Below are 60,948 nucleotides of genomic sequence, written 5' to 3' on the forward strand. Positions count from 1 at the left end.
GCTATTTCTCTCCCTTTCACTTCCCAATGATGACAATATGTCATATTCATTGTCTATAGTGCTACACTGGACATCCGTTTTTAATAAAAGGAAATGTTCCCATTGTGGTTTTAGCTTACTGGGAGACAGAAAAAAAAGTCTTCCCCCCACCACTAGTTTCTTGGAGTATTCACCACTATGTATGGTAACACAGTACAGATAGAGCTCTAGATAGAAATACTTTGTTTGCTTAACTTACATTCCTAGAAATTTCTGAGTAATTAGATAACTTTATCTAGAAAGTAGTAATCATATCTCTGTGAATGAGCCTGTAGATTCTCTTATCATTCTCAAATGAGCAGATTCTGCATTTAAAAATGACTTGCTTAACATGGGAACATTCTTGATTATATAATCAAAAAAAGTATAACAATGTCTGAGACCAGTTCAAGCTCCAGCTTAAGAACTCACACAGCTGGTTGAAAGCCAGCCCAGGTTGTGAAGCTGAGAAGTGCTGATGGGCCCCAGCATCTGCCACCCCCAAATCTGCCTTTTTGGTAGATGTATTATTTTGAGAACCACCAGACACAAGAAAAGCTTTAAAAACAGGCCACATATTTTCTCTTTGTAAAGGAAATTTCCATTTGTAGACCTGTCTCCTTCTCCTGAACCAGGAAGAGGAGGACTGTTAACAAATTTACCAATGGAGAAGGCATCATAATAAATGTTACAAAACAACCCTTTTTTACCATATGTTTTCTTGTTGCCTTCCCATAGCCTGTTTGCCTGCCCAGAAGCCCAAGACCTCTTTCCCTTTTTGTTTCACCTGCAATGGTAGACAAGCCTGAGCTCTAACCACCTCTTTGAGTTACTCATTGCTGGTGCTCCCACATGCAAGCATGATGTTCACGTTAATAAACTTCTCTTTGTTTTCTGTTGTTAATCTGTTTTTGGCCAGGCTAACCTATAGGGAGAACCTAAGATGAGTAGATGAAAAGGATTTTTTTTTTTACTCCCTTACAGTGTAAAGTATTAAACTAAAATACTAGAATAAACATTTTTTACCTTAAAGAAGAGAAATGTGCCCAGACTGATGGAATAAGCCACCTTTCATCCCTTTTAGGGGTGGCCCTGGGGCACTGTTTGTCAAAGTGTGTTTCAGACAATGATAGAAATAAAGGATAGATGTGCACAAAAAAGAGATTCTGAGATCAAGTAGGTAGAGAAATGCTGTGAGCTCTACCCTCTGTGGGAGAATCACTATTCACATTGGACCATTTAAGGTTCTGAGATGTTCTGCATTCATTAAAATACATTTAATTTCATCATTAATTTTATCTAACTTGGAGCATTTCAAACCTCAGAAACTTTTCTTCTATATAAACTCTTCTTTTTCTGCAGAGCACACTTTGAGAAATAAAGCACCGTAGCTCATTTTACTGATAAATAGTCCAGAATAGATACAGGTCCAAGCTGAGCCTGTTTTCTGAATTAGTCACACCAACACCTCAAGCTTCCTTGGCAGGGCCATGGTCTATTCCAGGACACCAAACACGGGGCAGCAGTCTCCCTGGGAGCACTATGTAAGGCTGAGAGAAGGAAAGATCTAAGCTGTTTGAATTCCTATAAGTAGAAAATGGCTGTGGAGCTGAAATGATTTTTAAAAAGAAAGAATGATCCCACTTTCTTGTGACCGGCAATCCCCAGATTGCTAAACCTCAAATTGAAAGTGAGGGGGACCAAAGCTTTGTCACCCCAAAATATGTCTTTTGGGATACTGATTTTAGGCTGCTTATTAAGAAACAAAAGACACAGAAAGAGCCTTGGACCTTCCTCCTTACCTGCCTAAAGGAATTCAGATAGAAAAACCTGCTTGAAGGGAGAGAATATCACCTTAGCATCATAATATAAACTCAATGTGGCAGACAGAGAAATCTAGCCAAGCCTGTTTTCTTGGACTTCCCTCTGTTTCTGGGTGACCCAGAGAGAATTTGTTCATCACATATTTGCTCTCTCTCCTCTGCCTGTGAATTACCTGCTTTTCCTTGAAATCCCAGACCCTCTGGCATATAAGCCCTCAAGTGCCTAATGTTTTTATGGCACCCCTGGATGTACATTCATAATAAACTCTGGATATCTTCTCTTGTCATCCATCTCAGGTTAATTTGATTACTAGCCCAGCTAGAAGAACTTAGAAGGTAGGAAGAAAGTTATTCTTCTGACCTCCATGAAAGTCAGAAAAAAAGCCTGACATTTCTACCTGGAAATCTGATCTGGGAGGCAAGGTCTTTTCATAATGAAGATCCCAAACTCCAGAGTCCAAATTCGGCGCAACCCCTTGGCAGGCATGCAACCCTTGGCAATTGACTTAGCATTCTATGCCTTTGTTTCCTTGTCATGAAATGGGAAGGAAGATGGTACCTATTTCTTTAGCTTGTTTTGAGGATTAAGTGAAATAATCACAGTTAAGAGACCTAGCCCAGTACCTGGCTCAAATTAAGTGCTCTAAATAACGTTAGATGCTGTCTTTGTCAATGGTGAAAATGTTGCTGCAAAGTAAGTTTGTGAACACCAGTTAACAGCTCATGAAAAGCCAGCAGAGAGCTACAAAACAATAAATAGAAAGGGTACCTCATGTATTGGTGAAAATCTTTAGGATCTGTGTTGTTTGCTCTGAAAATGAAGAAACTTAGGAAAGAAAGCCACAATTTAGTTAAACAGTGCTTGAGCAGGCGGGTATAGACCGTGGAGTAAAAGAATATATACCTTGCTGCTTGTATTTGTAAATCTTGGCCCGCACTGTCTCTCTAAGTATGGTTCTCAGAATTAGAATAAATCCTTCATTTTATTGACCAAGAGTTTAACCTGCAGTTTAATGGGTAGTGGCTCTGCTTTTACCCTTTTGAAAGTCACACATTACAATTGGGGAATATGTCCGAAATTAAACTCCATTTTCTTGGCAAAACTGTTCCTTCTGTTTCCCGCGCCCCTACTCACCTAAACCAGAAACCTGAGCAATGTTGTGCTGATAAACAGGTAACAACCAGCTCGCCATAAAACCAGAAAGCTCTGTCTATGCCCATGCATTTATTAAAGTTTCACTGATGGAAAGAATGTTTACTGATGGAAAGAATATGCGCCACACCATTTACAAATACAATAAAATATACAATAGTCTTTACTGTAAATTCCATAGAGCCTATTGATTCTCACAGAATGCTTTCACTGGTTTCTCCTGACCTCTTATAACCATCAACCTCTTCTGGTGCAACTGATGAATGAGTGAGTGTAGCTCCAAAACAAATGGTGGTTGATGTTTTCATTTGAAAAAGCGAATGAGTGGGGAGGAGAGGTCAATGGGGGGAAAGAGAGGGACATCTGTAATAGTTTCAACAATAATGATAAATAAAAAAATAAAATAGTGAATGTGGGGCAAGGAAGAGATATAATGGATCTTCACTCATTCATCAATGATGCAAATGGCCCAGCCGGGTGTGGCTCAGAGGTTGAGTGTCGACCTAGGATCCGGGAGATCGGAGTTCGATTCCTGGTCAGGACACATGCCCAAGTTGCTGGCTGCAGCCGATCAATGACTCTCTCATCATTGATGTTTCTCTCTCTTTCTCTCCTTTCCTCCCTCTGAAATCAATAAAGATATATATTTTTAAAAAATGTTGCAAATGACTTTTGAGTGGAATCAGGTGATAGATTTAAATCCTGGAAGGATATTTCCTGTAGTTTCTATGCTACTCACAATGCTTTGCCTATAGACATGAAAGCCTTAAAGTGTAACACATTATTAATACTTTCTCCATCACTTTCTTAAATCTAGAGCAGGAGTTAGCAAGCTATGGCTGGTGAGCCAAAAACTAAAACAAAAAATCTACACTGTTGCCTGATTCTATCAATAATTTTTATTGATTGATTGATTTTTTTTAGAGAGAGGGAAGGAGAGAGAAAAACATCAATTTGTTGGCCCACTTATCTATGCAGTCATTGGTTGATTCTTGTACATAGCCTGACCGAAGATCGAACCCACAACCTTGGCGTATCGGGACAACGCTTTAACCAACTGACCTACCTGCCCAGGGCCCTATCAATAAAATATTAATGGACCGCAACCACACTCATCATTTCTGAATTGTCTATATGGACTCTTCCACATTACAATGGCAGAGTTGAGTGGTTATGACAGGGACTGTATGGCTAAGAAAGCCTAAAATATTTGCGATCTGGCCCTTTAGAGTAAAGGTTTGCTGACCCCTGAGCTAGAAAACCAACAAAACAACAAGTTCAGCCCTGATCTGTAGCGTTGGCCTATTCCCACCATGGCAGGTGTCAAGCTACGGGTGGGGCGTCACCGCTCGTGCCTGGAGCTGGGAAGAGATGCACAGAAGCACATCATTGAACAGCATTTCCATCAGACACACGCAGTAGTTGCAAATACCCTCAAGAGCTTGGATAACAGTAAACTGTCCCAAAATAATTAGGATGTGATGACTTTTGAGAATGTATTACTTTGGTTTTTAATGTAACTAACTTTATTATAAATGCATGTACTTTAATTTTGAGTGGTGGCCATGCAGACTTACAATGGGATCTCCTGCGTAAAGATCTCATGCGCTCCCGCTTCCCTCCTGCCAGCACATCCAATTAGTTTTCAAGTCTTGCAATGTCATTCCTTAGATCTTGTAACATCTGCCCTCCTTCCTGGGGGTCAGTGCTTAGCTCTGGACGTCTTCACCTCATGCCCAGACTTCTTCAGTTTATTAAATCCCCTCTTGACTTTGGAATCCACGCTCCAATCCATCCTGTAGACAAGGCTTCTTCAACTACAATGTGCACTTGAATCATCTGGGATTCTTATGAAAATGCAGATTTCCATTCAGTAGATCTGGGAGGGACCTGAGGTTCTGCATTTCTAACAAGCTCCCAGGCGGTGCTGCTGCTGGCCCTTGGACCACACTTTAAGTAGCAAACCAGACTCTGCTAAACACTCTTGCAAAAATGTGTACCTGCCCGGGTTACTGCCCTATATAGGACTACTTCTGGTTCCCTAAGTATATATAACAGCTGCTGCGCGCCTCTGGGCTTGGCTGATGTTGCTCCCGGGGCCTGAAAGCTCTCTGCTCCCTCCCGCACGGGCCCGGAGTCGCCTCCTCTCTCAAAGCCCAGGTGTGTGGCAGCCTCGGCTATGACTGACGCCCCTTTTGACAGCCCCCCTTGGAACCGATCACCCTCTTCTGTCCCCACTGCTCCCTGTCAGCACATCCATCTCGGGACACTGCTGTACTTGCGTGTTTGCATGACGCTCTCCCTCATTAAACTCTGTCAACCAAAATCCCCTCAGCCACATTGTGACCTCAGCTAGAATGTCATTTCCTCCCAGTTCCGTGCTGTCCCCGGGCAGCCCTGCCATCCCCACCTTGTCACTCTCTATTACCCTGGTTGTCTTGTTTTAGGTGGTAGTAGAAGTGGTTTTACTTAATGCAATCGACACCATTTGTGGGTAAGTTAATTTAAAAGTTAGGCACTAAAATTGGGGGATCATAAAAAGTGCTATATAAGTATGTCACATATTGTTGACGAAATATAAATAAACACACATTCGCTTGCTTCGATTTTAACCTAGAAGTAAGGCCGTCAGCCTGAGTATGGGTCTGTTGGTTCGGGTCCAGCCTCATAATTCTTGCATAAACGATAGCCATATGCCGTCATCTACAATTTCTGGTTTCAGTTCCTTTAACGTGGAGCATGAACATAAGGAAACTTGCAAAGCAAGATTAAAAAATATCTCCTTATCTTTTACAATTAAGCCGTGCCCACACCTAATTTAACAGCATTGCTTAAAAGCAATCTACCATTATAAAATCTTCCAAAGCATGTAATTTCAATTTTTTAAAACATTTTATTTTGGAGTAGTTTTAGATTTATAGATAGGCTGGAAAGAGGTCCCAATTTTCCCAGATGTTGACATCTGCATTTGTCAAAACTAACATCAGTGCATGATTATTAACTAAACTCCAGGCTTCATTTAACTTTACTCCTTTGTCCATTGTCTCTTTCTGCTCCAGGATCCAACCCAGAGTTCCACATTGCATTTGGTTCTCGTGTCTCCCCAGGCCCTCTGGTCTATGACAGTTTCTCAGTCTTTTCTTATTTTTTTATGACCTTGACAATCTTGAGAAGTAGTGGCCAGGTGCTTATAGAATACCTCTGAATAGCTGCTGTTTTTCACATGATTAGACTGGAGTTCTGGGTTTTTGGAAAGAACACAGGGATGAAACTCCCTGCTCAGACACATAATATCTACTTGCATTGCTGTTGAAAGTAACCTTTATATAATGTAGTTTTTATAAAAAATAATGCTCATCTTTCTGCACTTATATCTTATTGGTTGACATACTATTTCATTGAATAATGTCATCAGAAATATAAATACAAGTGGCATGCACAGGATTGGGAGCAAACACAACTGACTCATAAACAGCGTGGGACTTGGCTGGTGGGATCAGAGCCTTTGGGAGCTGGCCGTGAGCCTCACAAGGGCACAGGTCAGTGGGAAGCATTGGCTACTTCATTATAAATGAAGCATGAACTGTTTACATTAGAGATTGAGAGTTTAAATCTCTCCCTTCAGTAAGTGGAGGTGGGCTCAGAGACCCCACGGGCTTGTTAATTGTCTGTTTCCCTCTTTCTCAGGCACGCAAGGAGCTTGTCTGGCTTCTTCATAGCTGCCCCCCAGTGCTTAGCACGGTGCCTGGCACACGGTGGGAACCCTCTACATGCTTGTGGGATGACTACACCAACACAGCCAACTTCAGGTGCACGCAAGTCAGGAAATATTTGAACAGAGAGCACTTAATTATTAACTAAGTGCAATTTGTTGACTAAGTAACAGAAAGGGTAAAAAAACGAGAGTACTAAATTATTACGGGAGTACCAATTGTAGGAAGCGGCTCTCATCACCCCCAGGGCTTGGGGAACCAAGAAAAGAAGCTGAGATGATTGAAACTTAGATGCTTGGAGGAGCCCCGCAGAGCTGAACGTGAACCCTCCAAGAGGGCAGGGTGCCAGCTGGTTGGTGCTGGGGTCTCTCAGGGATGTGACGAGACCAGCCCTGTAAATGTGGAAGATCCTGCAAGCTGTCACTGTTTCCAGGCCAGTGACTGGGGTTGTGATGATTCGGGCCAGTGGTCTCATCTCGCTTCCCCCACGGGGAGAAAGTTCTCTCTGGATTCTGCTGTGTTAGCTGTGCCCAGACCTGGAGATACTTGACCAAACACATTACATGGTTAACTAGACTATTCTTTTAATTTTACAAAAGGCCCTTCCCTCCCTAGGTCATTGACACACCTCCATGTTTCTGGCTGGGTCAGGTGCGGGCTTGAGGACAAGAGAGTCCAGATTCCAGACCTCATGGGTTTCTGAATCAGTCACAGATGGAGCAGGCTGAAGTCAAACCTTTATCCATCCTAATTCTAGAAGCCCATTCAAACCATGAATCTACAGACACTTATTTGGATAACAAAATAAAATACAGGTTGATGCATTTATAAAACAGTTAAGTCTCTGCATTTAAATGTGGAACCAAGCATTTAATATAAAAGCTGTTTCCAAATGTTTCTTTGAGGACATTTTTCTTCACTGGGGTTTCCTAAAAATAAGTCCAGTAGAGTTTGGACAGATGACGGTAAATCTGCTTGGCAAATATAGCTGTTCTTCATTGAAAAGAAAAAGAGAAAAAAAGACTTTCAAATTGAATTAAAAACTAAGATAATCTTTCTTGGAAAAAAACCAACAGTATGTATTGAGCACTGAGGCTTCTAAATGCTCTGAGTGTAGATGCTGGGAGAAGGGCGGGGGGGGCATATGCCCACAATGGTGGCGCTAATTCCCTGCCAGCTGCCTCATCAAGCTTAGCTGACTGATGCTATTCGATAATCCTCACTAACTTTGGGGAAAATCTGTGTTTCTGTATCAGAATCTGTAGCCTCCCCTGAACTCTGGTGTGATGCCAACCAACTCACTTCCTAAAGTGGCCAACTCATCCTTCCCTTGGGCCACGAATATTTTACAGAGCTTGTTCTTAAGCATTTCAGTTAAAAAAAAAAAAAAAATAGTGCCAATAGGCAGAGCACAGAGGATTTTTAGGGCGGTGAAACTACTCTGTATGACACTCTAATGATGGATATATGTCATTATACATTTGTCAAAACCCATGGAACGTACAGCACCCAGAGTGAACCTAATGCGCACTGTGGGCTCTGGGTGATAGTGACGTCAGTGCAGGTTCATCAGCTGTAACAGATGCACCAACCTGATGTGGGATTTTGATAGTGGGGGGGGGCTGCTGTGCATATGTAGGGACGGGGTACATGGGTGATCTCTGTACCCGCCATTCGGTTTTGCTGTGAATATAAAACTGCCCTAAAAAATAAAGTTTATTAAGGAAAAATAAAATAATGCCTTGGGTGAACTCATTGCTTGGTTTAAGGGCATCCACCATGACTTTTTCTCCCAAGGGACCTCATGGTTTCCCTTTCAATTGGTGTCTGTTGTCCAGCTCCACTCTCCTTAGCCAGATTCACCATACCCGGGGGTTGGGGGGGTGATGAGGGAGAAAGGCTAGGTGCTGTCTATAGGAGCGTAGTAGCAGACATTCTCAAGCCTCCATTCTGCATGATCCAGGAACCCGTCACCACTGGCCTTCCAACGACAGGGACCAAGTCTGATGTACCTTGGCTTCCCTGGCCCCTAGCATGGTGCCTGACATGTATCATTGGCTTAATAAATGTTTACTGAGTGAATGATAAATGAGAAAACGGTAAAATCAAACGGGGATTCAGGAGTTCAGTAGAGACACTGAGTGGATGGAAGACCGAAGAACCAACAGAGAGATGGCAGAGCTCATATTTTTAGTTCCGTTCTCCTGTTCCTTGGCAACTCCTACGTGAAGAGCAGCAGAGATTGAGTCAGGAAGCCTCACTCCAAAGTTAGGAAACGCTGTCAGACTGACAGGAAAACCTGGGGCCATCCCTCCTGGCCCAGCTCGGCCTGACTCCTTGCTTGGGGACACATGGTTCAGAAGCTGACATTGCTAACAGCCGTGGTTTAGAGAACCCCAAGAATCTCAGTATCCAGAAATAAAGGGAAGAGAGAAACCGGGCGTGAGACTGGGTGGGTCAGATATAACCACAAAAATGCACATGTGCAGACCACACACGTTCACGCGAGTTTTTGAAATGTGTCATGATGAGCACAAATAAATTCAGACCAGTTTTGACCTTTGGCTTTGCAATGTAATCTGGCTAGGGCAAGGCATCATAACAGCAGGCCCAGGGCTGGGTCTGGCCCACAGACAAAAAAAAAAAAAAAAGTTGGCATAGCTTTTTTTACATTATTCTTCTTCATTGCCAAGATTTAGAAATTAGGAAATTTTAGATCAAATCTGGATTTCCGGCTTCTCATGAAAAAGCAGATCTGGGAACAGCTGGCCCATTTCCTCGCGGCCACAATGTGCTGGCACAGGGAGGGGTGGCCTTCTGCACCTGACTGGCCTTGCCCTTTAACCCAGCAGCCTGGCCCCGGGGGCACCGGCACTTGCACCCCCTGATTCTCAGGGCACTGCCCAGAGGAGGGTATTCACGGGAGCGGAGCTGACGGGGAGGGCAGGGTTCTGTGACACATTCCTGAAAGGACCATGTCACACTAGGGAGCCATCCTGCTTAGTGGGAAAGGAAGCTTCCTGGAGCCCCTCAGTTATAAGCTGGGCTAGAGAATGTCCCCGCGCTGTAATTATAGTGGGTGATTTAGTGATACAAGGGTCATTTTTGGTAAATAGGACCAATTGTTCCTCTCTTTGCCCTGGTCCATTTAGCCCATTCTAAGCAGCGGGAGAATGCCATCATCCTTAGATCACGTGCAAATCTGGGCCAAATGTCCAAACGAAGATACTTGTCTCCCGCATTTCACATTGCACCATAACTCAAATTAAGGGAAGACTGCCGTAAGAAATAGTCTAAAAAATTGGCTGAATTACGGAATTTGTACTTATTTGAAATATCATTTCCTCCTGACATTTCCCTTCCGGCTGCCTTGGCATTAATGTCAGAATTATTTATGACTCGGCATTTCCCTGCGACAGCTGCCCGAGGACAGAGCATGAACCGAGGGAAAGCAAAGAACCACGCCCACTTCGCCCTCCCGGCCGCAGGCTCCCCGAGGCCGGGCGCAGGCTTCCTGGGGACAGCGTGGGTTCGAATCCCGGCTCTGCAACGTACCGGCCCCGTGGCCCGGAAACTACTGTCACAACGGGGGTCTGCACACGTCGTCTGTAAAGAGCCAGCTGGGAAATATGACCGGCTTCGCCCACCACAGAGCCCTGTTGTAATTATTCAGCTCTTTGCAAGTGTTGTAACAGGAAAACAGCTCTACACAGTCTATAAATTAGTCCACTAGGGCTGCCAAATAAAGTGCCACAGACTTAAACGCAGACACTGGTTTTCTCACGGCGGCGGAGGCTCGCAGTGCGAGATCAAGGTGTCGCCAGGGGCTGCCTCTCTCCTTGGCTGACAGATGGCCATCCCCTCGCTGTGTCCTCACATGGTCATCTCTCTGTTTGCGCCCTAATCGCCTCCTTTCATAGGGACACCAGTCATATTGGATTAGGGTCCACCCTTATGAGCTCATTTGAACTTAACGCCTCTTTAAAGGCTCTGTCTGCAGCTACAGTCACATTCTGAGGTACTGGGGGTTAGGACTCGAACGCGTGAATTTTAAGGGCATGGAGATGCTATGTAAATGAGGGGGGATGGCGTGCTCCAAGGAAAGTTTCCAAAACCAGGTCTGCGGCCAGATTTGGCCTGTGGACCCAGGTTGGCAGACGGCTGGCCTCTACTGTCCCCCATTCCTCTCCTCGCACCCACTCCTCTACCAGCTCTCACTCGGCTCTCACCCACATCATTCCACCCAGAGGCCTCTGCCAAAGGTCACCAACCGCCTGATCTCTCTTGTCGCCCAGCAGTGCTCATTCCACACAGGTGACTTCCTAGCAAACCTTTCTCCCCTGGACTCTAGTGAGGCCACACTCCTTGGATTGCCTTCTATCTCTCTGGCCCGCCCCCGCCCTGCCTCTTCGCTGGCACCCCCTCCTCTTCCCAGCCGCTAAATGTTAGACTGCTCAGTGCTGGGCTCCCTTCCTTCCTGCTTCTTCCAAGGTGATCTCATCTACACCCCGATTTCAATTACCCTCTGTAAGCTGAAGATTTCCAAATATGTAGCTCCGGCCCACAAGCCTTACTGCCTCCTTCACGTTCCCTCTAAGTGCTTCTGTGGTTTTTGTGTCGTGTGTCTGGCTATTTACTATTTGCTTTTTTATAACTACTAGAATCTCCAGGGTAGATTTAGCTCTGTTCTAACCATTTCCACAAGCTAATCTTCCCCGACCTACCTCCCTGCCCCACAGTCTAGAACTTTCTTTTACCTGCTCCCTGAGCACGCTGTATATTTCTTCTTCATTCTTCACAGTTCGTAATCAGAAAATGTTGTGAGTGTTTGCCTGATGTCTGTCATCTTCAGTGGTCAGTAAACCCAAGGGATGCAAGGGCCCTGTCTGCTGTTCTCTCTGTATCTGAGCATTTAGCAGAGCCTGGCACTGCTGGGTCCTCAAGCGATACACGTGGGGTGATTGAAAAACGTAAAGCAAATCAGTTAAACTCTCTGAGATACTGAGAATTGTTGTTCGACTTTGGTTCAAAATAGTTTGCGTTAGACTGTGTATGTATGTATCACACATGTATATATGTGTGTGTGTTTATGTGTGTATATATCTCCATTTCTCCTGTTCTCCTAAACTCTACCTGTGTAGAAAATTGAGGTCACTTGCAGGGTGAACCACTGCACTCCATGCACTTCTTTCGTTTTTGTGTGCGAGGGGAGGGAGAAAGGCCCAGAGGCAGATGGGGAGCTCTGGTTCGAATTCCAAGTCAGCCCCTTGCTCCCTGCGTGACCTTGGGTGAGTGGCTTCGCCTCGCTGCCCCTCAGCTTCTTCACCTGGAGAACGCGGACACTAACACTTACCTGCGCTGCGTGCGTAGTGAATGCATAGGGCCTGCCACAGTGTCTGGCATTAGGAGAGTTTCCTTGCTTGTTTCATAAACAGTTTTGTGCGCTCACACACGGGACAGGCACTGTTTCGGGCACGTCGGTGAATGAGACGAATCCTGGGCTCGAGGGGCTCACGCTCTGTGGGGGCAGACAGGCAGGAAAGACAGAGCCAGGTGAGGGCATTGAGACTGACGGTGAGGGGCAGAAGTAGGGGCATTTTAGGGGTGGGGATCAGCACTGCGAGGTGGATAGAAGCGGTCACCCGAAGGAAATAAGGGTCCACGAGGGCTCGTTCCCGCGTTTGGTTCCCCTGTGCAGAGAATTCCCGGGGACAGCGCCTCACTCCAGCTCCTGTGTCCTGGTGGGCACAGTGCCAGCGGAACTGAGAGGCTGGATTCAAGGGCTTGGCCTGGTATGGGCATAGATCTTTCCACCCAGCTCGGGGTTCAATGTCAGGCCCAGGGCTTGGCTTCCACATTCCATAATGACTAATACACAAACTAGATTAGGCACAGAGACAGGCTTCTGTGGACTGAAACTTCTGCCCCGAGAACAGTGGGTAAAAATAAAGCTCCCGTGAAATTTCCCAAGAAATCCTATGCCTCTCTCAGTGCGGTTGAGGTAAGAGCTGGCAGATTGCCTCTGAACAGAAAATCCGAGGAGTCAAAAAGGCAGCCGGAATGGAACCTCAAGGATTACTGGGCCCCAGGGATCTGAGGAGGCCGTCTTTCCACATTGAGCCGTCTCTTCTTAAAAAAAGGAACGGCTTGGCTGAGTCACTGCCCTGGAACTTTGGACTTGAATACAATTCGAAAGACCTCTGTGCATTCAGTAATTTCTCCCCAGTGTGCCCTATACACCTTTTCCTGTGTGGGCAATGGGCAGGAGGAAAGAAACACATCTACCATGGAGAATCCAGATACATTCTGTAGCTCTGATAAACCCAAACAGAAGGACTCCCCGCCTATCTCCAGAACCCCTCTCCAGCTGCAGAGCTTGCAACAAAGAGGAGGTGGACCCCTGTTATGTGGGAGACACATTTGGCTGCCCGGGGGCAGCAAGAATTGTCAACCTGTAAATAAAGCATTTTGGTCAGATAAATGGCTGAACCACAAGAAGCACTTGGGGAATTAGTGAAGGTGTTAATACAGTAAGATTTAGGAAGCTGACCCCTCACTCCCCTTCACTGTCAATCTCAATGTTTTTTTTAAGAAACATTTGATTGGCCACCAAGTCACAGTTGTTACAGTTTTGAAACGCCAGCACACCCAGGGGACACACACAAGCATGGCGCCCACTCCGTGTGCTGCGGAGGGGAACTTGAAAGCTGAGATGCATCTATTCCTTGCAACATCTCAGCAAAGAAATAGACATCTAAAGACATCAATCAAAAGCAATGAAGTGTTCAGGTATCTTTGAGTCTAGATCAAGGTGAAAGATTTTAATTCAAAAGTGAAACATTGATAAAATAAGTGTATATAAAGGAGAAGAAATTTGGTTTTTCTTGTTTCCTCATTTCAGTCAATATTTAGGGGGCCCTACTTTGCACAGAAGGTGGGTTTGACCAAGCCTGGGGCCTGGAGAGCTTTCCCTTGGTGGCATATGAGGTGGAGCAGGGCAAAGACCAGGAGAAGAGCAGCTGATTCTTTGTGCCTAAGAGATGGCCCATGGATAAGAGCTGGTCAGACTGTGGCCTCGGTCCGGCTGGGCTGGGCCTAGTCATCTGAGATCTGGCCACTTGACCAGCTGTCTGGTTCCATTCAGTTCCAAGTTTCAGGAGCATGACCGATGCAGCATTCCCTGGACAGCCCAATGTGTCCCGAGTGACCAAGAGCCCCCTCTTGGAGTGCGGCCATTCGGACCCCCATCTAGCTTTGTTCCCAGGTTTTGATAACCAAAGACCTCGTGTTAAAAACCTCTGTTTCCTCATTTTCAAACTTTGCTGCCCTCCCCTCCATTTCAAAGGGAAATGACTAATCACCAGAACTGAGAAACGATGAGCTGGATGTTATGGGATCAGGAACATGCCGGCTCAGATTCCAGGACGCCTAACGTGTTTCCGTACTGACTACACGCTCAGGCCCACTTCTGTCAGAGCCATTTAAGAAACCCCATCAAATTATGCTGGTCTAGCGTCAGGGCTTTCACTGGATGAACCGTTTTAGTACAGTTAGCATATTTTCATGTATATTTAATATACTGCTTTGAAAATTCATCTGAATTTAGAAATTAGGAAAAGATACTCTCAAAGGACATATGAAGAATATCTCTGCTGCCCTGGCCGGTGTGGCTCAGTGGTTAGAGTCTTGGACTGCACACCGAAGGGCTGCAGGTTTGATCCCGGGCCCCGGTCAGGGCTCATGTGGGAGGCAAACAATCGATGTGTCTCTCTCACATCGGTGTCTCTCTCTCTTCCTCTCTTTCTCTCCCCTTTGCCCCCTCCCTCCCTTCCAATCTCTCTAAAAACTCAATTAAAAAAAATCCTCAGGTGGGGATTAACAACAAATAAATAAATAAAATAGCTAATAGTGAAACTGGCTCTAGAATACCAAAAGCGGGCGATGAGATTGACCATGGGCACCGGTCAGGGGTCTGAGGGAGCCTGGGTCTCCCCCAGCAGGGCTCTTTCATATGGGATTTCGAGGAGTCAGAGCTGCTTCTTGGTAAAGAAGAAGGGGAGGTTCCAGGAGGGGGTGGTACACTGTTCACGTTGTGCAAACCCCCAAATCAGCAGCAGTCACTCAGGCCAAGAGATGGTCACAGAGGCCATCTCTATGGCGAAGGCTGGGTACTTCCATCAAGTCCTTCTGCTTGGTAGAAGGTTGTTGCACTTCCACGGAACAGTCAGCGGGCCTCTGGAATGGACTGCAGCCGTGTTAGGGATCCGTGTGAGTTGGTCTCTTTCAGAATGAGAAGAGATCATGTGGGTATTGCTGGCTGGGTTGGCTCAGGGAGAACAGAAATGAATAGATGGAAATATGTGCTCGAGGCTATTGATTTGTGTTCCTGGTATCTCATCCTTCCCCCCCACTGGAAAGTGAGCTTCAGGAGGGCGGGGGCCTGGGCCGAGTGATGGACGTATAACAACTGCTCAGTGAATTTTCCTCCAATGAATGAGGGGCTTTCTCAGAATACAGTTTTTCAAGACAGCTGCTGATTCTCTGCAGTCTTGAAGTCCATCTTTTCTCAATATCCCCACAGACAAGTCTCGATTACAATCATCATTAGTCTAGGTTGCTGTATAGTTTGCTCCACATTTTTGACCCCCCTCCTCAAATTCCCCCTGCTCCTCACAGGCTGCCTTCCCATACTGACCTTACATTCGGCCTCTTTGATGAGGTTCTAGAGCCAATCTCACCCCCCCCCCAAAAAAAACAAAATCATTTTATTAAAACTCTGTTAGGTCCAGGAGTTAAGCTAAAAATTCCTGGAGAAGGTTGAACCCCTTTTCCTGGCCCAGGCTGACATGTGAGCACACAGCGCCCTCTTGTGTCTGCTGTCCATTCGACAACACAGTTTTCAACATCTGCTAACGGCCAGCAGAACAGCCACAGCTCTTAGGCAGAGGGCCCTCTGCACCAAGGGGAAAGGAGCCCAAACATGCTAATTTGCCCAGAATGCCCAAAACAGTCAGAATCTTGTGAAGATGGCACTCACTATTCAATCCAGAACTTTGAAAATTAAAAAAAAAAGCACAGGCATGATAAAACCCAAATTCAAGAGCTCACAGACAGAGAATCCTACCTTCTAATAGGACTGGGCATTTTCCATAAACTGAACCCTAGACCATGAAGAAGCATGATGTACTACTAGCATTTTCACATTCAGCGTATTGCCTTTTGTATCACTTCTCATATTCTTTTTGGTGGTGTCCATTCGCACCACACTCACACGCACACGTGCAGGCCGTGTGAGGCAGTGAGCCCGCCTGTGTGCGGGCCTGTACTCTCAGTCCCGGGTAAGACTGCTTGTCTTGCCCACACACCTTCTCACGGACAGACAAGGACCTCGGGTCTCTCACCCCAGCCAGTCCCCTGCCCTCCATCCCTTAAGCAGGTGCACGGCGCCCACCGAGCCCCTGAATCTGAAACTCGCATGCCCACTGCCCCAGGTGTGGTCCGGGTGAGAATGGTGGCCCGAGCCTCCATGCTACTGGTTTTTAAATAAAGAGACTGGAATAAAAGACACGTTCACCATGAACGTTATGAAAATCATCCGAACACCGAGTTATGCACTGTCCTGGGTTACTCATTACAAATAAAGAATGAAGTAGAAACACTTTGCCATGTGGAAACACACGTTTATGGCCCCGCCCTCAGGAAACTGCCCGGAGGCCCCTGGGGGTGCGCACACTGTGCCCCGAAGGTGAGCAGCGCAGCCCTGAGGGAATGAACGCCTCCTCCACGAGGCAGCCTCAGTGCCCAGACTGCGCCTTCAACACCCCATCGGGTCACTACTCAGCGCGATCAGAAGGAAGCAAGGTTCGCGCTTTCCTGCCTCCCCGGGGCCCCGGTTGGTCAGTCCTGTGCCTCTCCCAGCCCACCCTTCTGCCTTCTCCTTGCGCTGCACCCGGTTTTTAATGGGGCGTAATCCTTGGCCCCAGGGAAAGGAAGCTCTGCCGGCCAACGTAGAGGCCCTGTTGGTGACCTGCAGGTGGGATGGTTGGGGTAGGGCGACACTGCTGATATTCCTTTAAGCACAGTGTCTGTGTCTGTCTTTGTCTGTGGAAAGAGGCCTCTTGCTTTTTTCCCCCCTTATCGCAATCTCACCGACCAAAGGAGGCCGGGCCCAGGAACAGGAGTAAACCTGACCTTTGCCTCCAGGGGCTCGGGAAGGTGGGGTGAGCACTCTGTACCTGCCACAGGTACGGTCTCCTCTGAGCTCAATGACTCTGCTAAATTCTTTTTTATTTACGCTGAAGTCCATTGAGGTAAAGGGTAAAGGGTAAAGGGTAAAGGGTAAAGGGTAAAGGGTAAAGGGTAAAGGGCAGGGCTCAGGTTCATGGTTTACAGTGTAAAAGACACTAGATTCAAAACAAAACAACTCCGAGGTCTCGGGCCAGCCCCTCCGGTGCAGAGTGCCTCAGTGGATAACTGCGTGAGCATTTCAAAGTGACTCCTGGAGACACTTTCCTTGAGGGCGGACAGGGGCTCTTGGGTGGAGAGTCCAAGAGATATCACTATAACAGGCCACCACTCACTTTTTTTTTTAACCTTTGCCCCCACTTTTTTTTTTTTTTTTTTACCTTTCCCCCTATTTATTTATTTATTTATTTATTTACTTTTTTCATTGTTAAAAATATTACAGGTGTCCCCTTTTCTCCCCACTGACCCCTCCCACTCCCCACCCCAGGCCTTCAGCGCACTATTGTCTGTGTCCGTGGGTTGTGCATCTGTGTATATAAATTCCTTGGTTAATCTCCTCCCCCCCACTCCCCCACCTTCCCCTGAGATTCGTCAGCCTGATCCATGCTTCCAAGTCACTGAATCTGTTCTGTTCCTCAGTTTATTCAGCTCTCTCACCACCCAAACAGCTCTTCCCTAGTCTCCATGCTGCTAAATCCAGCACAGCGGGTCCAGGCCTCCCATCCCCAAGCTCTTACCATGATTTGTCTCCTTAGAGCTGCTCACTCTCTCTCCTGCAATGTTGTTCTCTTTCCCTGGCACCTTGGCACAGCTCAGCTTTCTGGTTTCCTCCCCTTCGGTGGCTCCTGTGGAGGCTCCTCCTCTTAGGCCCTTTTCTGAACCTCAGGCCGCCCCTTCAACAACCTACTCAACATCTCCATGTAGATGATGCACAGGTATTTCCTGTTCTACACAACTGACTCCAATGCCACAATCCTACCCTCACCCAGAACAACCCCAACCCCAAAGCTGCTCCTCCCACACCTGGCCACCAGAACCTGGAGCAATTCTTGACCACCCCCCTCCCTCACCAACCTACAAGGCCCCTTCTGAAAACATGCTAAATCCACCGACTCCTTTCTACCACCATTGCTGTACCTAAATCCAATCCATCCCACCTGTGTGCCTGTCGCAACAGCGTTCACACTGTCTCTCCATCTCTGTCTATACCCCTTTCCAACTCGCTGTCCACACAGCAAGAAATGGGACCCTCAGACCCCCACTCGCAGAAGAAAGTCCAGACTTCCAGCAGATCCTGCCGTGTTGGGCAAGACCTGTGCCTTTCAACCCTGCAGTCTCATTACAAGCCATTCCTCCATTCTTTCTCCATGACACACATACTCCAGCTTTATTTAGATTCCTCTCATTCCAGAACCTTCCTACCTCAGTCTCCAAACCTGCTCTTGCCTTTGCCTGAACTGCTCCTGTTCCCCTATGTTCACCCCCAGCCCATTTTCAGACTTCAGCCCTCAGCTCTTTTCTTCCCTGACCAACAAACTAGGGTGGGATCTCTCTGCTGTAAGCTCCTCTACAGCATCCCGACCTCACCATGGTAACCAACATACATCTTCTGCTCTTTGTAACCAAAACTGCCTTCCAGGGAGGGTTAAGCCATGAGACCGAAGGCTCTGGTGGCTGCTGAACATCTTAAGGAGTCTGCCTGTGAAAGTTTATGGGAAAACTACGATGCTCTACCAAATACAGAGGTATGAAGGAGCAACGCCAATAAACCAGATGCTTCTGATCAACCCCAGACACAGGAGCAAAGCGGGACAGAGGGGCGAGTGTGTGGGAGCAAAGGAATTGAGGGGGCCCCGGTGCAGTGACTAGGAAAACCTTTGGAAGAACAGAGATAACACTTAAAATAAAACATTGTATGCACCCAGGTCTCTAGAAGCAGGTCCAGCTGTCTATATAGAAGACTTCTCCCTGGATTAAAAACTCCTATTAAACTTGAGTGCATAAAGGATTTTTCTTTCAAGTAGCAAGGACACATCGGGCAGGAGAAATGCTGTAGGAGCTAACAAGATTAAGATAGGCTCTGGAGAGATGCAGACCTGGTCAGGCTGGAGGGGACAAGCAGGGGTCCTCTGTTCTCCTTTCTCGGAATGAGCTGGACCCGAGCCAGGCAGCAAAATCTATAAACATCTCCTTGGAAATTCCCCCAAATCAATCGCTAGCTGCTAATCCAGGCAGTGTTCCTAAGAGGTGCTATTAGGCACTTTTCTAGCTGGTCTCTGCATTCCCAGACTCACCGGATGGGAACAAACCCCAGGACGTGGCGGAGATGAACACAGTGCTGATGCCTGAGGCCCGCCCGCCAGGCACCACCTCCTCAAGGCCCGCAGCTACTTGCTGGCCCGTGCGGCCCGATTTTATCAGTTATGAATTTCTCCCAGGACAATAACGGTAAATCGTTTCTTAAGAAAAAAGTTTTATTCTAATCAATCAAGTAAACCACAAAACAAACTAAAGAAAGTTATGCCTGTAGAGCAGGTCACAGACTTGCCTCGTAAAGGGTCAGGCAGTGCACCGGTGAGGCTTGGAGGCCACTGCCACAGAGGGTCTACATGTGAGTGCAGGGTCAGCATTTGAGTACAGGGTCTATACTGGGAGTCCAGGGTTTACATGTGAGTACAAGGTCTAAACTGGGAGTGCAGAGCCCACAGCCATGAGGTGTTTGCTATCACTGCGATTATAATTTAATAGCAGAAGACAGAACATAAACAAATAAACAGATATGATCCTTTTGGGTGAAACAACCACTGAGAGAAGTAGGGTCTTGTAGCAGGAGGATGGGGTGGAGGAGTGGTTAGAGGACCTCTAAAAATTGCCGATCTTGAGAAGAGTCCTTCTGGAAGATGGGGAGGGTTGAGGTGGAAGCAATAGCTCCGCTCATCAGTTTCCTTCGCTCCCACCCCTCCAGGCTCCCCCTGCCCAGGGCTAGAAGCCTGGGAACCGCATTTCCAGAACCACTCGCTGCAGTGTTTCTCTGGCCCTGGGAAGTGGTGGCATAAGAGGCGCCAGATGGAGCCGCTGTTCCTCCTCTCAGGTTGCAGGTGGACGTGTGGGCTTCGGCAAATGCGAGATTTGCTGTTGCAGGTGCCACAGCTCAAGTTCCCCGCAGGTCACCTGCCCGAGCAGCTGTGCCCAGCAGCAGCGGCTCCCCGACTCCCTGATTCTCCGCTGCTGGGCCGTGGCTGTGAAGCTAAGATCAGCCACCGCTTCCAACCCTTCCTTGTCAGGCATCGGATCCTCTGAGTGAAATCTTTCTCTCCTTTAAAAACAACCGCTAGGGCGGCTTCTCTTTTCCTAATCCGATTCCAACGATACACACGGTGAGTGCAAAATCCTAAACTGGGAACACATTGATTAGAGAGAGCGGGGAGAGGTGGTGCAAGAGCAGGGACGCTGCAGCCAGAGGTCATCTGCACCCACCCCAGGGAGGCCTCCTAAGGCGCCCGAAGAATGCTGGATTTTATTCTGGAAGCTCTGAAAAGGCGCAGGGGAGGGGGGTTAAGGTGGGAGAGGGAAGCAAACAGGAAACAGGAGAAACAGGCTGGAGCAGAGTGAAGAAACAGAACTAAAGACGTGTAAATAAAAATAACAACAATAATGCCCGGCCAGGCGTGGCTCAGCGGTTGAGCGTTGACCTAGGATCCAGACGATCGGGGTTGGATTCCCGGTCAGGGCACAAGCCCGGGGTGCGGGCTCGATCCCCAGTCGGGGGCGTGCAGGAGGCAGCCGATCAATGACTCTCTCATCGATGATGTTTCAATCTCTCTCCTTCTCCTTTCCTCTCTCTGAAGTCAATAAAGATATGTTTACAAAAAACACAACAACAAGGTTTAGAATAACAGGTTCTGGAAAAGAAAAAATAGCTAAGAGGCAATTTGGTAACTATTGTCAACCCCTGAAGGGCTCTTTGATTTCTTGCATCTGCCAGATTTTTTTTTTTTTTTAACTATTCTGTTGGCAAAAGAAGACCAGGCTCAAACTAAGCATTTGTGTTAATTACATGGGGGGAAGGGGGGACCCCTGGCCGCACAGAGAGGTTAAGTAACCTCTTTTCTTGAGAACCTATAAGGATAAAATAGACACAAAGGGTCTACACTGGGAGTGCAGGGTCTATACTGGGAGTTCAGGGAATTACACAGAACTAATGATTTCTGGTTGGATGAAATCTAATTTGAAGACAATGTTGAGTGTCTCTAGCAATTGGATCCACACAATACGAGGCTTTGGTCTCACGTTTACATCTACTCTGTGAAACTTTGACCTTGAATCTAGTGTTGTAGGAAATCTAGTGATTTCCCTCTGGGTGCTCAGAAAGTCCAGACCCCTGGAAGGGCATAATATACAATCTTCATGTTAAGGAAACAGAAAGCCTGGAAATACTATATCTTATCATTGTCATGACTACATTATAAATTATGTTAATGATAAGAAGTCACTAGTCATTGCATATTAAAAAAATACTGAATGACCATGTGATAGATAGGTCTGTGCCAGGCACCCACGTAATAGGACCCATAGGTAGGCCATGATAGAGGGAACAGGGCAGTGGCACTGATGGCTCAGCTGTCCCACTGATGCAGGCACTCAGCTGGCCAGGTAAAGGTTTCAGCCTTAAGCTAGTCACAATAACGTCACAGGAACAAGATATGAGACATGACCTCCAACGCCTCTCATCTGTCAGCTATGGGCCCAGATGGACATTGATTGGCCCATTGATGGGACATGGATGGGTCCCACCAGATGGTTGGTCTCTTACCATCCTGGGAGGTAAGGCTGGGAGGGCTAGGACCTGAGGAAGAGACAGAGAGTTTCTGCCCTGAAGGTGAAAGCCGGGAAAGCAAACCCCAAACCAGAATTCCAGAGCGGAGGGCCACATGCAGCAGGAGGCCCGGGCCTGGGAGAACAAGAAGCCGACAGAGCCACTGGGAGGGGCCAGAGCTGGGCCACAGGGACAGGCCACGCCCCTTCTGGCTTCTTGCACAACACGGACAGAGCCTGCCGCCTACGGTCGCTGAGACCTGGCTCAGGATCCCAGCTCTAAGTCCCCACCTGGGGGACCTCGGGCAAAGAACGTGACCTAATGGAGCCTCAGTATCTTCATCTTTAACACTGAAATCCTCGAGGTGCTCATATCGAGGGAAAATTGGTACAGGGGAAAGAAACTTGGAAGTGAATCTATTTGGAACTAAAGTTTTACAGCAAATGGTTTAGTAACAGTTTGATTATAATCCTATCTTTAAAAATGAAACTAAAAATTATGCCTACAGATTATTTCTGTTTGATAGTGAATAGAGTATAGGTTATGTTACTTACTAATTTTGGTCTTCCAGCAGAGTCTAGAAATCATGAGTCTAGAAGTCTTGATTCTCATGGTCACGCAGAGTCCGAGCAGTTCAGGCCCCTATGAATAAGCCAATACCTGAACAGTTCTTTAATTCAACACCTTAAGCAAAAGGCTGTACAGTTGCAGAACCCACATTCTAAAATAGGCGACTGCCTCTTCACATGCAGTCAACTCAGTAATATCTAATTTATTTGTCTATTATAAACTACATAATCATATGACTTGTATAATAACTCAGTGGGAGGGTAATTTTTGTTAACTTTTATAAAATAAATACCTAATTGTTCTAGCAACTTCAATATGCAGAAGAATACGAATCATAAAATAGAAATGTCTCCCTTCTCTGTGCCCACCGTAATTAGTGTGCTGTGGTGGTGTCTTTCAGCCGTTTTCAGTGTTGTGTGTGCTAGGCTGATGGGTGGGGCATTTTTAATCCATTTGGTACAAAGAGTCCTTTTCTGCTGGGACCTCGAACTAGAGCTGATGTGTTAGTGTCTGCCACCACACACCCAGTAACACGCTTAACATGCTCTCCTGCTTCTGTCGGATGGGGCCCTGCGCTAAGCCCTCACGCCCGAGCTCCCGGATGGGCTCCCCTTCTGCATTCATTCCGGCCTCACGCATGCACTCATTCATTCATTCATCCTGCCCAACAGCCTTTGCTGAACCCGCGCCCTGGACTGGGGTGGGAATTACACAGGGGCAGAAGGAAGGCAGGGCAGATAGAAGAGCCGCCTACTGTTTGTTTTGCTTCTGGATAAATGGTTTGTCTTTCATCAGCCACATGAACTCGGGCATAACGGGGTGACTCATTTGGCCGGTAAAGCCTGAGCAGGGTGGCGTGGGGCTCTCCCGAACAGCGAGCGTTCAGGCTCAGCATGTGGCTCATCGCATCTTTTGACTCCACCTGTACAACTGGGGGGCTCTCAGAATGGAGCTGACGGTGCCTCTGAGCGTGGCGCTCCCAGTAACTAGCGCGAGCAGGGCCCCCCTTGCCCATTCATGATGGACAATTAGCACACGTGAGGACTTTTGTACTTAAGGCCTATCCCGCTGACAGACCTTTTCTGGAGAAGCTCACGGGCTAGTAGAAAGGCATTTTGGAAGCCTGGTCCAGACATGTACTGTACGTGGCCAAGTAAGTGCTTCGGTTCAAAGAAGAGAAAACACGAGAACGTCTCCTCCAGCCTCCAGCCTGTTTCTGTTTCACTCTGGTTCCCGCACTTGAACAGCTCTGTCTGGTACCATTAACAGAACCTCCCACAGCTCTTAAGTGGGCTCCCTCTGCATGAGCTAGTCCACAGGCCCGGAGCAACATGACATCAAAACATTTTTAGTTTTGCGTATTGCTTAAAATTTCGGCTAATCAAGAACATTTGCAGCAGAGGAAGTATTCCCCCCCCCCACCCAATCTCATATTTGTTTTTTTATTAAACAATTTCAAAGGAAAGAGCTTCCCTAGTTGGTAATAATGTCAGTGTAACAGGAAAAATAGTTTATATTAATTGGATATTCTTGCTTTCACTTTTACAAGGTAAAATATGTTCAAGGAGCGTTTTTTAAACTGGCTCTTCTTTGTTCTTAGTTTCCCTCTGCCTAGGTTCAGTCTTAAATTTACCTAACAAACGATAAGCTGTTTCCCGCCTTCCTTTCCCCACCTCGTCATAATATAAAGCTACCCACAGTTCCTGTCCTCATAAAGCACCACCCTCTTGGACTCTAAACTAATTCCTGAAATTAATTTTCATAAGTGCTAAACTTTAACTAGGTCAGGAGGCTCAGGATAAAAGGCGAGACGGTGCCGCACCGGCAGCCACTGTGACGGCCTTTCTAACCGCACCGGGGGGCGACCATGACCTGCTGCGAGGGATGGACGTCCTGCAACGGATTCAGCCTGTTGGCCCTGCTTCTGCTGGGAATCGTGTTCAATGCGATACCTCTCGTGGTCAACAGAGTCGAGGATGGGCAGTCTTTCCAAAACCCCATCTCCTGCTTTGAGTGGTGGTTCCCAGGAATTATAGGAGCGGGTCTGATGGTGAGTGACATTTATCTGACTTGATGTGGAGAAAGGCCTGCTTGTTTTACGAAACTCCTAAAGACCGTCTTTCAGCCTTACGGTGAGATGAGCCGTGTCTTGACTTAAGAGACCGTAAGGAGCGCTGGTGTGGTATTAATTTATATTGGTCATCAGTGAGGAACGATAATTTAAATAGATTAAATATGTGGTCCAGGCTAGGGAGCTTGGGCAAAAAAATGACGAGATTGATACAAGCTGTTGAGTTATTACGTTATCTTTGCATGGAGGGCTGCTCTTCCAAGCTTTATAGTTAGTCAGGGTCCTTTTGAATTAATTCCTTCAACTTTCCTTCGCTGATACCAAGCTCAAGGTATTCACAGGGGGTACAGCAGAAGTGGGAAGAGACATTCCACACACGATGAGTGTCCTGGATGATGACAACTGTGGCGTGGACATGGTGCTGCTTGCACCAAAGGGAGCTGGTCTAAGAGATTTGGGACCTGAATCCCTGGCTCTCTGGCCTCAGTGGCTTCTTGACTCAAGTCTTGTACAGATAGCCCAGGACATCATGGTGCTCGTTGAATGTTAACCGTGGTAATTATTGATAGGTCTCTGTCTGATGGCGTCTTCATTAGAGCAGCGAGATACAGAACTCCCCATTGCAGACCTCCCGGGAATGCTGATGCAGCGGGCTGGGCAGGGACCACTTGTGGAGAGGAGCACATGCTGCGTTTGGACCTGGCAGAGAATCGCAGCTCTAGTGCTGCCTCCAATATATTGCTGTTTGCAAGTCCTTTATCTATATTCATAACGTGGGATGTGGGTACTGAAGTCTGGAAATTCAGCATTCAAGAAGCTTGCTTTTGTTGGTTCTACCACCTGGGCACCATCTAATGGGGTCTGGGTAACGCTGGAGAAATGACCCTTGTTTCAGTGTGTGTGTGTGCGTGTGACAGTCCGGTGACCGATACTATCAGAGTGTTTTAGAGATGCTGGAACACGAAGGCGATTTTTTAAGAGATCTACCTGCATCCCTAATCGTTAACGGTCATCAGTTACTGCTGCTGGTCTTATCCCCAGAGTAATGTGAGAACACTCTGGGGTGGTTATACATTAAACTTTAGGTACATATTTGTTCTTCGGCTGGCACACTGGACTTGAGACCATGCTGGCATCAAAAAGCCACTCCAGCCCCGGCCGGGCGTGGCTCAGCGGTTGAGCGTTAACCTGGGATCCAGGTGATCGGGGTTCGATTCCCGGTCAGGGCACATGCCCGGGTTGCGGGCTAGGCAGCCGATCAATGACTCTCTCATCACTGATGTTTCTATCTCTCCCTCTCCCTCTCCTTTCCTCTCTCTGAAATCAATAAAGATATATTAAAAAAAAAAAAAAGCCACTCCAGGAAGCATTCCCCCAAAGCTGATGGTTTCTTTCCCTTTAACACTGAGAGCAATGTATTCTCCCTGCTTTAGGTAGAAAGAGCTACTTATAGGAAAAGCTTTTGGGAACTTGTGGGCTGTTTCTTCAAATTGCCATGAACATGCTCTTCCAGGCCAAGAGGAAGCACAGTGCCCAACAGGGCGATGCAATTGCAAGACTGTGTGTTTCTGTCCTTCCACGGGCTTCTCTCGACCTGAATACTGTGAGGTTCCTTTGCAGCGGCTTAGCCAGAAGCCAGGAGCAGCTGCCAAGGCTCATCAACAGGGCAATTTCCATGCAGCGCCTGAAAGTTCCTATGCTAAAACAACCCATTTAGAGTAACTCGTGTAGCTGTAGATGTAAACGGACTCTCCCACAAACCCCATCATAATAACATAAAATCGTCGCTGGCGTTAAAGGAGCCTGAGGTGATGACGGCACAATCCACTCCATGTTTTCTTCTTTGGGGAGCAGGGGACAGGGAAGGAGGAAGACACAGAGAGAGGCCACGCGAAGGGCCAGCTACTGGGTTCATGCCTTACTCTGCTATCGCATTTAATCCCTGGAATAATCTGGCCGAGCAGATATTATCAACTGTATTTTAACAGACAAGCAAACAGACAGTTAGGCATGTTAACGCGATGACACAGTAGCTGTGAGACCCGATTCCAGCTTCATCTGACCCCCAAGTCTTGTTTCCCACCAGTATTAGCACCATAACCCACCAGCCCCGCTTCAGGCTGACCGAGGGGGAAGGTGACTCATAACTTAAAACCCATAACCCTAAGTGACCAGGGAACTGAAGCACAGAAACCTGTGAAACAGTTTCGGGGATCTGCCCTTCCTTGTTCCGTGACAAACTTACTTTATTGCCCGCCATGAATATTAACGAAGGGCATTATACCAGGCTCTCTTTATTACCCAGGGCGGTAGAATGTCACCAACGCATCAAACTACGCGTTGAAAAGTTCATTAGGTGCTTTACAGATCGAACCTCACACTCTAGGCCAGGCTCACAAGCAAACGGTGGGTGAGAGGAGGGCTCAGAAAACAGGTGTGTTTCCACGGTCCTCGCATACACGTGCACATGGCTTTAACGGTCTACAGCTCTTCCGTTCTTCATGACGTATCCAGCTATGTCTCTCTCTAAGGGTGATGTGAAGAACACCTTTCCAACATCTGTCAAAATACTGAACTCTCAATATACTTGTAAATACCCAGAAGAGCTAATGAAGAAGAAATCGCTGTCCGATAAGCACTTTCGTCATAGTTCTTGAGCTCTTTCCAAAATTGCTTTAAATTGGTATCGCTTCAAAAACAGATTTTGCAGGAAGCAGTGAACAACAACTATGGAATTAATTATTGATTATGTCATAAAATGCATTCATTGCATGTTTTTATGACTCACCCAAAACAGAGGAAACTTTCAACCTTTTGAAATCATGACTAAGAGTGTTACGCAATTATCTTCAATTATTTTATGCTAAATGAAAAGAAATCAGTAGATATTATTTTTCCAAGCACTAAGAAAAAACTTAAACTGTTTCTTCTAAAAGAAAAATAGTATTAAGGCCATTTGATACAAGATTAATTGTAAGCCTGAGCTTAATCATGCCTGTTCATTGAGTTCACTTATTACACAGTGGTAATTTATCAATTATTAAAGTCCTAGAAAAAACTTGTTGAATGTTAAACAAATTAGGCATTTGCAATAATAAGCATTTGCGAATATAGTTTTTATATTTGTGATAAGCTATGGCTTTGGGTTGCTCTCCTGTTCAGGTACTTAGAGGATCCCTAAAGTTTGATTTCTGTCCCAGAGTTTCAATGGTCTACAGCTCTTCTCGTCTGCATTTGTAAATCATGTTCTTTACTTCTAAAACTGCATGAAAGGCTGGGTTTCTGCGAGGAAGAATGAACAGTACTGCTTCCTGATAAAAACAAATGACTATCAAGGCCTTTAGTTTCACACAAACTATTATGCATTCAAATGTGCTTGGGAATGAAAGGGAAAGAGAATTCTCGTAATTGCTCATTGTGACAGATTATCTGGAACATTTATGATTCAGTCACACCTACACCTACACACTTTCTCACAATTTAATGTCCATTCTTTAAAAAGCCCCTCAATTTCTAGAGCTCAGAACAGGCAAAAGAGTTGGAAAATCAGTGAACTACGAGGTAACAAAGATGTGTTGACATGCCATGAAGTCAGCTGGGAGGGGATTCACATAAGTTATTGTTACTTTATAAAACCTCACTGCAATGGATTTTAAATAAAAGTAAATATTCAACATCTCTTTAATAAATCAATCCTAAAGAAAGCCAGCAGAGTTCAACTTACATCAATAAGGAAAATGAGATGACTCATCCATTTAAGCTGTAATTTAATGTTGTTCTTTCTTCTAACATCATTAACATTCTAGATCAGTGATTGACAACTTATTTCTGTAAACAACCAGATCATGACTATTTTAGGCTTTGAGACTCACAGCTAGTGAACTGGACTGTTGGTATGAGAGTCATAGACTGTAACAGTGAATGGGCATGGTTGTGTTCTAATAAAACTTTATGTCTGACAAAGAAGTGGTGGGCCACAGTTTGCCGGTTCCTGTAAACGATTCGTTCCTTAAGCTCAAAGGCAGTGTAGCTTACGGGTATGACAAAAGAGGTTTGGGGCCTAAATTCTCCCCCGTCTTCTGGGCTCTTAGCTCCGCCCCAGGATGGCCCGGCTGCCACACATACATGTGATCTTGGGATTGTAAAGGTGTCGGAATTCAAGACAATATGAAGCCAAGTCTGATCGCAACGCAAAGTGTTCTCCACAAGTGCCATGGAGTCAGCGCTTGGTCAGAGTGGGGGAAGTTTGTTAGGAAAGCCTCCTCCTAAGGCGCCGAATGTTAGACGGGCTCTGAGAACACAAAGGGGGTGTGGTTTTGGGAAAAGGAATCGGGAAGGGACCGAGGACAATGAGATGAGCAAGGGGTGGGCGCAGGATGAAAGGGGACAAGCTCCGCGAAGGGACAGAGAGCTGTAAGAATCGGCCAGTGCGGATCGTGGTCTGGAGTCTGGGCTTTGGAAACCAGAGGCCCAGCTCGAATCCAAAGTCTTCCACTCCCTTGGAGAAGTCGCTCCAGCTCTCTAGCCTCAGTTTCCCCCACGTGAGATGAGGGTAATGAGGGCGCCTGAATGAACTAACACGGGCACAGCGCCTAAGACAGGGCCTGGCGCGTCGCTGGAACTCAGCAGCATGCTGGAAAGCGGGCTGGAGAGAAGGGGGGCCGCTCGGGGCGGCTGTGCCGAGCGCCAAAACCCCAACAACCCGTGGCTAAAATGTCCTGAGGGGAAGGAAGGAAGCTACAGCCCACTCTTCAGTGACACAGGGCTTCTTCCAGGGAGGACTCCTGGATGGATGTGACTAAATATTTATACCTAACCCCGAGGGCACGATGCTGCTTCTCACAGCTGTCCCCAGCAGGACGCGCTCCCCTCGACACAGAGCCACACGCACCAGGTTTCTGAACATCCACGCAAAGGAAGGTCGTTACAGATCACGGAGAAAGGAGCGGAAAGGGGAACACGGCACCAGAAATATTTCCCAAATCCCAAGCTGGGGAACCAGCCAGGTGGCGGTGACCCTGGGAGGAAGAGGAAGGTTAGGGCTGAGGGGAAGGGGTGGGGACAGAATTTGTAGTTCCCCACCGCCAGGCGAACAAAACCAGCGATTTCCTTTCAGGATGCTTGCCAGATTCAGACAGTTCTGGGGGAATTGGATGGTGGCTGCAGATTATAGGAACTAAAAAAAAAAAAAAAAAAAAATGAATTTTGGATGATGCAAGCAATTCTTTCAGAAATACTCCTTCCAAAATTATGAATCAAATAACTCGCTTGATTTAAAATCCAAGTCTCTCTAAAGGAGTACAGTAATGTCGGTGGAAGAGCCTGAAACCGCTCTCCTGAAATCCCGCCATCCCTCCCCACTCTTTAATCGCTGTGGTTGAAACGGGGACCCCAAGACCAAGGACGGTGCCCGATTTCTGTCCCACAACTGCTGGTGGAGAGAAGGCAGAGCTGCTTTCTCAGCTGCTGAGGAGTAGTAAGACTCATCTTTCCCGTTGATGTAATTTCCAGGCCGTTCCAGCAACAGTGATGTCCCTGGGAGCCAGGAAAAGAGCCTGCTGCAACAACAAAACCGGGGTGAGTGTGCGGGGCGCAGGGCCGGGAGCAGAGGGGAGGGCCCGTGCGGGCTTCGGGCGCTGCAGCTCACTGCGCGCGGCCAGCGGCGGGACCGCGGCCGTAGGAACGTCCTATGAGGATGGTTATATGGTAGCACGGAAAGTGAGGGGGTTTGGTTTGTTTTTTCATAATAATATAACCTTGGGGCCAGCCTCAGACCTCTCCTCAATTCTCAGTTTCACCAATCTAAAGGTTTTCAAAGAAAGATTTATAAATCCCACTCAGGGCTGCAACCAGTTTCAGAATTATTTTCATGCTGTGTATCAAATACTTGAGGGAAACTTTCCCTCAGTTCTCCACGCATATGAAAGGTTGGTTTCCCAGCCTTGGAACGATACTTGCTCTTATTCGGTTAAGTTAAAGAAGACACTAGTTATTTTCTCAAACACTTAGTACATACCTACTATGAATAAAATTTTAAATAAGCTAAAAGTAAAACAAATGAATACTTGTCCGCCTTCTGTCACTACGCATGCTCAGAACACACTCGAATAGGCTATCCTATTTCATTCTCTCAGAAGCCTCACGTGGGAAATAGGACCTGCTTTATTGACCGAGAAATGGATGCTCAGAGAAAGCAAATAACTTTCCAGGGCAGCACAGCCAGTGAGCGAACTTCTATCTCAACCCACCAGACACCAAAGTCACAATCTCTACACCACCGGTGCCATGAACATTGTTAATAACACCGTGCAAAGGCTCGCAATTCTCCAGGGAGGGGAGGACCAAGGAATAAGGCATCGGAGATTCCTGGCTGAGCCTGAGGCTTGCTGGGGACGTTAGGACCACCCAGGAAAATCTTAAAAAACGCCAATGCCCTGTGCCCCTCACCCCGCTCGGAGTGTCGGCGGCAGTGTTTTCCAAAAACACCCCGGGGATCCCAGTGTGGTCCCGGGGGGAGAGCTGCTGTTTAAAGAGGTACATTTAGACCCATGTACACTTCTGTATTTCCCATTGTTTGCTGTTTTTCCAGGATTATAATTACTTTGTTCATTCTTTAGAGTCTGTCTCCATTGCTGATACGTTGCAGGGCCCTGCGCTTCTCTTGTTAAACTGTCACCCTTTGGAGTTTGACTTTGCATTACCCGTGTCATGCCCACAGCATTCCCGGGACAGTGCCAAGTCCCCGGCCTTAGAAACACCTGAACACTTACACAGATTTTTCTCTCAAATCCTACTTCCATTAAGAATCTCTCCCGGCCCCCGCTCATATCCTTTCATGACAAATTTGTCATCTTTTCAGCGATCACCCTCCTCTCTCCTTTGGGGACACGGTGAGTTGGGGTGAGCAAACCACTCTTCCACGCGGGTGCCGGCTGGACGCGCCGGCCGAGGGTAGGGGGCGGCTCGCGCTCTAGCAGTAACAGCGAGGCTGGCTGTTGAATCACCAGGTTATGCTGATTCGGCGAAACCGCCAGGTTTTTTAGCCACTTTTCTCACCAGCCGTGTGAGGACCAGTGTTTACATGCCTCGAATCTTTCAAGTACAGACAAGACCGAAAAGTGGCAAAGGCGAGGCCTTGGGGTGGGGGAGAGGAGGTCACCAAGACCTGGCCCCTATTTTAACTGTTCCCTGCGCCTTCCCTTCGTCCATTTGTTGATTTTGTTTCTGATTCCTTTGGCTTTGCTGAGTCATTTAAACGAACCCCGACTCTAAGGGAAACACAGATCTTGGACTCACTTCCTAAACCAGGCTTCTCCGTAGTAATGAGAAGTCAGAAATAATAGGTGATCAGAATATAAACACAGGGCCGCTTCCTGATGAGCAAACTTAAGTAACCGCATAGACCGCAGGAGGGTGGGAGAAGCGGGATTCGAACTACACTCCCAACCCGTCGCTGTGCTTTCGGCTGGGAGAGGGTCGGTTAGTGATTCCACCCTGAGCACCGGCGTTGACGGGCTGTGAGGTCCAGACACCGTCAGTCTCCCCAACTGCGGTTTTCTCGTCCACAAGATGGGAGTAACTGCGCCCACCTTTCGGGGTTACTGAAAGGATAGTGAAGCCCGAGGTCCCTCGACGCGCCATGTAAGCAGCCACCTGTCCCGCCTGCCCAGTAGAGGCAGGGCTGAAGGATACTACACGTGGACTCCGGGGCGCCGTAGCCCCTCCGACCCGCCGAAGGAGTGCTCCTCCCCTCACTCCCGCGGGCTTGCCGTCGTCATAAGGAGCCCTCACGGATGAAGCACCCCACCGAAACGCCACGCGGCTCTTCTGGAAACACCCACATGCACCCACTCTCCTCCGGGCGACACTGCCTCTCGCCCAGCCTCGTGCTTGTTTTCCGGTGACTCGGACTCACGACACGAAAGATGCTTAGATGCGTAGTCTCCCCCCGACAGTGGTGGCGCTGCACCAAAATCAGGGCCGGTTTTGCACCCCCTCCCCGCCCCCAAGGGGCCATTGGGCAAAGCCCGGCAACAGCTCCGGTTGCCACAGCTGTACGGGGGTGTTGCTGGCAGCCGGTGGGTGGAGGCGGCCTGCAATGCACAGGAGAGGCCCCCACAGCGAAGCGCCCAAGGCCAGCGGCGCCGAGACGCGCGGCCCTGTCCCACCACGACGCCGTACCCACCACTGCGAAGTGCTGACCCCTGGCCACTGACAAGGTCAGGGCCAAATCCAGACTAAAGGTTTGGGAGTGAAGAGAGCGGGCACCCAAGTGTGGGTGCCTAAGGCCCAGTCAAGGTTCCAGGAAGCAGGGAGTACAGAGACAGGCGGAAAAGGAGGGACCGGGTCTCAGCGTTCAGTTGAAACGGACAAAGGTCAGGATTTGCAGAAAACGTGGCCAGATCAACGCTCCTGAGTCTAATCGAATGGCAGAGACTTGGCCCCTGCCTTCTTTTATGACTCACACCTAATCAAACTGGGACCGGAAGGCCTCGGGCTACACGGTGACCAGACCAGGGCCACAGATTAAAGGCTGCGTCTGACGTGGAAACTTGAAAGCGGCCAAGGCCACGTCATGACGTGCACATGCCCGACTTTCTGTTTCAGATGTTTTTTTCATCGCTCCTGAACGTCATCACCGTCATCGGCGCTGCGTACTGCGTGCTGGTTTCTCTGCAGGCTTTCATGCAAGGTCCTCTCATCTGTAATGATCCAGGCAACGGCACTGCCAGTTGTGAATTTTCAAAAGACAGTTTCAGGTGAGCGACCTGGCTTTCACCGATTGTTTTGCAGGGCAACTGGTTAGATTAGACTGCATAGCAGCTGGGGGGGGGAGAGGGTTTGACGGAGCACCATGTTTTTCTTTGATGAAACTACGGAAACAATTCTTAGGGATTTAGCACATCAATTCCCACTGGCAAAAGCTCATAGAAACTGCAGGAATCACTACATTCGGGATGCTTTGGGTGTGGCCTTGTCTAAAGAAGTAATTGACTCAGATGGCTTATCTTTGTCTTAAAAAGTTCTGGAAATAAATACACACCAGAAACTTAACTTTCACCCTTGGAGGATGGTGACGGAGGAAGCCCTGGGGAAGCATTGACTTTCTACACTTTTTTTTTTTTTTTAAATATGTCTTTATTGATTTCAGAGAGAGGAAGGGAGAAGGAGAGACAGAGAGATGGAAACATCAATGATGAGTCATTGATCGGCTGCCTCCTGCACGCCTCCTACTGGGGATGGAGCCCGAAACCCGGGCATGTGCCCCGACCGGGAATCGAACCTTGATCTCCTGGATCCTAGGTCAATGCTCAACCGCTGAGCCACGTCTAGCTAGTAGTTGACTTTCTACACTTCTGAATTAATTAAATCTGTAAGCCCTAAGCGCAGATTACCTTTACACTTTAAAAAATGAAGTAGAAACAAAATAAATACAATCTAGAGCCTTATTTATAAGCCCTAAAAGAAACCAAGCAGCCTGGATTCATGCAGACACACTAGAAACAGGTGGTAGGGATAGGAATGAATGACAAGTTTAAGTTGTTCAGTAACAAATAACACAGGAGAGTTACAAGTAGATGGCTCCTGTCAGTCTTGTAAGATGGTTCTGTGCCTGGACCTAAGCACATTTGGGAGAAACTGGAAGAAAAGGGCAACCGAACTCATTAGCTCTGTCTACACCGCTCAGGCGGGAAATGGCCAGGCTTCCCTCTGTAGTCACATAAAAACACGGAAAACGTTCCCTTCCTGTCCCTGTATCTTGCTCCATTAGAAGAGAAAAACCCCTGAAAATTTTCCTACCACGGTTGTGATGGATCAAAATCCAAAGGCATTACCTCATTTTGTCCTTCAGAGGCTACAAACATTCAGTCCTCAGCAGGTGACAACTCAGGCACCAGGCTAAGCTCCCGAGGAGACAGAGCCCACGGTGTCCCCACTCCAACTGGGGTGACAGTTATAGAGAGTAAAGTTACCCAAGAGTGATCCCGGGCTTGCTGCAAACTGCGAAAAGCACTCTCAGACTCCGTGCGCGAAAGCACTTGTTTTCCCAGGCTGAAGGGACCCAAACGCACACTAAGAACACTTAGGCCTCGGGGCAGAAACTTCCTCCTGTTCCATACCTTGCAGCGATGGGCACAAATCACTTTAATCAGACGTATTATTTTTCTTTTCTGTTGAATTTATTGGGGTGACATTGGTTGATAAAATCACATAGGTTTCGGGTGTAATCAGACATAGTATCTGATGTCTTTCCTGAGTAAAAGCTGGACATCTGGATGAAGAGCAGGTGTCACTGTGGTTCTGCACTAAGAGTCGGCTCCTTCACGGGGGGCGGGGGGGGCACCTTTATTTTCTCATCTTTAGCGAGCAGAAGAGCGTCTGCACAAATTGGCAGAACCACATGCAACCGCTGACTTCCCACCATTTTCGACATAGAAAACATTTGTTGACTGATGGGATAGATATTGAACAGAACACTTTATGCCTATTAACCTGTGGACACGCTCAGGGAGCCTGGACTTAGCTATAGTTTCTGGGCACATTTCACAAGTACTTTGTTTTACTATACTTACCCTTTCCTGGGCACAGTGCTGCATTCTTTGGATGGCCAGTGAAATTCCTGAATATCTTACCTTTTCTTTCATTTTTCTGGAAGGATTCATCCCGAATCCTTCAACCTGCAGTGGTTCTTGAGTGACTCTTGCGTACCTCCTACCAGCTCGACTCCCACCGTGAATGACACGATGCCCCATAACAGGAGGACATTCGGCTTGCACTTCAGTTCTAAAACAGACAAACACAAGACTATCCACTTCGTGGTATTTCTAGGCCTGCTGCTGGTGGGGAGTCTTGAGTTCCTGTTTGGGCTCAGTCAGATAATCATCGGTTTCCTGGGCTGTCTGTGTGGGGTCTCCAAGCGACCAAGAGGTCTCATTGTGTAATTTGATGGCAACAAAATGGAAATATAAACAGTTTGGCTCATCTGAGAACTACGTTTCAAAGACACCCTTTTAGAAGTTAGAAGCTCAATAAAGGAACATTATCTAGGAAGCAGTATCAGTCCTTTTAGTCCAAGAGGTGTGTTTTTTTTAAAGCCACCTGTAATGTGATTTAAAGAAGTCAGCCTTTTCCATATAAAATAAAGTGTGTTGGTAAATGCGTAATGCTTTCATGTGAAGAAGTGAAGTCCATCAGCAGTTGACTTGGGGAGCAATGAGGAGCAGATTTGGGTGTTTTGCATCTTTCTGTACTGTTTGTATTTCCTAACTCTATTCTTGTGTGTGGACAGGAAGGGAGGGAAAGGGAGGAAAATGGGTGATGGAGGGAAGGCAGGCAAGAGGTTCCGAACAGAAGTTACCCTGGAAGTAAGAGTATGGGACCTTTTGCTTGCATTCTTTTTAAGAAAAAGTAATAAATATCTAACCTGAATGCACTCAAGTTTTTAGGCTGAATTCCTCGCTTACAGGAAATCCAGGGACAGACACTCAAACTCAAATGCTAAAGGTAGGGCAGCAAACAGACAATAGCCTTCTGTTTACATCAAGAAAATGTACAGGGGAAATGAACAGGGGAATGTGCTGAGGGAGCTGTTCTGTACTGAGAACAGAGATGGGCCCCCACTGAGTGTGTGGTGTGGAGCTGGCTGGGAAAATCAGGGAAACTTGCACAAGCATTGGTGTGGGTGATACTAAGGACTTACTGTGAATTTTTATCTCTGATAATGGCTTAATGGTTATACAGGAAAATGTCTTTATTTTTTAGAAGTGCGTATGTATGTGTTTGGGAGAAAATGTCATGTTTTTAAAATACTTCAACCAAGCTCTAGCTGCCGTCTTGCTTCCCCACGTGCGCGCCTATTCTCAGCTGGTCTGTCCAAGGCCCCGAGTGCCAGCCCTAGTCCCCCGCGCCCCGTTTCCTCTCCAACAAGATGAAAGAAACTATCACGAACCAACAGAAACTTGCCAAACTGCAGGCACAAGTGTGCATTGGTGGGAAAGGAACTGCTCGTAGAAAGAAGGTGGTTCACAGAACAGCTACAGCCGAAGGTAAGAAACTTCAGTTCTCCTTAAAGAAGTTAGGGGTAAACAACATCTCAGGTACTGAAGAGGTAAATATGTTCACAAACCAAGGAACAGTGATCCACTCACCAACCCCAAAGCGCAGGCATCTCTGGCAGGAACACCGTCACCATTACAGGCCACGCGGAGACAGAGCAGCCGACAGAGATGCTACCCAGCATCTTAAACCAGCTGGCAGCAGCCTGACTCGTTTAAGGAGGCCGGCTGAAGCTCTGCCCCAACAGCCTGTGGATGGAAAAGCACCACTTGCTGCTGGGGAGGAGGAGGAGGATGAAGTCCCGGATCTTGTGGAGAATTTTGATGAGGCTTCCAAGAACGAGGCAAACTGAGCTGAGTCGGGTCTGAAGATGAACTTGAAGGGGTTACTGGGAGCTGCTGTTTCATATTACGACTGCTTTTTCACACCCTGTTTACGGATCTGACAAAATCTAGAGCTCTAATTATTTTTTAGCGCAACCCCCCTGGGACATTGCAGCTCTTTTCAGTTTTTGCTTATACATAAATCATTCTTTGCAGCTAATTTAGCTGAAGCAGCCTGGGAATAAAGTTTGAAACAGGTTAATAAAAAACAAACAAACAAAAACTTCAACCAAAGATAATAGAAAAATGTTCATTGTTGTATTTGGGTGACAGATGTATGGTGAGTCATTATACTTTTCTATCTTCCTATGTTTGCTTTTTCCCCCAATAATTAAAAATTATAAATACCTAGAAAAAAAATCAGCCTTTCAAAAGCTGGTTTCTATATATGACAATCTTTAAAAGACAGGATAGTAAATCAGCACATTTACCATATTAAAATGTTATAAAACAGACTGAACTAAAAATCTATGATTTTCTGAATGTGATTATTTCCATTATTTATGCTTAGGTTCTAGAAATAACTCGCAATACTTACTTACGTTGTAGCTGCCCCTCAAAACTAGTAACATCAAGAACTTACGGGCTTTTTCATCTAAATCCATTTGCTGTATAAAGACCTTCTCCTCACGTTCCTACAAATCCCTATTTATCCTCAAGGTTTAACTTAAATATCTCCTACCTGAGCAAGCCTTCCCAGAGCGCACGATCCCAAGAAACTGAGCACCTACCCAACCACCACCATCAGACCTGTCACAACCTAACCCAAGTGAACCGCTATTACCGTACCTGTCACGGAGAAACACAGGTGTTTTGTCTCCGTGTCCATCACGGTAAGAGATCGGGGACCAGCCAATGCTTCCCCACTGTCACCAGCTCCGTCCTGCTTCAGGTCAGCGAGGCCTCTCTGCCCAGGCCCCCCCAGTCCAATCTCTGGCTAAGGCCCTTCATTCTTCATCCTTCAGCACAAATACCCCGTTTTCCGAGGGGCCTTCCCCAGCCATCTAACGAAGAGCAGGTGCCCGTCCCCTCTGCCGGCCTCTGGCTGATGGCGCCCGTCAGGACGGCGATGGCATTTTTACTGGTGTTCTCTTCGTAACCTTCCTTCTCCCCAGACCACACGCTCCGCGGGAACAGGGACGTCGCTCTCATTCACCCCGGAACGCTCGGCCCCAAATCCACTGCCCAGCGCCAAGCAGGGTCAGCACTGGACACACTGTCACCTGGCTTAATGAATTCTCTGTAGAGCTTAGCTTTCCCTGAGGGCTCCACGCTCATGCAACGAACGCCCAGCTGCTAACAGCCACGAAGTTAACACGCGAGCGAAGCGACACGACAGCTCCCTGCGTGTAACTGAACACACGGGGCAGCGAGGGTGCACTCTCCTCGCATCGGCCTAGATGAGCCAGTTCTCTGCGGGGTCACGAAGGGACAGGAGGCCGACCTCAGCAGGCCCTTCCGAGGGCAGAGGGTGGCTCGCAGAAGCAACCGGCTGAAAGAGCTGGTAAGTCATTTCCTTGCTGTGAGTCTTGCGGAAGCTGCTGGCATGGATAAAGCCCTAAAAGCCTACGGGCCGTCTGGGGTTAGGTATCTTTTGGGGACATGCCACCTTTGCTCTGGCCCCTAAACTTACATAAGGCCTTTTAAGTGCAGCTGTGAACGTGGTGCAGTGACACACTTGTGAGACTTAGTTGCAGGACACTGAGTGCGGCAGGTTGACCATTACTGGCTGGCCCGCCGTGCCCTTTGGCCTGCTGTTGCCCTCACCAGGAATCTTTTCTCCACTGCTTGTTGAAATGCTATATATTTTTCAAGGTTCGGCTCAAACATCTAAGGAGGATTTCCTGCTTCTCTCAGCTCCAAAACCACTTTCTCATGGTGACAAACCCCTGCTCGGGGAGGCGATGGCACAGGCTGGGCTTGGGAGTGATTCCGGAGCATTTTCTGACCTGTGACGAGGCGCGTGTTTCTTTGTTCTTGGTACCCTGCTGGAACTGCTCTCCCGGTCCCCCCGTAGCGGTCAAGAAAGTACTTCCCAGCGTTTGGTAAAAATCAACAGGAAGAGCTTTTTTGTTTGCTCATCTCCCGGAATTCCTGTTTTACCTCACTCCTGGCCCTCGTGGGGTCCTTTCCCCGCCCGCCCAACCAAACAGGAGCTCATTTTACCCACGTCTCATCATTTTTGTGCTTTCCACCGGATCATGCACAGAAATTACTCTGTGAAACACATGAAGGTATAATTAATTACATCATTAGCGTATTAAAGGAATCAGAAGACTTTCATGTGTGAGGAAAAAAAAGGCCAGCAAACTCATAATAAACCCAAGGAAGCAAAGGGTCTGTTGTTTTTTTTAAGGACAGGGAGAAGCAATAGAATGTTCAATCCCCCCGTATCTAAAATTCCCTCACCTGCCTTTCCCCAAACTCACTGCCTTGGAGAAAGATACTTAAGATGTGTGGAGGACATTAGACCTCACTAAAATTCTATCAGTTTCTGAACCAAAAACAGGAAAAAAACCAACAAAAACCAGTTTCAGGACTAAAGGCTACCAGGACTCGCTTCCTTGGCACGTTTGGCCCTCGTGAGGTTTAGTGCAGTAGGTAAGCACTGTGATGGGGAAAGCACACACAGCTCAGGGTGTTTGCACCTGCGCCGCACTGTGGACACTACAGACGAGAAAACCACTTGGACACAAGCAGCCCCGTGACAGGATGAAGACCCGAACGGCAGCACATAGGGTCTTGCTCCTGCCAAGTCCTCAGCTGTGTCACTTGCGCCTGAGACAGACTCAGGTTCGTGTAAGGTAACAATACGGGAGACAGCTCGCAGCACAAGATGATGAAACAAATCTTTCAATAAACAAATGTTTTGGTTGACAGTTTATTAAATACACTACAATTGTACCTTATTCTGTAGTTTTTTAAATCATTCACACATGAACTTAGTAAAAATGTACTTTATAGAAAATCACCTGAAAAACTAAAATAAAAATAAGCACGCGCATTTTACACACGTTAGGTAAACTACTGAGAATGTCAGGAATTATGTTAATGATGAGGTGAGACAGGAGGTGGCCGGACCTTACTCACTGACGCCGCACCCCACTCAGATTCAGGGGTGTTAGTGCTGAACTGTGGGCGGGAACATGTCCACTAACAACTGCTCAACAGTCTGAGAAACAGGACAAAGTCTTTTTCTCCTACAGGTCCTTTTCTAAATCCATTCTCTACCCTCTCCCATTCAGAGAGTGACTTGTGCAGACTGATGAGGCAAAACATGAATTCCTTTTGAGAACCCAACGGGAGCGTGTACACACATGCAGGGGGTTCTGGGTGTCACTGCAGGGCTGCTACAAGTGAATGCAGCTAAGAGGCAGGATGTCCTTCACCCGCAAACAGGAGTCTTTCCCTCCTCTCCGGAGAAGTACATTTTCAGGGTGTGGGCTATGAAAGGCATACAACGCAAACACGGAAACAAAGAAGTTTGCAAATTCTTTATATTTCCAGCTGTTGAGACAAAATTTTTTGAAAAATGAGGTCGCCTCTAGCGGCGAAACCAGAGCCAGCTATTAAGCAGCCAGAAGGCTACAGTGATGGAGTACATGACCATCTCTCTCTTAGCGCGCTCTTTGGTCTCCTCTTCTAGAAGTTGCAGACGGCGATTTAGTTTGATTATCTAAGTGAACAACAAAAACAACAACTAAATAGAGGCTTTAATGCATGGGGTAATCAGGTTCTTATAAAGTAGGATAATTTGTCAAAATAATTATTGCAAACATGGAAAGTTTCATTTGGAGCAAAATAAACAAAACTGTATGTAAAAGCTACCTATGATAGCTAAAATTCACTAAAATACTCCTCTCCCTTTCCCTTTCCTGTTTCCAAAATTCTGAGTTGGAAAGGAACTATCTTCTTTTTTTAAATCCCCATGTGAGGATATGTTTATTGATTTTAGAGGGAGGGAAGGGAGAGGGGGAAAGGGGAGAGGGAGAGACGGAGAGGAGGAGGGGGAGCGGGGGAGAGGAGGGGGGTGAAAGAAGCCACTTTCTTCAGTAGGCATGAAAATATGTAAGAACTTACGATATAGCTTCCATTTGTTTCCATAAATGAGACTCAAAATGAAATAGTATTTGCTTCATATTACCCTTATATTACACTAAAACTTTAAAATGATATTCTGATCTATTCTTATGCTAAAATATTTAGTTTCTTGATATTTACTTAGAAATACTGAATTTTGATTCATTTCCCCTCGTCTATTTGGCACAGACACAAGTAGAACACTGAACATGGCTTCCCCACGTGTGTGTGATTCCAGAGGCTAGGAGTACATATTAAAAATATACATATGCAACTGTAGTTCTAAGTAAGACACAGAAAATGAGAACTAGGCATATAAAGAGCCTCTGCAAACAGAGCAGTTTCCAAAAGGGAGTTCTCAAGCACAGTAACCCAGGTCCCAGAGTGACCATCTCCCAGAGCCAAGCCACTGTGGCTGCCCTGGTTTGCTAAATGTCACGACTGTGTTATTCACCGGAAAACTGTTTTATGCTGATCCAAACATGTAAATGGTGGCTCAATACATCTTTAATCAAAATGGGAAAATCAATTATGGTTTAATAAACAGTTTGATAAAATATTTCCATTCATGACTTCCACAGGAGAGAAAATGAGGAATTGTTAGGAACTGTCACTTTAAAGATTGTATGACTAGCACTTAGGATTGTATCTTATTTGGACATTAAATACCTGTCGTCTTAATGAAACTGCATCTACAACAGTCATGTCTTCTGCAGCTCCTTCAACTGTTGCGTCCATATTTGAAATGCCATACCTAGCAGATAAGAAACAAAGCTGCAATATTATAATACAACAAAGAGCACCTGGCAAGTCACGTAATGTGCTGCATAGTGCTAAAGGACTGTTCAAAAGACTGGAACTTAATATAAATTCCTAAAGTATTTTACATTCTGAGTTATTACTGACAAAGAAAACAACTGAAGGTAACAACTGCCTTCAATACTGGCAGTGGCCTGACCCTCTGAGAAGAAACCCTGACTGAAGACAGGAATGAGGAGACGCTTTCAAGCCCACAGGGACTGGCAAAGGAACAAGGGTCCCTGGCTGAAGGCCTGAGAGCTGCCACCCTAGCTTGTGACAACACGCAGCTCTCACACAAACTATGTCCACGTGCGGCTGCAGAGGAGTCCCTGCTGAGACGCAGTGGCCGGGGCGTGAACTCCAGCTAACAAGGTAAGTGGTCAGTTCTTATTTCTCTCCCTGCTCCTCTCACTGCCTCTTTTCCCGTCACTTCTACATGTAACTTATTTCCAATTACTCTCTACTGTAAAATCACCTGACTACATCTTGACACTACATTCCGATCCAGAAGGGGCTCAATAATCAATAATTACGGGGCCGGGTAGAAAGTAACACTGGGAATGCAACGAAGACAAACTCCAGAGAAAGCATATTAAAAAGTACTTCTTGTTCACATGCAGTTACTTCTAAAAGGACACTTATTTTTAAATGAATGACAAACTTTTGAGAAACAACTACTACTCTGCCTCTTTGCCTGGATTTCCACTTTTAAAATATATTTTTAATTAACAGCTTTACTGAAATATAATTTGCATACCATACAATTCACCTCACATGTTCATATCCTAATTTAACTCTGGATGGTTATTTCAGTAAAATGGCATATTAACTGTTCTGAATGAGAATGTAAATAAACTGAATTTAAGAGTTACTCCTATGTAATCTACAAAGTTGGCCCATAGATCGTATCTTCTAATATATCAAGCAGATCCCCACTATAAAAAGCACCCTACCACACAAAGGGGCACGAGAACTATGTTTTTCATCTAGACATGTTAAAGACGAGCCTATTTAAAAAATTATTTTGTTTCAAATACAATTGAAAATAATACAAAACTACTTTAATCAGGCAGTCGCCATTCTGAACACTAATGATAACCAGGCAGGTCGCAGTCTCAGTAACACGGCATATACTGACTCTAGATAATCTGGAACAGTCTCTAAATGTGTCTCTGATGGCTACATAAACTTGCTTTCTCATCAACTGCCCCTTTCCTCATGGGGAAAGAATGAGTATCCTGGAGTACTGAGAGAAACTGCATCAGTTAGAGAAGTAAGCTACAAAGTTGGTAGATGCTACAACTAGGGGATTACAAACATCTGAATTAACTATTCCTTTGAACATTATGGCAGAATTAAATGATTAGTAGGAAAAAAATCAGGGTTGAAAAGGCCTCTTTCTCTACACTTTATCCTCAAAACAAAACTGTTCTATTTCTGTGAGGTCACACATGAGATAAATAATTGGAAAAAAAAAAAAATCAAACAATAGAAGCAGTTGCTTCAAAGGTCAAGGACCTGGACTGACACAGAGAGTGAAGCACAACTGAAAAGGATCACTCACAATTTGGATCCTAAATTAACTAATGTTTCAATATCTGTAAACAAAATCTTCATTTGCAAAGAAATCTAAGAATATCTACAGCAAAAACTTTAGATAATTCAACTTAAAATAGAAAAAAACATTACCATGTGTTTTAAACTACAATCTGTTTTTTTTCAGAACTAAAAACTCTAAGTCAGATCACTGGCTGAAAATAGAGGTAAAAGGATCAGAAACTTAGGAGTAAATGTACGAGGGAAAACTTACACTGGGTCGAGCTAACACTGTAAAGGAAATGGGTCGGCAGAGCGGGAGGCCCTGAGGCACTGACAGACACTTTAATTCCCGTAACCTGAACTAACTGGAGTGAGAAACTGCCGCTTCCCTCTTCTCTTGCCTAAAACCCCATGTGCCAGCTTCCTCTCATCACAGAAATAAAGCTGCCAGTTTTAAATCTAATGCTATAGATAATATATTTGTGCTTAAAATAAACAAAATTAACTATGAAAAAATTACAGTAACAGTATCTGTGAATACTAACCAAGTTTTTTTCCCCTAGAAGACAGGAAATGGGGATTTTGGCCCATGAGAACCTTAAGTACTTGGATGTACCATTCATTCTGTCCTGTGCTTGACAGAGAAATAATTGCTCTGATCAAGCAGGTGTGAATGTGTGAAAGGGGGAAAACAAAGAGGAAAGCTTTTGAAATCGACAGATGACAAAAATTCTTAAAACTAAACTCCCTTTATAAACGTTTAATTTCCCCAAGCTGTCAATGACTATTTCCCCCAGTTTAAGACGATGCCTTACAGACAGCTTTACCTACACATGGAAAGTGACGCTGTAGACAATTACCTAAAAAGAAAATGCTGGGCCAACCTCGGCAACAATGCAAAGGATGCACATGAAACAAAATTTAGGTGAGATTTAGCCTGGCCTCCATGAGCTACCGAAGCTGATTGAAATACGCATCCAGGATACACGATACTGTATCGCGACTGTTAAATGTTTCCCTCACTCTGGTGGCCAAATGTCCTGAGTGACTACTCACTGTTCTCTGAGAAAAGCAGGGTGCACTCAGAGAAAGGATGCAGAGGCTCAAGCTGCCACATAAAGGCATGGCTACTACATGCATTACAGCCTGCAAAACACAGATCCAGTCAACCATCCACCCTGGTAATTACAAAGTCTCAAAATTTACCTGGCGTTGTCATGATGGGGGTTAGAAGTGGCGGCGGCAGACCCACCACGCAGCACGGGTCTAAGGCAGGTTTTTGGAGAAGGCACAAGACAGAATCAGGAAACAGAGAAGTAATAAAATGAAAGCAAAAACAATAAATAAATGTCAAATAGGATTATATTGTATGATTCAATACAATATAATATATTTCAAATACTTTAAACATCTTCGTCTCATATGTCCTCCATTTTAAGATTTTCATAAATTTAGTATTTTCAACGGGTTCAAAAACAAAGGAAATCTATAGCTATGTAACAAAACATATAGCACCAACATATGAAGCAGTATTTGGGGTGCTTGTATCGTAATTTATGAAACTCAAGACAGAGGACAACTGTTTAAAAAGTCTAATTTCTCTCTTCTAGTTGGAAAAAAATCACATCACCTTTAGAAGCATGTCAAGAACCGGTTAGTAGCACCTGCATGATCGTGGTTGCTCATCTGCCAGCAAGAGCCCATCTCAAAAGCTGAACATTTGACACAGCTTCCATGTCCCACAATTACGTCTTTCCCACCTCATTAATTTTGGTCAGTGCCTGATATGTTAATGTAGCTGTGTCTCATTCAAACCCTGAGCTCCCCGGAGCAAAACTGCAAGCCTCAGTTCTGGAGCTGAGACCAGGGGCTGTGCTCTGAGGACACACCACAGCACATTCCGGAAGCAACGATATTGAGTCTGACCGTGAGACAACCAAGAGTGGCATACAGGGCTGTTGAAATGAAGACTGCGGTGCACTGGAAAACTTTGTGGGGACTGTCACTTAGTCTCAGTACATCCTTTGTTTCTAGAGGAAAATTAGTTCCTGACCTAGGTAAGCAGAAACCTTTCCTTCCAATAAATCTTATTTTTAAAAATCAGACAACAAAAGCTCCACAAGGTCACTGGTCAATTCCCCAAAAAGTATTCAGCAATATTTACTAGAGAGAGAGAGAGAGAAGGCTGGGGTACAGGGTCAATATAAGGATTTTAGGAATCCTTACATTCTATTTTGAATGTCTCATTCTCTAAGTACTGATCAGGTTGGGCCTGAATTTAAATATCAAGGCAATTCTTAATTATAGTAAACAGTTGATACAAAATGCACTAGTGTTGTTTTGTTTTTGTAAGTTGACACATCTGTAGAATTTTGGCTATAATACAAATCACTATTTTGCCCACTCAATTTATTAAAGGAAATTTTACTGTTTAGCTTGTATGTTTCCTAAAGGCAGTACTGGTGCTTAAATAAATTTCTGGAGCCTAGAGGATAAGAGATTCAGAGACTTCTGGGGGAAGACCTGTTAGAGTTCTATTTTGTTCTCTAAAGAACAGTGAGAAAACTCGTGTGCTTGAGACAGGTTTTAAACCCATCCCCTCCTACTAACAGATTTACTCTGTGGCATTAGGAACTGTTACTAGTTAACTACAATCTTGCATTACACTAACACGAGAAATGTTTAAATAAAGCCAGCGCTGTGTGCTGCCTAAAGTTTTTTGAAGAAATTCACACTAATATGCTCAACTGGATGTGCTATCTCCAATGTTCCACCACAGAGATTTCCCTTTTATAATGCAGAGCCAGAAAATAACAGTTACCTTTCACAACGCATTTCATTTTGTCTTCTTACACTGGCAATTGACACATATAACATAAAAGTAAATCAGACAGGCATTTGGCATAGTACCGCTTTCTACCATAAGTATAATTTAACACATTGAAAATCTTTTTAAAGTGTGGTAATATGTTCAACAGTATGTTTTGTGATTCAAGTGGCAAAGGGAATGAGCAGCAAGGCTCCACTAGTTCAAGTTAGCTCTTGAACTAACTTGCTATCACGGAATATGTTTGTTTTAAAAAATGGAAAGTGCTACAGTAAATGAACAATTTAATTGGGGGTCCAAGAATTATACACATATTTTAAAAAGACAAATTTTAAATAACAAACACTGTTTCAGCTACAACTTTGTATTCTAGGCTTTCCAAGTAATATATTTATACAGAACCACTTGCAAAAAATATAAAATTATTTACATATTGGTTTCTTATTCTATATACTCAAAGCTTGTAGAATCGGCTAAAGAAAAACTGTATAAAAATAATCAAGCCCCTTCTAAAAATAAAACTAAGCATGACTAATATGTGAATGTTCAAATAATGTTCTCACATAGGAAGTCTATTTTTAAGCATGTTACTATTTTGCATTGGAGAATGACATATGGAGCTCTAGCAGATGTCAGAAGACTGGGGCGTTTCCTAACCAGCCAAGGACTAAGTAATAACAGCATTTAAAATCCAAAGAGCCCAGCCGGGCATGGCTCAGCGGTTGAGCATCGACCTGGGATCCAGGTGATCAGGGTTCGATTCCCGGTCAGGGCACATGCCCGGGTTGTGGGCTCGATCAATGACTCTCTCATCATTGGCGTTTCTATCTCTCCCTCTCCTTTCCTCTCTCTGAGATCAATAAAGATATATTAAAAAAAAAAAAAAAATCCAAAGAACAGCCCGCGGTTGAGCATTGACCTAGGATCCAGGAGGTCACCAGGAGGTCACAGTTTGATTCCTGGTCAGGGCACATGCCCGGGTTGTGGGCTCAATTCCCAGTAGGGGCCGTGCACGAGGCAGCCGATCAATGACTCTCATCACTGATGTTTCTCTCTCTCCCCCTCTCCCTTCCTCTCCCTGAAATCAATAAAGATATATTAAAAAAAAAAAAAAAATGTCAAAGAACACACCTCGTGCTTGTCCCCAGTGTTTTGATAAATAAACTTTGCTAATGTGTATGTATGATGTTGAGCTTGGTTTTAGATCATATAAGTTCTCATAAGATGAGAAAATGGAAATACATAAATAAAGCTTTCAAGAGTGTCCCTTAAAGTGTAAACTAAAAATAGTTCTCATGTCAAGCAACTGTGAATCTGCATTATTTTATGATAATAAAGCAGGCAAAGTCTTCTTCCCTTCCTCCCTCCATCCCTGCCTTCCCTTCAAGTAGTTCTAGCTTAATTTAACATACCTAATGTGATGTCATAAGAGCAAAGATAAGATTTTACATTAGCGTAATAGCCAAGAGCAATAAAATAGAAAAGAAAAAATGATGTACAGAGCAAGAAACATAAAAGCACTTGAAACTTTATAAGCAGCATTATTTTATAATCATGCAAGTAGACTATTATCCAAATTTCACATTCCTAGTGTTTATGCGGAAAAGTCATGCCAGAGAGTTCTCGTAGTAGAAATAAACACTGATTTGGCACTTACAATTCTGATTAAATCTTGTTCAGTATTTAGATTGTAAGAAACTGAAATACGACAATAAAAAAACCCCAAACCCTTTCAATAATGAAAGCATCCAATAAAACTAATAAGAATCTAACCTGCCAGGCTCCAAGGCAACAAAATGGTGTGTATCCATGAGCAAAGAATCATTAATACAACTACTTTACAAATTTAAAGTTATCAATTCATAACAATTATAAATAAAACTTCACTTAGGGCTCAAAATAGTTTTTCATAATAAAAAAAATACAAAGTAAATTTTACATTAGTAAGATTTCTGACTTTGTATTGTAAACTTGCGGCAAAATTTATTTCCATATGGAGAAAAAATTCCAACTGTTTTTACAAGTTCCATATTACTGTACTGCACTGTGTCTAGAAAAGCTAAGCAATTTGTCCAAGGTCATCACACAGCCAGCTGCTCAGTGGGGTGGCTTGAGACGGAATCTGACCCCATGAATGCATGCTTTTTCTTCTAAACCATGCTGCTTCTTACAAGCCCCAAATAGTCTAAAATAGTCCTTGAAGCTTCAAAGAGCATAAAAGGACTTGAAACACTTGGGGAGGGGGAGATATATATAAAACTTCCCCCCGCCACAAGCTTTCTCTTTTATGCTCCTTCTGGCACAGCTTTAAGTCCGGGGCCCGAACGAACACCACTAGACTAACGCTGGGAAGGCTTAGAAACCCGCCGAGCACATGGACAACTGGCGTATGAGACATGGGGACAGCGCCCAGGCCCGAGGGAGGGTCAAAGCACTCGACAGGAAAGCTTGTCCAGAGCAGGCCATACACACGCCAGCTGCTCTGCCAAGAAGTGAGGTTTACGGGAAGAGCCAGCTGAATTTACTAGGGATTCCTCAGAACGCAGAAGTCAAACACTGGCTCAGAACTACTAGATAAAATGTTAGGAGTTGGAATGAAACTGACTGTATCTTCCCCATTCTATGCCAAAAAGCTTCCCAAATTTCATCTTTTTAAAAAACACCATGTAGTAATGAAGTAAGGACAAAAATAATGGCAAAAAATGTATTTGTATGAATAAGTCTAAATATGCTATACTGATTTTACCTGGTGTTCAAAGTGAGATTAAGTTATCAATTCTGAAAACTATCAGACTTTCAAAATAGCACCTGGATTTTCAATATGGGCCTAGAAATCCCTATTTAGAGGAATTTAAAAAAAAAATAATTCCTGGCAACTACACTGACATCAATGTCTCAAATCTGTTTCACTAATCTAACCATATCAGTACCATAAATGATAACATCAAAAGACTTACTAAAGAAAATTCATTTGCTTTAGTTCAACATCCTACACTCAACCCAACAGTGTGCCTGGAACGGCCAAAATGGACTCAGGGACTTAGAACAGGTCAGCAAAACTTTTGGAAAAATCCTTACACTTCCTGTATGTAGTTATTAAATCCTCTCTCTGACTGAAGAAAAGCTAACAGAATCTTGTGAAATGTGAATTTTGGACAATAATTTCAAATTAAAAGAAAGCAAAGCAAACTGTTTAAACCATTGCATCTTAGAAAGAGACAAAGGTGCAAACAAAAAGGGAAGACACCACAGTCCACTGAAAGGAGCCAAAAAATATGCAATAAAGCTGGCGAGAGTCTCCGATGGCCAGTCACCTGCGGTTTTCATCCAGCACATCCAAGATCTGCTGGTAAGCCCTACGAGTAGAAGACTGGATAAGGGACAAAATGCCACGAGCAGAGGAGAGATTAGCTCCGTCTTCAGGTAACATACGGGGAGGACAGACCCGAACCTGTTGTGGCGACGGTGTCACACTGTTTACGTAAGCACAGCAAATGAAGAAAAAAACACTCAAGTCAGATTTTCATAAAACTTTAGCTGAGCAGTTTCCCCAAACACTTATATTTTAAGAATTATCTTAATTTTCTTGCCCCCTTTTCCCACCCATCACTCCCCAAGAGAAGAGTCAAACCAAATAAATTAATATATCAAGTTTTAAAAAACCAGCTACAATGCAGCATCTGTAACTGTGCAGCCTTAAACATCAAACTAAAAAAAGGGTCACGAAGGAGCAAGGCTGGAGGGGGAGAGAGCTGAAGCAATGAGGGGGCCCGCCCGCCAGCTCAGGAGGCTCAGTGTTCTGCATTTGGCCTGTATGTTCCGATTCGGAAACCACACTAACAAGCAACCTGCCACTGCAACGTATGGGTGATCGGACAGTAAGACAGGAAATCCTGGTCAGACAAATTTAAACACGCAAATTGAAAGTAATTCCATGGAAATGCCATTGCAAATATTTCACAAAGACAATGAAACAAGCTGAGTTTACGAGTAAGTTTAAAGATGAATCCACGTTCAGAAAGCTGTACTGAACATACAGCGTATTTCAGTTTCTGGGCTTCTCAGTGCCAGTAACCTTACATTCTTTCACAATTTCTTTCGCTCCACCACCAGTGCTTCCTACAAGCTGAGCACACGTGAATGGAGCAATTTTACAGTTCTAACCCAATCGATTGGTGTATTTTCAGACACTTGTTTAATGTTAGAGCACAATTCGCTGTTTGAGGTATTTAACTGATACATGGACTTGGCATCTGGTTTGTTACAGTAAGAGGTTTTGTTATAATGGGACTAAGATGCTGAGATGTGGGCTCAACATTTTTTCTCAATGTCAGGGCAAAACACCCTAGACTAAACCTCATCCTGTGTATTATTACATTAAAAAAGAAAGAAAGAAAATGGAGTAGACAGTGAACAACTGAAAAGAGAAAATCTTTTATTTTGACTTGTGTAATCTTTTCTAAGTTAACATGTATTTGTTTGGAAACCACAAAATAAGTGGGATAATTTTTGAAAGGAAAGTTGCCATCTAATATTATTTCCAGAGTCCCAAAAAATTAAAAACAAAATTTTCTCCACAATTTTGTGAATAACTTTGAATGTCTTAATGATCCAAAGTGAGAAGCACAATAAATAGGAAAACCGTGCTTTCCAAAGATTACTTAGAGAGAAAGATCTAAGCCAACAAATTGTCAGGGCTGATTCACCATAGGAAGGAGGCCTAATTGTGTCCAAAAAAAATGTAAGTTTTCAGATGCAAGCTCATGAAGGGTTACTAAAACACCTGTCCAGAGAGCAGAAATCTTCTGGAATGTATGTAAGTCAGCTTATCAACTGACCCACTGTACTTGGCAAAGCCCGTATTCGGCATCCAAGAAGAGTAAAAAATCAGTCTACCTGGACACAAAGCCTAGGCACTGGTCTTTCACTCAGAATTCTCTTTAGGCAGCACGGGGAAAAGCTGCAGCTGCTGCTTTTTGTGAGAAACCAGGCTGATTCATCTTAGAAAAGGGCCAGTTTCTCGACAGAGCTGCCAACTGCCTGGATAAATTTACCTAAGCAAGTTTTAAAAGACCAATCAGTACAATACTTACTGATCTAATTAAAGTTTTTGTCTCTGCACTTTGGTGCTTAAATTGAACACTTCTGCAAATCATTCTATATTAGCAAATAAATTAACTATATACTATATTAAAGTCTATAATAATCAATATTTAGAATAATTTTATATCAACAATATCAATAAACTAAATCCAAATCCATGAAAAAAGTTTGATAGATTTTTGCCCAATAAAAATTAAAAGAGAAATCATTTTGTCAGTAAAAGCAATAGAAATTACTTGAGTTCTAAAAGTAGAAGTGATTCCAGTCCATACACAGGAAATCAGGTGTATTTATAAAGTAGTCAAGCATAAACTATTTTAAGCAAAGAATTCTTAAGATAGAATGCACAAAAGGTGGAGTTTTAGGAGTCTGTAAGATCTCTTCCAATTCTAAGATTCTATGATCACATGAAATTGAAATATGGCAATAGAAATAAAAAACCTCACATGATCCTCGATTGTAACTTAAAAATATGTAGAAAGATAAAAAAATAAATAAAATCTATCAATACTAGTAGGTATTCCATCAAAGACCAACATAAAAACAGATTGGGATTTCTGATGGTTTATCAAAAGAAATTAAATTTTCAAAGATTAGTAAGAAATTTACCTTTTTATTAATCTATACGGCAACCCCTCATAAACAGCAAAAACAGAATAGGAAGTATTTTTTAAACCGATGACCACTTTGGGCAGCGTATGTATAGATTAAATGCCCTTGATTGCTAACATTTATTTTCATCTACAGAAGAACTAAATGATTAAATCCTAAGATGACCAAAATTACCCTCCTTTAGAAGCTATAAATACTTTAGCAATTTTTTAAAAAGCTTTAAGTAGCCTTTCAAGTCTTTTTACAAATAAGCACATTTAAGAACAAAAAAGAGTAAGCCCATTTTAGCATCAGTCTGATGCTAGCTGGCATGTCCACCACTGGCATCCACTGGGAAGGGAAACAGTGAGTACTTCTAGCCTGGAGTACCAGCTCCGTCCACTCATCCACCCAACACCAAGGTACAGTGACGTTTTGGGGTTTATTGATTTTGATAAGTGAACTACTGTGAAAAATAAAAAAGTAAACATATTGCAAAAGCACTGAGATTATTTAAGCGTATGTTATAATATTAGTAATTTAATAGAAAGGCACTTTGATGATAAATTGATCCTAGTAATGTTATAAAACAGCAAAATCTCAACTTCATCTTTTTCTTTTATAAAAGATTAGAAAACTTTGAAGAAAGCACCAATGTTTACCATGTTATTTCATTAGTAATAGCTCTACCTCATGATTACATAAAATCTTATGACACAAATGTTAAGTAAATAACACCAGCCAATATCAAAACCCAAATTGAAGTGAAAATTTACTCGGCACAACTATGTTGTCATTAAAAGGAAAGTCCAAGTCAGGTGCCTCTTTCCCCACAGGTTTTCACAGGAATAATGTTTCTCAAACTGTGAGGATAATAACCTCTTTAGTGAGGCTCCAGCCTCTTCCAAAAAAAAGAGTAAAGGTGTGATAGTGGAAAAGGGGAGAAAGAATTTTCACTGGAACACAAATCTTGTATCATTTCTCTTGACATTTTAAATGCAGAGAAAACTTGAATTTGTTGCCACTACCTAAGGCCATTTACTAGTTCCTAGAAGCATAATAAGAGAACCATCATTGGTTGTCGGAGTGGCTTCTGTTGCTTAAGAACTGCATTAGCTCTTAAAGCATTATATTGAATGCAAATATTCCCCTCCCCTCTATGGGTTTAATGATCGTAAAGCATTATTCCAAGCATCATTTTAATCTATGCTGTAAGATTACATTTACACTCCATTCTCCTCCTGCATCAAAATAAAACAAGACAGGGTGCTAAATTTTTTTAAAAAGATGGGGATCACGAAACTTAGTTCCAGTTGAATCTGTAGAGAATATTCCAATGAGAGCAAAATGAAGAAAACGGAACAGGATGCTTGGTACTTACATGTAAATTTTAAAAATTTTATTGAATTCACTGGGGTGACATTGGTTAATAAAATTACATAGGTTTCAGATGCTTAGGTGTAAATTATTCCACTTCACTTTTACCTTTACCTCCCAAATCATACATAACTCTCTTAGTTGGTCTAGTGTGTGTGTTTGTGTGTTTGTTTTTAAAAAGGTGCGTATGATGACAGTTTGAGAAATCCTGAAACAGGTACTAAGAAGCCAAACGGTAAGAGAATTAGGGTATTATATGCCAATTACCTGGTAAAATATTAGTATAACATAAGCCTGCAAAATAAAAACAACTCCTACTCGTGAAAAGCAGAGTAGGTAAAATCTTACGTGTATCCCGGTGCAGAAATCGGTGCCTGGAACCTTGAAATTTTATTTCTTGGGGCAGAATCTGATCTGTGCCACCTTAAATAATAATTATGCTTCTTTTACATATTCAGCTTTTATAACACAGAGGAAAAGCTAGATACGATTCTACTGGTCAGAACTCATTTTTGTATCTATAGCTGACCATAATCAATCCTATTGTCTCTTGAAATTAAGAGAACAGAGGCCAGTGCTCTTGCTCTTATACCATATATGTCCTTTTGTTCAAGCCAAGGAATAAAAGCAAAGGCAGGGAAGGTTCATGCACAATGACACATAATTAATCTCACATTACAAAGAAAAGACTCAAGTTGGTAAAGACAGTGAGAGTCTGATAATTACTTTAGTAGAGGTAAAATACAGCTGTATTATATTAAAGTTTTTTCCTGACCACATTACCAACACTGAATATACAATATGATCATTATACAAAGTTCCTAAGGTTAATTAAATGTAGATTATCAAAGATGAATTCAACTACTAATTGTAAAGTTAGTAATAGTAGGAGAAGAAAAGGCAAGGAAGGTTATATTACTAACAAGAAGATAGTTAAGTAATTTACTTACCATGACATGGTAACATATGTAACCACCATAATAAAAAGTATGATTAAGTAATGTAAGCATTTCAATATGAAACATACAGTTAAATATTCATGTTATTTTTACTACCAAAAATCAACACGAGACTTTCAGTTTTATTAAACATCTAGAAAATGCCATTAAGGCAACTTAAAGAAAAAAGGAATCAAATATCAGTTAACTCTGTTAATCTTTTCTGTTATGAGGAAATTGTTATTGGTAACTGCAAAAATGTCTATGCTCTAATTACCTACTCTAAATCATAGTCAGTAGGCTGGTTTTTATACATAATAGAACTGTTTCCTTTCCTTTGTTTCCTTCCCCTATTTCCTTTATTTTTAACTGAACTCGGCTACCAAAAATATATAATTTGTGAGGAAAAACACAAAAGTGTTGCTACACTGATGCTTTTATTTCAGTAGTGTGAAATTTAAGAGTAATTAGAACCTAAATAAGCCGTATCTTTATATAACAGAAAAGTTTATTAAAACCTTTGCCGCCTTAAAAAAATATCATGAATAGAAAATAATAAAAGCTCTGAGGAGATGTTTAATCATTCTGAGGGCACTAAATATCAAGAAGCTATGTAGCTTTTTCACCATGTGTGTAATATGCTTCCAAATATTCTAGAAAAATGATTTCATAGGCTGGTGACATCACTGCCAACCAGCACCCTCAGGGAAATATAGTTATAAAAAATTTCACATCAATAATGATTGAACACTTCAGATAAATCTTCCCTAAAGGAGATATATATTAATTTTAACTTCCTTTCTTCCGATATAACCCTTCAGAATAACTACTCTAGGGGGCATTTCAAGACTGTCCAAGAAATCAGAGAAGTCACCATTCTCCTTTGCACCTAACACAAGAAAAGAGAGGCCCTATACCCATCAAAGCCCATTCTGCATCCCTACACTCACTCCTCATCAGGCCCAAACTACAGCTTGATACAGTTTAATACAAATGCTATACTTGTATTATACTCTAGTTATTTTGTATAGAAGTTTAAATGTTTTGCTTTTACCTAGATTTGCAAGAGAGGTGTTTCATCTCCCAATTCTTTTGCAGTTCCCAGAGAAACTAACATTACAATGCTTGCAATCAAATATGGTTCATGATGAATGAGTTTATGATAACTGACTGAATATTTAATGGAGAAATATTTACATAAAATATCTAAATCATCTATTTTAAAAAGTCACAATCACCAATGGCTTTGAGACTTAAAATACTGACCAGCTTTTAAAGGGATGTTTAATTTATAAAAATCCCATTAGTTTTAAGAAAACAACAAAAAGCATTTGCCTGATCTAAAGCATCTTATAGCGGGGGAGCTTTAAGATCAGGCGTGATAATATAACCAAACGAGAGAGGATTAAACAAACAGTTCTTTAAACAGAATACTTGTAGTTTTGGAAAATGACAGGGATCTAATAACTCAATGACTCAGTAGGCAGGAAGCTAAAAACTAATCCTGGAAAGGAAAAACATCCACTTGCCTTTGGTACGCTGTTTACCACAGCTCATCAGAAGCAGAGCTAGAAAGGGCTAGCTCACAATCTTATGATGAATTGAGTAACTTGAAAATAAAGATGTTTCCTTAAATCAAGTGTTTACCTTTTATTTATTTTTTAACCTACATACTACATAAACAGTTTTGAAGGATGCACAGAATTGAGCACTTAACATTTACCAATTTTTCATAAGTTTACTTTATAGAACATTCTCAAAATAGGCAAATCATACTTTGTGAAGACTATCATATACACACAAAAAATGCTACTGAAAAATCTTCACAACTAACAAATGGTTAGATTTTGAAGGCAATAAAAAGTATTGCAATTATGTAAAATTGATGTAAATGCAAAACAGATTTTAAACACTATTAGAAGTAAATTATTTCTTTTCTCAGTTTCTTAGGCATAAAACACACACACAGTTTAAAAAATGTGAATTATTTACAAAACAATGGGACAGACAATATATAGAGAAAAAGTGTAAAGGAGATACAGAGCTCAGTGATTGTACTCACATGGAGTCAGTCCTGACCAGCTGTCCGTTTTGGCGAACAGCATTTTCACTCATAGAGCGCTCTCTTTTTAGCCTGCCAACCGCACGGACCTGTTAGGCACAAAGAAAGGGGAGAGAAGAGGAAATATTCTTAGTAGTCTAGTAGCTGCTTAGCATCAAAAGAACCTTAATTCAAGGCTACTCACAAAATTTACAAAAAACATAACCAAGAACTGCTGCTAGGCATGTATACAACAGCTACACTTATATTACTTAAGAACAATTTTCAACAGTTTTAAAGGCACATCTATTATAGGAAATGGGATGGATTTCTATTACAAATAAATGTTCCTTGCTTCTGGGGTTTAAACAAATTTGTTATTTGGCTGGATATCTGAAAATTAGACTAAAAAAATAGTCTTCCTAGCTTAAAGGTTTTGGCATTACAGAAATGGCAACAACCTCCCATCCCACATGCTCTTCTTACAAATGTATCATTGACTTCTTTTCATTAGGGATGGGATCTATGTCCACTTCCCTTAAAATTGGGTGGGCTGCTGGAGAGATGATGCAATATGCTTCTGAGGCTTGGTCATAAACAATAGTAAGGTTTCTGCCCTTTTTCTCCAGACTGTTCATGTTTGCAACAATGGCACCATGATGTGAGGAAGCCCAGGCAGCCACATGAAAGGGCCATGTGTAGGTGGTGCCAGACAACAAGCCTAGCTGAGGTCCCAGACAACAGCTAGTATTAACTGACATGTGAGTAACCCTTCAGATGACTGCGGACTCAAGCTGCCAAATCATCCCTTTAATGTTCTTTATGCTCCCACTATTTTAGACATATGCCTACTTGGTCCATGTAGAAGGCTTTCATTACATATTGCTAATGATATGATTTATAGCCTCTTAATGCGTCTTTAACTTTTGCTTTTTTCTATATTATTTCAAATTCAATTGATGTTAAAACTCTACTTACTTCTTCATTTTGAGGGGTTGAAGGAGGTCTTTCTAAATCCAGAAAATCTAGTGGTCTTTCACTTAGTGTAAGTACACGGGGTGGTGTTTTTAGAGCCAGAGGTTTAAAAGAAGTTGACTGAATGAGGTCAAGATCTCCTGGTCTTGAAAATGGAATGTCTTCATTATTTCCTGGAAGTAAAATATAAAAAGGAAACAAGGGATGTTTTAAAAAGCTAGTACTTTTATTAAACTGTATTTGCCACTACATACCCACTAGAATGGCCAAAATGAAAAAGACTGAAAATACAACGTGCTGGCAAAGACGTGGAGCAAATGCAACTCTCACCCATCAGATGGGAATATGATAGAGTGCAACCAATTCAAAAATAGCTTGACAGCTTTTTATAAAGTTAAACGTAACTTATAACATGATCTAGCAAGTCCACTCCTAGAGATATGAAAACACATGTCCTCATAAAGATTTGTACATGAATATTCATAGCAGCTTTATTCCTAATAGCCTCAACAGAAAAAAACCCCACAATGTTCATCAACAGGTGAATGGATGAGCACACTGTAGTATATCTACACAGTGGAATATTAGCAATAAAGTGGAATGAACAAGATCTAAGCAACAATAGGAAAAAATCTCAAAAACATTACACTAAGCAAAAAAAACTCCACCAGACACAAGAGTATATAGTGTATAATTACACTTATATGAAACTCTAGGAAAGACAAATCTAGTCTCTGGTTATAGAAAGATTATGGTTGCCTGGAATTGAGGGGTAAAAACTGAAAGAGATGTGGCACGAGGGGACCTTTAGGTAATGTTCTGTATTTGGACAGTGGTGGAGGTTACATGAGTGTATACATTTGTCAAAACTCATCAAGCTGTACACTTAAAAATTACACACATTTTATGTAATATACCTCAATAATTAGTTGATTAAAAAATATTGTTTGAAATTTCAGATTACTGTTTGTAATGAATAAAAATTTTGAAAAAAATTTAAGTTGCATTTCCCAACGCTTTTTCTAAATAACGTTTTGAAAAACCAGAAAGTTTTCCTAAAAATATATAAAACAAAGACATGTCAGGCAACTTAATACCCGAATGTAAAATACCTGCTACGACAATCCTCTCTGGAACCTGCATAATCACACTAGCGTTTGGAACTCCGTCTTGGAATTCTTGTTCCAGGTCAGCATTTGGTGGCGCGACCTTTAATTTTTCTGGGACCCTCATTCGCTGACTAATGCCTTCGGTGTATTCCATTTCATACTGGATTCGACTAATTTCCGCCATCTCAGCAGCAGTGGGGGAAGGAAATGCTGCCCCACTCACTCTGTGGGCAAAAAAATTAAAGACAGTGTGACTGAGTGTTAAAATGTCAGTCTCTGCTCTGTGAAGTTAGTTGACAATACCTTATCGAAAGAGCAGACTTCTCACTTACGAGTACTGAATGCGCACAAAAGAAAAAAGAAAAGCGAAGAAAATGTTTTCCTCAACATAACTTCTCACTATCAGTTGAAACTGCACCTTGAAACTATTGCTTGGGAGCAAATTTAAAGAATTATTGTATAACCACAACACAAACGTGAGCGCACGCATACACATACACACACACACACACACACTCTCTCGGCATAGATACGCATGCTGCTTATAACTCAAAAATGCCTGAAAGAAAACTTAAATTTCCTAGTCAATTATTTCAGGGAAAGCTGCCAGGACTCTACAAAAATGAAATTCGAAATTGCTGTCATGCACACACACAAAAAAAGACGAAAATCAGATTTATAAGACAAATAAGATTAATTCTAAATGTACTGAAAAAGAAGATGCAACCCCTTGAAAAAAATCACAAAATACAAATTAAAACTTTCCTTGCTGAATGTATATCTGATGACTGAGATGCAATGAATACCAAATATAGCATATGTGTTAATAAAACTTTACTGTATACATTCATTTTCAGGGGTTGAAAGTTTCACATTATTAATTTGTATTTAATATTGCATTTACATGTATATTTTGGAAAAGCATGACATGCCTTTAAGGGGAAGATGGATCAGATGCAGTGAGTAACCTGAATTAAAGAAGGATCCATGCTCCAGGGAAATGCAGGAGAAAGAAAATTGCCCCAAAATACAAAATGCTGATAAAAATGTAAACGAGCATGGTTAGCCTATGGCAACCAGCTTCAAGGCGACTATCTCTCAAGCCTATACCAGCTCAACTGAATAAAATGTCACTGACCTTCCTATTGGTGGGTCACTGGTTTTTCTTTTACTCATTTTTAATACAGTAAATACACGTCTATAATAGCTATTAAAATACTGCTACCCTGTAGTTCAGTTTACTTTACACAACAATTCCCCTACAGATCTGAACTTTTTTGGAGGTGTACATAACAACACGGACACTGCTTTTCCAGCTGTAAAAAAGAAAGAATAAAAATCAGTATTCCAACGATTCATTTCATAAGAAAACTATGAATAAAAGTAAATATCTATTTAAAATTATTTTTGGATTTCAACAGGCTTCGGACTTGATCTGAGAAATCAATTTTCAAATCCCTCCTAAACAGAGTTATTCTATATAGGTTCAAAAATCATAAAGATGGTGTTCAATATAGTCACTGGTTTATGATTTTGCCAACAGATAAAGAAAAGCTAATCCAATGTATATACAAATGAGAAGTCAGGTTAGGAAAAAACACTCTGCCATACAACTCTACTCATTATATTCTGAAGGAGGAAAATCCTCTTCATTTATTGACTAAGTACAAATTAAGAAACCACAAAGAGAATGTAAAAGGCAGAAGTAAATTAATTTCAAGCAGCCTAAAAACTTGATGTAGTGTTTTCTTTAAAAGGAATTAACGTTGAAAACCAAATCATACTAAATTTCCAGCAGAGATGTTATACCTAAATCAAGGACAATAAAATATTAAGGACAGTATAATTTTAAGTCATAGCTAGAATATTTATTAAACTCCATGTCAGAGATGTATTACACACCTCAAACTCTACCTCACTGAGATGTTTAGGAGAGTTATTAGAGGATGCTCAACTGGTTAATTATGACTGCTAACTGGTTTTTTTATTCTTTACCCAAATGTGTGAATTTTAGGATTTGGCATGCAAATGTTTTAAAGACTAAGAACATAGAGCTTAAAGAGAAAATTTTTACTCACAAATGTGTACCAACTACTACTTGTTATTTGGCACTATCTCCTTCTGTGCTTCATAGTAAATCCTGTAACTTGCTTCACTGTGCACGTGCTGGATTTAGAGCCACTTCTGTCCCTGGGGGAGAAAAACAGGAGCTAATTGAGGAACTAGATGATACCATATTATGAATTCATTTCTGGGAAATTCTCCAAATGATAAAAGTTATTAACGATGCACAACCTTACATTAAAAAACCCATAAAATAAAGAAATTAAAAAGCTTACCACCACTTTTATAAATTTTAAATTTTTTAGTTGCTTTTTAGAGAGGGGACGGGGGGGTAGAGAGAGGGAGGCAGAGAGAGAGAAACATCCATGTGAGAGCAAGACATCAATCGGTTGCCTCCTGTACAGCCCCTACCGGGGATGGAGCCTACAAGCCTGAAAGTCTGCAACCCAGGCACGTGCCCTCATCTGGAATCGAACAAACCACCTTCAGGTGCACGGGGTGACACCCAACCAACGAGCCACACTGCCAGGGCAATGATTGCCAGGGCAATCATTTCTGCTTTGAATTTAGAAAAATGTAGCAAATGAAAAGTATGTATAAGCTTAAAAGAACCTCAATGCTTATATATATATATATACACGTAAGTATATAAAC

The 60,948-nt window shown here is 43.6% G+C and overlaps 2 protein-coding genes and 1 pseudogene across 8 annotated transcripts; 2 read left to right on the top strand and 1 right to left on the bottom strand.

Moving 5' to 3' along the window:
- The first annotated feature begins 24,205 nt into the window (after positions 1-24,205).
- On the top strand, positions 24,206-35,352 carry TM4SF20 (transmembrane 4 L six family member 20). The gene is made up of 4 exons (XM_016197700.2): positions 24,206-24,388; positions 29,921-29,986; positions 33,017-33,168; positions 35,067-35,352. The coding sequence occupies exons 1-4, from the start codon at positions 24,206-24,208 to the stop codon at positions 35,350-35,352; spliced, it is 687 nt and encodes a 228-aa protein (XP_016053186.2).
- A 981-nt stretch (positions 35,353-36,333) lies between these two features.
- LOC107525518 (transcription factor BTF3 pseudogene) lies at positions 36,334-36,818 on the top strand (annotated as a pseudogene).
- Positions 36,819-40,329: 3,511 nt separating this feature from the next.
- On the bottom strand, positions 40,330-60,579 carry MFF (mitochondrial fission factor). Of its 7 annotated transcripts, none has more exons than XM_087819551.1 (9): positions 60,309-60,579; positions 58,234-58,454; positions 57,125-57,294; positions 56,168-56,256; positions 53,516-53,590; positions 49,411-49,452; positions 44,476-44,535; positions 41,599-41,683; positions 40,330-40,525 (listed from the first exon to the last, which is right to left on the bottom strand). In XM_087819551.1, exons 2-9 carry the CDS (start codon positions 58,412-58,414, stop codon positions 40,394-40,396), a joined length of 834 nt encoding a protein of 277 aa, XP_087675677.1. In that variant the 5' UTR covers positions 58,415-58,454; positions 60,309-60,579; the 3' UTR covers positions 40,330-40,393. The 7 variants fall into 7 exon arrangements, with proteins under 7 accessions (XP_087675677.1, XP_016053187.1, XP_087675678.1 ...); XM_016197701.2 differs by having other exon boundaries at positions 49,411-49,569; positions 60,309-60,572; XM_087819552.1 differs by lacking the exon at positions 49,411-49,452 and having other exon boundaries at positions 60,309-60,575.
- Positions 60,580-60,948: the final 369 nt, after the last annotated feature.

The sequence above is a fragment of the Miniopterus natalensis genome, chromosome 8, assembly GCF_054644295.1.
Source record: "Miniopterus natalensis isolate mMinNat1 chromosome 8, mMinNat1.hap1, whole genome shotgun sequence".
NCBI classification, from domain to species: Eukaryota; Metazoa; Chordata; class Mammalia; order Chiroptera; family Miniopteridae; genus Miniopterus; species Miniopterus natalensis.

Coding starts and splice junctions, on each gene's coding strand:
- TM4SF20 (XM_016197700.2), top strand. CDS start 24,206: ATGACCTGCTGCGAGGGATGGACGTCCTGCAACGGATTCAGCCTGTTG. Junction 24,389..29,920: donor TTATAGGAGCGGGTCTGATG/GTGAGTGACATT, acceptor TGTAATTTCCAG/GCCGTTCCAGCAACAGTGAT. Junction 29,987..33,016: donor GCTGCAACAACAAAACCGGG/GTGAGTGTGCGG, acceptor TTTCTGTTTCAG/ATGTTTTTTTCATCGCTCCT.
- MFF (XM_016197701.2), bottom strand. CDS start 58,414: ATGGCGGAAATTAGTCGAATCCAGTATGAAATGGAATACACCGAAGGC. Junction 44,536..49,410: donor GTGCTGGATGAAAACCGCAG/GTGACTGGCCAT, acceptor AACCTGCCTTAG/ACCCGTGCTGCGTGGTGGGT. Junction 40,526..41,598: donor CAGTTTCATTAAGACGACAG/GTATTTAATGTC, acceptor TTGTTCACTTAG/ATAATCAAACTAAATCGCCG.